The sequence below is a fragment of the Dermacentor andersoni genome, chromosome 6 (genome assembly GCF_023375885.2).
Source record: "Dermacentor andersoni chromosome 6, qqDerAnde1_hic_scaffold, whole genome shotgun sequence".
Lineage (NCBI taxonomy): Eukaryota > Metazoa > Arthropoda > Arachnida > Ixodida > Ixodidae > Dermacentor > Dermacentor andersoni.
Genome location: NC_092819.1, coordinates 115143192 through 115204139, shown reverse-complemented (window position 1 = coordinate 115204139; position 60948 = coordinate 115143192). Strand labels below are relative to the sequence as shown.

Below are 60948 nucleotides of genomic sequence, written 5' to 3'. Positions count from 1 at the left end.
TCCCTCGGAATCCAGTCCGTAACCCTTAATGACCATCGGTTATCTTCCCTCCTCATTACATGTCCTGCCCATGCCCATTTCTTTTTCTTGATTTCAACTAAGATGTCATTAACGCGCGTTTGTTCCCTCACCCAATCTGCTCTTTTCTTATCCCTTAACGTTACACCTATCATTTTTCTTTCCATAGCTCGTTGCGTCGTCCTCAATTTAAGTAGAACCCTTTTCGTAAGCCTCCAGGTTTCTTCCCCGTACGTGAGTACTGGTAAGACACAGCTGTTATACACTTTTCTCTTGAGGGATAATGGCAACCTGCTGTTCATGATCTGCGAATGCCTGCCAAACGCACCCCAGCCCATTCTTATTCTTCTGATTATTTCACTCTCATGATCTGGATCAGCAGTCACTTCTTGTCCTAAGTACATGTATTTTCTTACCACTTCCAGTGCCTCGCTACCTATCGTAAACTGCTGTTCCCTTCCGAGACTGTTAAACATTACTTTAGTTTTCTGCAAATTCATTTTTAGTCCCACCCTCCTGCTCTGCCTCTCCACATCAGTGAGCATGCATTGCAGTTGGTCCCCTGAGTTACTAAGCAAGGCAATATCATCAGCGAAGCGCAAGTTACTAAGGTATTCTCCATTTACTCTTATCCCCAATTCTTCCCATCCAGGTCTCTGAATACCTCCTGTAAACACGCTGTGAATAGCATTGGAGAGATCGTATCTCCCTGCCTGACGCCTTTCTTTATTGGGATTTTGTTGCTTTCTTTATGGAGGAGTACAGTGGCTGTGGAGCCGCTATAGATATCTTTCAGTATTTTTACATACGGCTCGTCTACACCCTGATTCCGCAATGCCTCCATGACTGCTGAGGTTTCGACTGAATCAAACGCTTTCTCGTAATCAATGAAAGCTATATATAATGGTTGGTTATATTCCGCACATTTCTCTATCACCTGATTGATAGTGTGAATATGATCTATTGTTGAGTAGCCTTTACGGAATCCTGCCTGGTCCTTTGGTTGACGGAAGTCTAAGGTGTTCCGGATTCTATTTGCAATTACCTTAGTAAATACTTTGTAGGCAACGGACAGTAAGCTGATCGGTCTATAATTTTTCAAGTCTTTGGCGTCGCCTTTCTTATGGATTAGGATTATGTTAGCGTTCTTCCAAGATTCCGGTACGCTCGAGGTCTTGAGGCATTGCGTATAGAGGCTGGCCAGTTTTTAACGTTAAGGGATAAGAAAAGGGCAGATTGGGTGAGGGAACAAACGCGAGTTAAGTACGTCTTAGTTGAAATAAAGAAAAAGAAATGGGCATGGGCAGGACATGTAATGAGGAGGGAACATAACCGATGGTCATTAAAGGTTACGGACTGGATTGCAAGGGAAGGGAAGTGTAGCAGGGGTTGGCAGAAAGTTAGGTGGGCGGATGAGATTAAGAAGTTTGCAGGGTCGACATGGCCGCAATTAGTACACGACCGGGGTAGTTGAATGAAGTATGGGAGAGGCCTTTGCCCTGCAGTGGGCGTACCTAGGCTGATGATGATGATGTTGAGGTAGTGTTGAGTGTTGAGAATATAGCTAGCATACTGCGTTATGTATAAGTAGTACGTGCCCAGCGCTACTTATGCTATTACAGCACATCGACTTTCAGCGATGACGCCTGCTTGCTGAATGTATTCCATGTATTTTCTGATATAACGTAATTAGGCGATCGCAGACGGCTACCTCTATTTAAAAAAGTAAAACAGCACGAAATGAACAGGTCGTTACTTATAGCTTTCAACTTCCGCCGGACGTGGCTTAAGGTGGTAATTTCCAGCTGTGTTTTTCTGCCTGTCTATATTTCAACGGGGTCAACATTCTGAATAGGGGACAGATTACTTTGCTAACTGTACATCATGATCGACGGAAGAAGACATGGACATAAAAGATACGTTATCATATTGTCACGTGGTGGTGACGTTGAATAAAACAGTAGCAATACTGTGAACGACAAAACAAACTTTTATTGGGCGAACCTGTGCCCACAAAACAGGCTACACTTATAGCACAACGATAGCGGCGAACACGCTCGGCGATCGTCGAAAATCTGATCAGCGGGTCAAGCGCGTCGGCTTTTATAGAGCAGTCGTCGAATGTTCCAGACTAATCGTTTGGACCCGCGTGCCTTCCACAAAGTTCTACACCATTCGCGTTACGCGATGAAATCAGATAACACAAGGTTCGGCGACAACAGACAGCCGGGTAGAAGCATCGATAACTTTCCAGAAACGTCGGATACATGCAGGCGCGTCCGTCGCTGTGCGATTACAGTTGTTAAGCGGCGAAACGGGGTCGCCCGATAACGATAAGTACACGTGTCAATATTTATGCAAACGATTTTTAAAACACGCATAAACACGCAGGTGGGCCACGACACTGCTGTTATGCATCCGTACTCACGCAGAACACTTGTACAGGTGCTGCTGCTGCTTATCCTGGACAACCTACCGAGTCGACCCCGCTATCTGGATGGGCCCATGATGAACGTTTGGATGAACGATACCAGAGCCTTCAAAACAGAACCGTTTGCGAGTTGCTGCCCGCCTTTGGGTTGCCTGCATCACACTGCATCGCCAACGCTGGAGGCCACTGCCGTGTTCGTCGGGCAACAAGGGGCCACGTCACTTATCTGGCCGCTCGAAAAAGAGGGATTCCTGCGGACACCGTGGGCCACGACACTGCTGCGCATCCGTACTCACGCAGAACAGTTTTACAGGTTAGTTATTTATAAACTAAGTGTTACCGGTCAATAATGTTCGTTTCTTTGCGGTGTCGTGGCCACCTGGTGTAATTGATTATGTGAAGTATGTGCGCGTGGCTGTGTTGTACTTTTGGCGCCTTTTGGTTCTCGCGGGTGACGTGGAGGTAAACCCGGGCCCTATGACTAAAGCGCAAGAGGATGAGCTTGATGCCGTGGCAGCAACAGTTCAGCGTCTTGAAGCGAACAACATAAGCCTTTCTGAGTCTATAAATAAGGTCCTGCACATCCACGTCACCCTCGAGAACGACCTTAAACTGTTCAGAGGGTTACGGAATTGGAATCCAAACTTGAAACTCTACCTTCTAATCAGCCCGTTTCAAATGAAAATACTGACATCTCTAAAATTCAGGACAAGGTGGACGACCTGGAAAATCGCGCAAGGCGGTCAAACGTGTTGTTTTTTGGCATTAATGACAGTGATGCAGCTGAGCCTTGGGAAAATTCAGAGCGGCATGTGAAGGAATTTTGCTCTCAAAAGCTTAGAATTGCTGTTACCTCCGTTGCCAGAGCTCACCGCTTAAGACGTTTTTCGACAGACAAGAAGCGACCCATCATTGCAAAATTTTATAATGAAAAAGAAGTTGAATCTGTCCTTAGTCTTGGCTATAAACTAAAGAACACCAATTTAAGTATATCACGCGAATTCTCTGAGGCAGTTCGTCTGAAACGCCGTAGGCTGTGGCAGTTTTCTAAAACGATAAGGAAGGAGGGGAACCGCATTCGTCTGTCGTTCAATAAACTTCGTGTGAACAATGGTGTTTATCTCTGGGATACCACTGGCAATCGAGCTGTGCGTGTGTCCGAGTCTTCTACCGAATGACACTCAAAAGTCATCATGATGCTTCCGATCATGCACCACCATCATTGTCGGAACCGAAGTGTTTAGATGTGTTTCCTATACACTAACATCAGAAGCGTTACGGCGAAAAGTGTTGCCCTCTCCTCCCTTATCGACTCCACTGAAGCCTCGATATTAGCACTGACTGAAACGTGGCTTAATGATTATATTGCTGACGATAACATCCTCTCATGCGAATCAGGTTTCAATCTTTTTCGATGTGACAGAAAGCACAGGAGAGGAGGCGGCGTCCTTATTGCGGTAAAGGAAGAACTGATTACCGTACCAGTTGTTCTTCCCTCTTTTCTAGAATGTATATTCATCTCGATAATGTGCATTACTACAAATATTATTGCCGGTGTGTTGCACCGTCCACCCGGCCTGTACGATGGGTTTGCTGACGAATTTTTCCGCCTACTGACTGATGTTTGTACGCGTTTTCCAAATTCTGTCCTAATTATCTTTGGTGATTTTAATTTCCCCAGTATCAATTGGGACACTCTATCTGCCTCAGCAAATAATAAGGATGCGCACGCTTTTCTGCAGTCTTGTCTAGATTTTCACCTAACTCAGCTCATTACAAAGCCCACGCGATCCGCAGGTACCACTGCCAACATTCTCGACCTGATTCTAACCAATAATCCCAATGCCTTTTCTAAAATATTTCACCTTAGTGGTCTTTCTGACCACGGCATCATTACCGGGTGCATCAATCGCCGTATGCTTGACAGGAAAATTACCTCAAAGCTGATCAGGTGTTATAACAGGGCTAATTTTGACCAGATGAATCTGGAATTAACCACTTTTTCTGGGCGGTTCTTAGCTAAATGTACTTTCCGTTACATTGAACAGAACTGGACGCTGTTCAAAACAACCTTACTGAACCTCCCCCCCCCCACCCCCCGCCCCATTACAAGATTCATACCGGTTATCTCAATTAGGTGCAGTAAAAGAGCGGCTTGGTTCAATGAGCGGCTGCGAAGAGCCAATAAAAAGAAAAATCGTTTGTATAGGCAGGCCGTTGCTAACAACCTATTCACTACGTGGGAAACCTACAGGAAAAGCGACAAGGATTACTAAAGAATGCTGAAAGCCACCCGGCGCCAGTTTTACAGCGACGTCTTACCCACTATGCTTATATTCGCCAAAGATTTTGGAGCGTAATTAACCCACATTCACGTCCCGATTCAGCCTTAACAAATTCTAATGGTGATCAGCTGGACGATGACCATTCTTCTCAAGTCTTTAACAGCGCTTTTTCGTCTGTTTTCACTCTTGAAGTCATTACCCCTTCTCTAGCACTCAGTTCACTTCACGATTATTCCATTCCTTCTATAGTCATAAGTGATGATGGTATTGTTTCTTTATTAAATAACCTTAAACATACTACAAGCACGGACCCGCTTGGTTTTAACTACAAAATACTTCGAAATATATCTCAGAGTATTTTCCAAGTCCTATCTGCACTTTTTTCTCAGTATTTATCATCTGGCTGCATCCCTCATGACTGGCGAGTAGCTAAAGTAATGCCAATTTTCAAATCAGCCGCTCTGATCCCCTAAACTATAGACCCATTTCATTGACTTGCACCTTCTCAAAGCTCCTTGAACATGTCATACACACTCATATCATTAATTATCTTGAAGATCACAACATCATATTTAAATATCATCACGGTTTTGGCAAGGGATTTTCTTGCGACACTCAGCTTGCTGGATTTACTAATGACTTACTTACTTTAGTAGACGCCGGGATTCAAGTCGACGCTTTATTTCTCGATTTTTCTAAGGCATTTGGTCGGGTCCCCCACCATAGACTACTAAAGTTATCGCATCTCAATGTTCACCCTCAGGTTTTAGCATGGATTAAGGACTTCCTCTCATCTCGCTTTCAGTTCACCGCTGTTAATGGTTCTAACTCTTCAATGGCTCAAGTCACATCCGGTGTACCCCAGGGGAGCGTGCTTGGTCCCCTGCTCTTTCTAATATTTATTAATGATTTACCCAATTGTGTACCTTCCCAAATTAGACTGTTCGCGGACGACAGTGTTGTGTACCGAGCCATTAAATGTGAATCTGACCACCAATTTTTACAAACCGACCTCGATTCAATTAACACTTGGTGTTCATCGTGGCTAATGATCCTAAACCACTCTAAGACAAAGCTGGTCTCCTTTACAAGAAACTCTTGCCGCATCCCAACCGCATACACTATTAATCACGTAACAGTTGAGACAGCTTCTACTTACAAATATTTAGGAGTTCACCTTCAGTCCGACTTAACCTGGAACTATCACACTGATCTGATTCTATAGCTGCTAACCGTTCTCTTGGCCTCTTAAACGTAACCTTGGACACGCTCCGGCGCCTCTGCGTAAACTTGCTTATATCACCCTAATCCGACCTAAAATTGAGTACGCTTCAGCCATATGGGACCCGGATCAAACCTACATCATAGATAACATCGAATCCCTGCAGAATCATGCTGCTTATTTGATTTTTTTCAGATTACTCACGTTTCGCTAGCGTCACAGTGTTAAAGGCTCGTGCTGGTCTTGATAACCTTCCCCATCGTCGCAAACTTGCTCGCTTAACACTTTTTCACAAAATTTACCATCATCCGTAAATTATACGCCGTGACCATCCTTTCAAGATCTAATGCATCACTTGGCGCACTGCATCTTTTGCGAAATCATTCATGCCGAAAACAATTGTTGAGTGGAACCAGCTGCCTGCTTCAATCGCAACTGAAATGAATTCGTCTAAATTTCATGCACTAAAAAATGAATGCGATGAGTAGCTTTTCTTCTAGTTTTGTTCCAGTTCCAGTTTTGTTGCAGTTATATATATATATACATAGTTCTGTTTATTACGTTCCGTTTTTCCATCATGTCTCATTGAGTATTGCTGTTCTGCTTTTCTATTCTTGTTGCCTATTCCTTGAATACGCTTCTCTAGATGTTTGTAGAATTTTCGTCACCCTCCTATGTAATATCTTCGTTGTGAGGGCCTTTAGGGGTTTCTTGAAATAAAAAAAGAAAACCTCTACCTGACTGAAATTTCCAGAGCAAACGAAATAGTTAAGTTATGCAATACGATATTTCTTCCAAGTTTTATATTAAATAGTAGAGTGTACGACATAGCCAGATGAAGCCCTATACTCTTACTGATATTGTCTACCATTTGTAAAGTGTCACCTGAGTAGCCCTCTGTTCAGCCTACGCGCATACTGAAGAAATAGCTGAAACGCGCAATCGCTGCTGACACCCGTAGAACGGCCCACCTGGTGGCTCGCTCAACTTGAGTAGTGCAGCTGCTCACATATCCAATGCTCCTAAATTTTTGCAATCAAGTACGTCGTCAAAGTTTTATGACACTGTCTAAGAACCTCACGGGAAATAACATGTGTTGTTTTATCCAATTAAATAACAAATGTGTGCGCCCTTCAATGGAAACGTGTATTACTTCTCAGACATAAAGAACACTATTAAAAAAGAGTGCAGCAAAAAACAAATCACGTTATGCGTTCGAAACGTCTAGGGCAGTGCACACTAATAACATAAATGACGTTCGCATACAATGCTAGACACACACGTGCATATGGAGACATAACGCAAAAGGAAGTTGTACAACACACTAAATTCAACTTCTACATATACACGTGTACAGAGTTCCAACGCTTACACCAGGCCGCGATGGCACGAGCAGGTGCACTGATGAAGACCCACGTGCGAAAAAGTCACATTTTTTTTTCCAAAAATCGAAGCATTCAAAGCAATAGCAAACTCTTCGGCAACTACACAAAGTATGGCTCGTAGTTTGATAGGCGGTGTGTACTGCAGGAATTATTCGCCTACCAATTCAATTAACAAGGCTGGTGCCACGTATGCCTAGACAAATAAGAGAAGATCTCGGTCAGTGACCGCGAACAATTCCTGTGACAACGCTGGCGTTACGAAAAAGCCAGGCAGAGCGGAGCGCTCCCTTTACGCTGCCTCCCGCGTCAACACGTCTCTGCAACTGGAAGATTACGTGACCTCCAGCCCTGGGCTCGCTGGAAGACAGCGTGAAGACAACGTAACTTTGAACGCGATAACAGTAGCGACAGCCGGAACAGTCACGGGGTCTGAAATTTCTGCTTGGTTTTGGCAAATCCCTATGGCTAATTGTTGTGGCTGCGGACATGGCGTTTCTCTACCGGTAGATTCAGCCTTTGTAAGTGCAACAGCGCTTCCGCGCAGCATCTGTGGTTTTATTTGAAGAATTGCGGCACTTCGTCCACGCAACCAAAGATACGCACTGGTCATCTCTATTGACGTGATACGGAGGTTATAGCGTACGTATCATTTAAATTTCATACCCAAAGGCAGCAGTAAGAGCGGGCAATGTCGTCCGATCTAAAATTTACGTCTGGTTTTGGGGGTTTATGAAGGCGTCTATTTTCTCATTAGCGTGTGTTTCTTGGCTCATTTATTGCCTTCGCTGGCCCCTGTGAATGTCGACATTATGTTTTTGCTTGGAAAAATGAGTGCTAAATCAGAAGTTAGTGAGGTAAGTGCAAAATGTATCACAGGAGCCAGACGTGTTCAAATGTGTTCTATGTGCGATTCATATAGTCACGTTGGCAAATGTTCAGGGGTCGCAACATGGATGCTCAAGACAATTCCTAGCGAAGCAAAAGATGAGTAGATTGTGTGGACAGTAAAAAGACAGAATGCTTACGGTGGTATAAAGTGATCAATGTGGAGAAAGAATTTTCTTCTATTAGCAAAAAGCTAAGACAGCTGCTATCATTGACTGAGCAAATCGAAGTTCTCGTGGGCATGAAAACACACTTGAAGGTCTCGAAATTTCGTTGAATGAGCTCTCGGCCATGTTTGATGAATTTATTAGGGGGCAATATGGGCAGGAAGTTGAAACCGAGAATATTCAGGAGAAGTTCCTAAATTTAGGAGAGTCAAACCCCAAAAAAAGGTGAGCTGTATGAAGCAGGAGCTATGAAACAGTTGCATTTGGTAGCGGTAGCGGTGCTGGAATAAGCAACACCCGCTGGAATCGCCGAATTGCTGTGCATAGGCTGCTCTACTGATACTGGCCGAGATATCTGACGTCGGCCACCCCAGACTTTGCTACGGTGGCTGGTGCGAGTTTGAGCTGCACAGTTACATTTGATAGCGGCAGCAGTGCGACGCCCCTTGGATGGACAGCGCTTGACAAATCTCTCGTCTTGCAGGTTGGTTGCTTTCACCTGGCTGCCATTGCGGCTGCTGCTTAAAAAGCGTAAAGACTTCATCTTTTTTGTTGCCTTCACACCTGCTGTTGAATGTTCTGCACTACAGCCACGGACGGAAACAAATCTCGGGGACAGCAGCACCCGCTGGAATCACCGCATTGCTGTGCACAGGCTGCTCTACTGATAGTGGCCGAGATATCTGACGTCAGCCACTCCAGAATTCGCTGCGGTGGCCGGTGCGAGCTTGAGCTACACAGTTGCATTTGATATCGGCAGCAGTGCGTCGCCCCTTGGACAGCGCTTGACAAATCTCTCCTGTCTTGCAGGTTGGTTGCTTTACGTCGCTGCTCTAATTTGCTTAAGTACTGCTGCTGCTGCCAAATCGCAAATGTGTTTTTTCGTTGTCCTTTTCTTTGGTTTCTTAGATAGACATGGCTAATGATAGTGATAAATGCCCTGAATGTTCTGAACTGCTTCCGGAAAGGGGACAGTTCGTCACTTGTAAAAGCTGCGAATTAAGCTATCATTTCGGCAGGTGTTTTGCATGGCAGCAATAACTTATAAGAAGAAGAAAGCGGACGGCACTCTTTCTGAATGGGAATGCAAAACATGCTCGCAAGCTACTCTGCGCGTTGGCGTCAGTTCTGTCCGTAATCCAGCACCCAATGAGCAGGATATAGCAAGAGAGATGTCAGCAATTAACAAAAAATTGAATGCATTGCTGCCTCTGACAGAAAAAGTCGAATATCTTCTGGAACTGAAAAATGCAGTCATAGGTGTACAAACGTCAGTGCAACATATGTCAGATAAATGTGACGAAGTTCTGAAAAAAGCTGTCAGATCACGACAGTGAAATCACAGGAATTAAAAATCGCATGGAGGATGTAGAGAATTCTGCGGCACGAAGCGAAGCTGAATAATTGAAAGATTAAATAAATGATTTAGAACAATATGGAAGAAGGCTCAATCTAGAAATCCATGGAGTCGCATATGAAACGAAAGAGGATATTCAGTCTAAGGTGAACAATATCGCTGAGCACCTTAGTTTGGTCCCGCTGACTGATGTGGAAACTATTCACCGCTTGCCCACCAAACGCGATCGAACGCCACCGATCATAGTGAGATTTCTCTCGCGTAAAACAAAGGCGAAGTGGCAAAAAAAGGCTAAGCAATTAAGAGACACTAAAGCAGATCTGCGCTTCTATGACAACTTAACACCTCGCAATAAGCATTTGCTCTGGCTGGTACGTACCACCGCTAAGGAGAGGGGCTACGAATTCACGCGGCAGAGAGATGAAAAGATTATGGTTCGTAGAGTAAGCGGCAAAGCAGCATTGCATATCAGAAATGAATCTGACCTTGAAAAAATTAAGCACAGAGCCCCCTCATCACATAGATTTCTCACTGTAACAAATGGAAGCGCAGGCAGAAACTAGGTTTTCGAGCAATGCATAAGAATCGTCCCTATGTTTCTAATGCAAATGAATATAGACAAAGAACGCAACCCGCATACTTATGTATACCACAGTGTTGAACAATTAAAAAAGACTGTAGCATATCCTTTTCGTGAACAGAGCAATAAATTCTCGATATTCTGTGTGAATACAAGAAGTTTAATTAATAAAGCTGATGACCATAAAGTGTTTTCCCAGCAACTTAGACTACAAATTTGATGTTCTGTCGTTTACAGACGTTCACGGATTGCAACGACGCTGTATAACTAGATGGCTATTTCAACGTATCATTTTGCAGAAAAAATCGTAAAGGCGGAGGAATCTCACTTCCGTAATGGTATAGGATATACTTATCTTGAAGAGTTCTCTACGGTACACGTTGACTATGAAGTTTTGGTTGTTAAATCAAATGGTATAAGTGTAGATTTAATTTAAAGGCCTCCTTGCGGAAACAGAAGCAACTTTTTGTCGTATTTAGGGGATACACTCCAGTGCATTGCTAACACTAACACCTCGCTTGTTGTATTCGGTGATTGTAACATTGACATGAAATCAGGCAGTGTGGCGTCTAGAGACCTATATGATATTTCGTCAACTTATAATTGTGAGAATGTAATTAGGGCACCGACAAGCATAAATGAAAATTGTGAAACTAGTACTGACCTGTGTTTTACGGATTTTCTCTGCTCTGATGTTATTTCCGGTGTATTGGCTTCTGATCTCAGTGACCATCTTCCATTTTTTGCTACCCTACCTATTCATAAATATGAGTTAAATATTTCAACTCAGCATTCTTGTTACAGAAAATATAATGAGAAAACATTCAGCCATTTTTGCGAATTGGCCCTTCAGTTGGACTGGTCTGAAGTATACAAGGAAACAAACCCCAGCCTTTGTTATGATATATTCCAGAAAAAAAAAATTTAGCGATAAATTGAAATTGCTTTTGACTCGTCGTACTAAATACAAAAGGTTGAGAAAGCCCTGGATAAATGTGGGACTTGTGGTCTTCTCGCTACGCTCACGGCGCACACGCTCCGATTCCGCGCGCGCCGGACGACCACCGCGGGTTCGATCACTCCGAGCCGCCACGCGTGCAGGGCACTGCGCCCGCGTCTCCTCCGGTCCGCTCCGTGTGCCGACGGGCAGCTGCGCGCATACGCGCCCCGCCGGCCCCAGCTTAGGGGAAGGCGAGACCGCGCGCGCAGCAAGGGAGACACTAAGCAAATCTCTCTAGAAGTCACAAAGAACATTTATTAAGGTTGGACTCAATACAGACACACGTCTGAATCTGAAGCTAATTAATACACAAAACATGGCCGAATGGTCGCCACTGGCCGCTAATGGCGCACCGCGACAGAGCGAGAACAAAGAACCCCAGCAGTAAGGGGCTGCCTATCCTTCGGTCAGCGCCTACCATCGTGCGCCCCATGCACAGAAGAGAAAAGGGAAATAGAGAGAAACGACAGACGAACAGACGAGGGCACGATCGGAAGACGCTGCCTCAGGACATCGAGCTGACGTAAGAGTGCGCGCGCCCGCCAAGGCCGGGACCCCGCTGAGCTGAAGTAACCATCGGCCGGCGGCTGTTGTCTACACCCTACAGTTGGGGTGCAGTTATAGCACCCTAGAGGAAGGGTGTCCAGCAAAATAAATTTAGGGTGTAGGGGTGCAAGTCCATATTAACACCTATCTATGTGGGTGTTGGAAGGGTGTACACCCTTTTATTGCTAGTGTGTATGGAAGGCAGGTTCGGCAGTACACGCCTTGAATTACTGCTATGTACAGCGATCCACGCGTAACTCTCGCGTGTGCCAGGAGGTTCAAGTTCGGCTACCAAATGCACTGTCGAACAGCCGGCCTTGAAGCTTCGATGGGCACACACGCACGTATACGTGTGGATCACATTACATATTAGTAATTCACGGTGTATATTGCAAAACCTGTCTTCGCTGCACATATACAAACTAGGAAATGTCACTTTTGAGCATGTATATCAACACCAACGGTTATCACGATTTCCAGATCCACATAACATGCAACACAGACTGGTACAATATATGGCATTTTCAAGAAAAATGTAAATATATTTATTGCATGCTGCGATACAGAGTTCAATATATACATAAATCACATGAAATATAAACATGCACAATCACCAAACACATCGGTAAGTACATTTCCCACAAAGGTATCTAAAATATATGTATTGATCAAATCTGTTATTAGAGAAGAAACTATGTATAGCAGCAATGAAAGAGCCTGAGTTGACCTCGCAGTGTTTTGGGCCACATAAAGGAATAAATTTTCAGTAAAAGGCTCAATGAACGAAAACTCAAGTTTTGATGCCTTGAAAAAAGAAGGGACATTGCAAAGGTGAATTAGGGGAGTAATTGAAATGCAGAGCAAATGCACAAGACACCTGTTACTTTGTACACTAATGTAATCGCAAAGCATTATGAAGTTTGGAAAGTCGATGTAAGCCTAACTGGCCAACAGTTTTCGGACTGAAACAATACTTTCCAAGCATAGACATGCTTTAAGTGAGGTTTAAGCCAGCAGCATTATTGCTAATTTTCTCTTTCCAACAAGATTACTTGAGCACGAAAAATATGTAGAATTTTTTAGTGCCTACATAGTTTGTCCTCCTTTGTGAAACGAGAGTTCTCTGTGCTAAAAGTGCTGTGTAGCAGATTTTCTAACTACAATTCCAGTTTCTATAAATTTCTGTCTTGTAACCAGAAGGCACTGGTACATATACAATATGCAGTTTGAAAATAGGTTCTTTTTTTTACTATAAATCAAGACTGAGTATTCCACATTTACTATTGTGTGGGTGTAAGGTGCAGTAAAAGGCCTGATAAAAGCAAGCCACTGTTGATTAAACAATTTTGCTGAACACGAAAGGTGGACAGTGTTTTAAAATACATAGTAAATATCTAAATTATTTGCACTTAGATGCAGTAATACAAGATTAGGGCTTGCAGTAGCATGTGAGTATGCAAATTAGCAAATATGCATTAATAAATTAGCCATACTCTGGTTACTAAAAGAACACAGGCACAGGCAGTCATGTAAAAGTTCAAGTTAAGGGGGGACGCGGGGATCAGATCGCGAAAATCGCAAAAAAGATCGATTTTTGGCAACGACGCGTTTCGGTATCTGCAATGCCTAATCTACATTGTATCAAAATGGTTTGACTGAAAACGCGCTAAAAGTGCCCGAAAAAAATTTATTTATCACTGCGTAGGGCGAGAAAACAGCTTTCAATCGCGTAAAATCACCGCAGTTCGCGGAGCCCTAACTCGTCTTTCCTGCCACCGAACGCCGCCATCTTGGTATCGTTCGAAAGCTCGAAGTTTCGCCATTCCGTTTCTGAATTCTTCGGTCGTCGCCATCTTGTAATAAACACACAAACACAAAAGAAGCGCGGGTCTGCTAGAGGCGGTCACACGGGCCCTGCGATGAAAGCGGGCATCCGATTGGTTGCCGTACTGAAAGGCGTCTCGCCATTGGTTGCTGCTGCAGCAGCGGGCAAGCTGGCAACCACAGCGGACCGCAGTTGTCTGCTTTGAAAACCACGCCGGCATCGTTCTTCGTTTGACACTCGCAGAATTCGGATTTATGAAAGCTCCCAGGTCAGTGATCGATCGTCGCTCATTCGAAAAGAACTTTTAAATGAAGCATGCCTTCGGAAAACGGAAGCGCAAGCCTCCTACGGCGAGAAAAAGACGGCGGCCAGCGGGGGAAGCGGAGAACCCGACTGAACACGCGGATAACGTGCCGCGTTATCTTGCACCGTGCGATTCCAGCAGCGATGCCGACAATCGCCCTGCGACATCGACACTGATAACCAAGCCACCGGAAGACGTGCCAACGGAGGCTCTCGCACCTGTGCTTACGGCCGCGCGAGATCGGCAACCGAGATCGCGTTGTTGGAGGCGACGCGGGTCGAAGGTCTCCATCGCCGGCAGAGACGGTGTGCGTTTCCGATGCATCGTGCGACAGGGACACGAAGCCTGCGAGTAAGCTTCAACCGTCGACGAGCTACATACTGTATGGTGACTCAAGGCTCACCAGACGAATCGTCGCACTATTCAGACGCGCCTCGAGCCGCGTTTTGTGTCAGCGGTGACTGCAGAAGCGCAAGCATGCAGCGTTCGCGACTCCCTTCGCGCAGTGTCCGCGACGGAGCGGAAGCAGCAATGCCAAGAACAAATTTCGGCCCCTTGTGACTGAATTCATTATTATGCCTGTTTCCGCGATGAACTCTTTGATCGCTAAAACTCTGTGCCCAAGATGCCAACAGCGTTCTGTGGGTGTGCAGTGCGATACCAGGCTCGGTCTGGCAGTGAAAATGGTGGTCATGCACTACTCCAGACGGCGCAAGAAAAGGATAAAGAACGCCTGAAGAAGGCATCTAAAGCCCACCAAACAATGAGGCAAAGGTGTAAGAAGATGCCTGACAGCAATGATTCAAAATATTACAGCCCTGGTGCTTTTTAATAAATTTGCAGTGCTTTTAAAACTTTGCAGCCAGTTTTCTCAATTGCATTTTTTTGTCAATCACCTCGCTCGTGGAAAGCGTAGCACAACAATGGCTGGACCGATTTTGGCCCAGTTTGTTTTGCTGTGATCCACAAGCTGTGCTGCACTTAAAGACAGTCCTGAAATGTTTCTTTATCTTTCCATTATTTAATTATTTCACAATTACTACATGGCTCCATGCAGTGAAGCACAGTCATGTGCATGTTATGTTGAGCAAAAAATTAGTAGCGCACTAAAAAAAAAATCGAACACTGTCTTGATGTAGATTACACATCTGGGCAAACATGCAAAGTATTCCCAGCTCCCTATCATGTTTCGTTACTGTGCCAGGCTTTCCACAAGCAAGGAACTTATAAATTCCTATAAAACAAGAACTAATTAAGATATCCTAATGAAATTTTAGATTTGTCTCTTTATGTCAGCCCTTTCTGTCAAGAAACAAAAAAGTTAATTCTGATCCCCTCCTCCCCCCTTATATATCACACTTTTAACATTTGCCAGTAAATGGTCGTATCAAACATTATAAATATACTGAAGAAGGTGCTTTCTTGGGATAGTTGGCAATTAATGCGAAAACATTACGTACAGCGTGAATTACAAGGACTGCGAGAGACGACATAGACTGCGCTGACTTTCAATAATATTTTATTGCGTTGCCACATTGTGTGTATGTATACAAGAGCGGGAATGCGCAGAAAATGACTCACAAGGGGCGTCTAACAGCAAGTCATTGTACTAAGGACGTAGTCACCTGAAAAAAAAAAAAACATTACAATTTCTATCTCTTGAGATATAAGACTTCACTAGGGTCAGCGTGATAGAGGGGGCACTAACGCACACACTACCCGGTTTTCTGGTGAAATTTGCTTCTATAATTTCCCGGATGACCTGTTAGCTGTGTCTCACTAGAACTTCCGTATATTCTAAGAGAGGCTCGCAGTCACAGTCCCGGAGCAATGGATGCCCAAGTGGCCTTGAACAGTGTTATGGACGTTACAGTGCTCTCTTAAACGATCATTTAGGCACCTGCCTGTCCGTCCAACATATTTACTGCCTCAAAATAGGGGAATATGGTAAACCAAATTCATTGCACACATTGCAAAACGTTTTCTGTGCCCGACAGAGCAAGAACTCTGATGTGATTTGGGCGCGTTTACACACTTACAGAGCTTTGCCAGCTTTTCTGGGGTTGAGAAAAGGCCTGTGATTCCTGGAGGTTGCCGAATCTTTTTTAGCCTATCGGAGACATCATGCACATATGGTGGCACTGCAAACCTATGTCTTTCAACCGGCTGGTTCCTTGACTGAGCGGGCTCATCACGGTTTGTGCCCCTCAGAAGCTGTTCCACTATGGCTGAAATTAAGGCCAAAGGGTAGTCAACCCTAGAAAGGTGATCAACCTGTGCAGCAAGACTATGTTGCATCTCATGTGAACAAGATTTATTGAGGCTGTTAACGAGGGAAAGCTTTTAATACCTCATTTAACGAGCTTTGAGTGTGCAGAGTTAAAGGGCAAGAGTGACTTCTTACTTCTCAGATCGAAGCACCAGCCTGAGATCTACAAACCGCGAGGAATCATCAATGGGGACCTCATGCGTTAGTTGTAGAGGCTTTCTTAAGGGGAGACGCGGGTCTTGAAATGTCAAAAAATCGCAAAAAAGTCGATTTTCGGAAAAGTGCGTTTTCGCTACGCTTATACATTCAAGAATCACTCCGTGAAATCTAGAACCTAAATTTAATCGGAAAATAACAAAAAAACACACTTAAACGGGCCAGGGTGGCCGCGAAATTGGCAAAAAATTGCCAAAAATGTTCGAACTTCGCGCCGTCGTCAGTTGCGAACGCGTTGGCCGGCGGGCGCCATTTTGAGCTTGTTTGGAAGCTGCTTTCTTTGTGCGTATTTTGCGCCGGTTCAAAATGGCGTAGGTGAGGAGGAACCGACGCTATCGCGTCATTTCTGAAGGATGCGCCCGTGCCGCTGATTGGCCAAAGCACGCACGCCCCCCGCGCGCCTCGCTCCTATTGGTCTGGCGCCGTTTGAGTGCCGATTCCCGCGTTCCCGACTGGCTGGTCGCGCTCGTGCGCGCTGCGCGTTTGTGTAGTTTCATCGCGCCGCTGCCAACGTTCGGCCGCTCGCTTCTCGACAGCGTTCGATAAAGTGTCTTTTTCGCTGCCCGAATGGCTGGAGGAGATCGTCGTCTGAAGACTACTACGCGTCAAGCGTTCGGCAAGGCGCGAAGGCGGCCGTGGAATGCGCGATAGAAGACGGATAAGCCTGTCGTGTACCCGGAGTTGCCGGCTGCTGGTCTGCCTGAAGATTCTGCAGGATCGAGTTCCGAGCTGCAACCCAGTACGTCTAGCATCAACACTTCGTCCACCCACGCCTCGCGTGTTGGCGCAGACCGTGTAGATACCGTTTTCTTCACGACCGAAGAAAGAAGCAAGCGCGCAGCGATCGCCGAGAAGGCGAAAACGCGCCTGGCGTCGCAGTCTGCAACGGAACGAAAGTTTGAGCTGCTGGCTGTTGACACGAAAGAGGACGTCAGCGACAGCGGAACGGAACTTGCTATCGTGGATTTATCCGTGGTGCAAGACTTTTTTGGACTTATGCCGTGTCCCGTGTGCGCTAAGAAAACGCTGATGCTTTCGAAGGACCCCGCCAAGGAGTACGGGCTCTGTGCCAAACTTGTGCTGGAGTGCTCCACGTGTGGCATGCGCGAAAGGATCGTCGGAGGCTTCACATGTCCAACAAGCATCACACAAACAGAAATGCTTTGATAAACAAGCTTGCAAAGAGGCACAAGCCACCAACAGACTCTGCCTACAGTCCTGGGCGTTTATAGTGTGACCTTTTGCTGAATGCACAATTGTGAGAGTGTGCAAGAGATAATTTTTTTTTTTTTAATTTGAGTTCTGGGATTTTACATTCCAAAACCGTGATATGATTCTAGACCAATTTTGACCACTTGGGAAGCGCTACAACACAAGCACAGGAACTTTTTTGCATTTCAGCTCCATTGAAATATGGCGACCACCACTGGGATTTGATCAAAATTTTTTGTTGTAGCCATAAACTTTGTGGAAAGGACATATTTTGTTGTGGCAATGAACTCAGCGCAACTTTATTTGCATAGGGATGCCATTTGTGTGCCTTCTGTTCAACAAGGAACTAAAATAGGAATGTGAAGCTCGTGGTGCTAGCTTTTTGGCATTGCTTTCAATGACTATGCATGATTTTGCAACCAATATCTCAATGTTATTTTTGCAAAATGGCCATATATATGTCATGAACTTGTTGCTGAAAGACAGGGCTACATGGTGGTGCAATTTATATTGCCATATTGTTAGTCCAATAAAAGTTACAGTGAACTGAAAGTTCAAACTCGTTTTTCTCAGCTTCATTTTTTCGGACACCGCACACTGCCTTACGGGGGATCTTCATATGTTCTTTCCAAGTACCAGCAAAATGTTTGGTATCAATATATTTGTGTCGAATGGATCTAGCCGGTGATGCTATTTATTTATTTCTAAAGTTGCCGGCTAAATTTTAATTGCCACTAAATACAAATGGAAATTAGCAAGAATATTGAAATTATGCTTACATCTGGTATTTTTGCATTATAATTGCACTGAGAACAATAAAAATAGTATCACTGGCTAGAGCTACTCTCTGGCGTTCTGGCTGTATACTTCGTTTTTCCTTTTGACAAAGTTAAGTTTCTGAAAAGTCCCGTAAGAAATTGATTGAATTTCTGTATTAAAAACTTTGCATCATTTGTTCTAATGAAGATATACAATATCTAATTAGATATTTGCAATCAGCAGAAAAAGCTGAACAATACTGTTAAATATCATCCCGTTCACACTAAAATTAACAAAGTTGGTTTTGGGACCCACATCTGCCCTTAAACATCTCCAAGACTCCCGAAGCAGCAGGCTCGAAAGCGTGATCAGTGCAATCAATGAATACCACGTAGTCATTCACAAACCTGCACACTTTGACAGGAGACGCATCTAGGTGACCTTCAATATTGCAATCATGATGAGCTAGATAAATATAACATAGTGGCGGCGCCAGGCATGATCCTATACAAACACCATTTATTTGTATATTGTGCAGGATCATGCCTGGCGCTGCCACTGAGTGATATTTATCTAGCTAATCATGATTGAAATATTCAAAGTCACCTAGATGCGTCTCCCGTTGTCAAAGTGTGCAGGTTTGTGGACGACTACCTGGTATTTATTGATTGCACTGATCATGCTTTTGAGCCTGCTGCTTGGGAGACTTGGAGATCTTTAAGAGCTGCAGCCTCTAGAACTAACAAATGAGGTCTCCACTGATGATTCTTTGCACTTTCTTGATCTCAGGCAGTGCCTTACAAATACACAGGTGGGTAGTGCTTTGAACAGAGAAGAAGTCACTCTTGCTCTTTAACTCTGCACATTCAAAGCTTGTTAAACGAGGTATTGTAAAGATTTGCCTCGTTAACAGCCTCAATAAATCTTGCTCACATGAAATGCAAGATAGTCTTGCTGCACAGGTTGATCGCCTTTTTTGGGTTGGCTACCCTTTGGCCTTAATTTCAGCCATAGCGGAACAGCTTCTGAAGGGCACAAAACGTGATGAGCGCACTCAGTCAAGGAACCAGCCGGTTGAAAGACTGGTTCGCAGTGCTACTGTATGTGCATGATGTCTCCGATAGGCTAAAAAAAGATTTGGCAACCTCCAGGAATCCCAGTCCTTTTCTCAGCCCCGGTAAAGCTGGCAAAGCTCTGTAAGCGTGTAAACACGCCTAAATCGTGTCAGAGTTCTTGCTCTGTCGGGCACAGAAAACGTTTTGCGATATGTGTAACGAATGTGGTTTACCATATTCCCGTTTTGAGGCAGTAAATATGTTGGACGGACAGGCAGGTGCCTAAATGATCGTTTAAGAGTGCACTATAGCGTCCATAACACTGTTCAAGGCCACTTGGGCATTCATTGCCGGGACTGCCGCTGCATGCCCCTCTTTGAAGATACGCAAGTTCTAGCGAGACACAGCTCACCCGATACATTATTGAAGCTTATTTCACCAGAAAAATGGGTAGTGTGTGCGTTAGTGCCCCCTCTATCGCGCTGACCCCTAGTGAAGTCTTGTATCTCCACAGATAGAAATTGTGATTTTTTTAAATGACCATGTTCTTAGTACAATGACTTGCTGTTAGAACACCCCTTGTGACTGCCTTTCATTTTCTGCGCATGACCCTTCTTGTGTATAAACACACGATGTGGCAACACAATAAAATATTGTTGGAAGTCAGCGCAGTGTATGTCGTCTCTCACAGTCCTTGTCCTTCACACTGTACGTCATTTTTATACTGAACAGTGAATATTAATTGATTCAAAATTAGAAAAAATATAGTACACATCTGAGCTGCAAGAATGCAATTGGTACAGTAAATGAAGTTTAGCTTTCCAAAAGAAAAAAAATTTTCACGTTTCACCACGAGGTGCAGGGACTCCATTCTCTGAGCACCTTGACCAATAAATGCAGCGCATGGCATTGCTGGAATCTTGCATCCTGCATTAGCAAAATAAGAAGAGAATCATGAGAGTTCAGTCTGTGCAATTACACATGTGCACTGTGGAAAATTTGATAAGGCAACAAGCTCCTGAAAGTAACAAACTTAATTAATGTGACTGGGAACAATGAACAGCTCAGGCAACTGGGCAAGACCGGTGAAAGGTAGGAGAAATTTCTATTTAGCAAATTTAGGAATTGCATTTACTGTGAACACTAAACCACTATGTCACTGTGAATACAAGGCACATACAGCAGCAAAAGCAAATAAATTTACAGTAGCCTTTTCACCATAGAAAATAAGAGTGAATAAAATTTAAGGACATTACCAATGACATCTCTCAACAACAGAAATTTGTCCAAGAGTGTGTATGTGACCTTAATATAAAATTGACATGAAATGTGGGATATATCTCTGCATTACACTTTATAAGTACTGCAGCTGAGAACCTTACGGGATATGGCACATTAAGACTGACATGCACAAGACATTAAAAAATGGCTGTTTTTACACATTATTACACTAGGAGACAAAGAGTAGTTTTACAGAGAGTGCACACAAAATGAAAATGAGGGAACCCCCACTGGCATTATCATTTGCCCTGCAATACATGCATCCAGCCCAACAATCTCCAACTCCCCAATGCAGTTTATTAGACCCTTTCTGCATCCTAAAATTTATTGTGTATTTCTTATTTACTAATTTAGTAAGAATTGACATTTCGATACTTTCCTTGAAAATTTAGCATGTGTTAACTATTTTTTTAGAGCAGGCCCCTTTCTTTTAATGGGTTAGCTTGGCAAACGGTGACAAGTAGTATTCTCAAAGATCATAAGTTTAAATAAACTTATGATTCTTCGTCATGCTCCCACTTTCTACTTCATGCTCTAAACTGCGATACCCCTCCTAGGCAGTTTATGTTATTCTGCGAATACATACATGGTCCTCCTTTGTGTAGCCTCTCAACTACAGCCTGAAATTTCTTGTCTCCTAAAAAAATCATCTTTACTGCCCAAAACATATTGCACGGTTACCCTTCACTTGGGGGGTGGGGAGGGATTGTATATAAGTGTTCACATATTCAATGAACCTCAGAGCCACAACCATTTCTCATCCTGTGTTGCCACTAGCCGCATGAGTCGCAATGGTTGTGAATTGGCTACCCGCCCTCCCCCGCCGAAAAGTACATTTTGCCACATGGAAAATGACCACAGCATTGCATTTGATTGAATGAGTCCTCCTGTGCATGTTTTTTTTTCTCGTCTTGTAATGGCTAGGTTCAACATGGTCAAGTTGTCTGGAAACTGCCAAGCCCCAACCAATACTTTGTGTAGTTTCAAAATTATGAAACAGTCATTTTTCAAGACTTGTCCCAAATTAAGCATGAGGCAGATTTTCATGATGCAAATGAGGAAAGGTTGTGCTTAGTGACAATGATAGGCCTGCTATATCCTGCAAAACTGTGTGAAATGACATATGCTTGCAATTTTCATGAGCAGGTAGCAGCTCAGTACAAGAAATAGGTGCAATGCCTGCGGAAATGTTTTTTAACACCCATGAGAGGTCCTAGTCTTTTGTAATTTCTTCAAATACCTTGCAGTCTAGATTGCAATCCGGCGCATTTTAATATTGTATTTGAAATAAAGACAGCTAAAATATTAAGGTTTTGAGAATTATACGGGATTAAATTAAAGGTAGACGAGTAATGCAACGAGCAAATAAGAAGCTCATTGCATAGAGTAAGGAAATATTCCTTTCCTGCAAAAACATTGGTAGCAGGAAGGTCATACGAAATTAGCACTGAATGCACAATAAAGAATATCATGCTGGAATGCCCCTATCTGTGAATATTCTTGCATAAAGAAAATCCTCATTATGAAAGGCCATCAAGAAAATGCAAGTGTATGCTTTGGATCAGCAGTCATACCTGCAGTATGCACTACAATCGGCAATATTTAAAAACACACACAACTGCATATGATATCAAGCTTAGGCCGCCAAGGAGCCTCAGAGATTTAAATTATAACTTGACTTACTATATTAAACTACACACCTATATCTACTTACAATGTAGTCTTCCCAACTGCTTCCTAGAAGACATCAACCATCTGCCTGAAGGCGAACGCAAGTGGCTTGCTCTTGATGGAGGGCACCAAGGCTGGGCATTGTGAAATTGATGCTATCATCTGCATGACCTGCGAGAAACAACACTCTAAGATAAACAAATGCTATTAGAATGAAAGACAAGGTCACTGGTAATGAGCCTCGTTTTGGTTTGCACGACAAAAGCAAAAAATATGGACTTTGCGCTGCTTACTGAAAAAGAAGCGAGCTTCCTTCCAGATGTTGCAGTCACGCATTAAGATTGTCACACAGCTGCATGTTTGTATGCTCATATGCTGCTGTCGCCACTGTGCCAGAATGCTTTGCATAGCTTATTATTTCAAGTTATATTGATTATTGCGTTTTCTTGCCAATTTTTGGCAAATAGCACCAGCAAAGAAGTAGCTCACTTACACACACACTCCCTTGTGAGGAGCGAATTCACACACGCACGCATGCATGCACGCGCGCACACACACACACACATGCACAAGCCTCTACCACATAAGCAGCTTCCCACGCTTGATACACTGCATTTTTTATCCTTTGACACTCCTACTTGCTAAGGCGTAAAAAGCCTTCGTGTGACCAACCGTAAACTTCTCAACCTACACTTCCAGCCTAAACACTTTCTCGAGATCCAGGACAAGCCTTCTAGCTTCCCCAGTGCTCCAAACTGTAGTTACGAATTTCAATAGGGCTATAGGCGACAGCTCTCGAAGAGCATGCAAACTACCCGGAGAGACCTAAAGCTTGCATATGATACCTCTAAAGCGCAACAACACTTCAAATTTTCAAAATTCATTAAAGCTCCTGAAGACAATTGCTATATACGTAGGACGGGGGGTCTCGAATAACCTGCTGTTCACAATTTCAGCGGTTGTATGCATCAACGGAAATGTGGGCTAATGGGAAATCCACGTCTTTAAGATCAGAATTAGTGTAATGGCGAAACACACTACCAGATTTCTTAATCATTTGTTTGTGCTCTGGATGTAACGTTCCTTTTAGAATAACAATCAAGGATATCGATTCATCAGGGCAGAGGCGGGAAAAAGGAGGAAGCGTATACCTGACGCCTTCCCACTGATCCTCCTGAGAAACAGCGCCTCATACAGCAGTTGTCCAGGTTGGCTTGAAACCAAACTCGGCTTTCAGGCGGCAACACTCGCTGCACCAAATTGGAAGAGTTTTATTGCGAGTAAAACTCTACCGGCCTTATGCAATACATACGCACGCACACAAATATACGCACTCTCAAAGCGCAGACACAAAAGCACGCACGCGCACATTGATAAACACAAGCAAGCACACATACATGCAGGCAGACACGCTAAGACGTGCACGCACACACAGTGACCCACACAAACACGCTCACAAAACACGTACGCACTAGACACACGCAAGCACGCCGGCCCATACAAACCGGCATGTATGCGCGCGCAAGACGCGCGCACACACACACACACACACAGCGAGCTGAGCGCACGCACGCGCACGCGCACACACACACACACACAGCGAGCTGAGCTGAGCGCACGCACACACACGAATCGAGCCGAGCGCGCACACACACGAATCGAGCCGAGCGCGCACACACACGAATCGAGCCGAGCGCGAGCGCGCACACACGAATCGAGCCAAGCGCGAGCGCGCACACACGCACAGACAAAGCAAGCCGAAAACATACTAAAGGCGCCCGGCAAGCAGCAACAGCAACACGCGACCGCATCAGGGAGAACCAATACCGCGCCAGTTCTTTCGAAAGGTGGCAAAGTCAGTCGTCCTTTTTCTACGCGACGCAAAAGTGGTCGACCACATTTAACTTAAGTGCGAACGACCGTATTACAAGAAGCCGCGCTGAACGCACAAAAGAAGCACATCTATGAACGTTCAAGCGCTGAGAAAAGCGTAACTATGCAGGCGCATCACGCCCGATGTAAGACGGGGCGCGATCGAGGTAGTTAACCTGCCCTACTAGGAGTGCAGCTGCTCTTGCTCTTACATTAGTGAATTATGCTACGAGATCACAGTAAGATACTTCTAGAGCGAACAAAAACACGTAACCCACCTAAGAAATACCAAATAAATGGGCATTTGCCTGAAAATTTCCATTATGGCAGTACTACCGACCGCCGACACAGGGCACGTTGCAACTGCTCGTCTCAGCGTCCGTGGATCCATCTTGCAGTGCGTACGAACGCTTGGCTTTGAAGTGGAGCACGAGTAATACACAAGCACGGGCCGCACCTTTTTCTACACCGCGCACAAAACTAATCACACGTTGAAAATTATTTCGCACAGCGCGAGACGCGAACGCATTTCCCGTAGCTAAAGAATGCCATAATGGCGTGGCTTCCGCCTTCCCATCATGCCGCGCGCCAAAGTGACTGTACAGCGTCGGCCCGTCACTTCCGGTCGTCTTTCATTGGGCAGGGGGCGGGCGCGCAAATTGAACGTTTATTCTGGCAGGTTTGCTTGCTCGCATGGCCGCCTGTTAGCTGCTGCTGCTTCGTTGTGGTCTCCAACAAGAGCGGTGAGGCGGGTAGTTGCTGCTAGGGTTCGTGCCGAGCATATCTTTTTTTTTTTTTTTTTGGGGGGGGGGGGGGGGGCGCCGTCTGTGCTGCATGACTGAGGGTACAGTACACAAATCGGGACCGTGAGCGAGACGATCGGCGCTCTTCTGCTGGTGCGATTAGATTATTCGCTGCGTCCGAACGAAGCAACCTTGTGAGGTCACAGCGTAGTTGCAGCGATATCCTGGCTCGATAAAGACCCCCACATCTTGGTCGTGCGACAGCGACGCGTAAGCATTCATGAGGCGACTGAAGAATGCGTTTGTAAGAGCGTATGCTGTGGATAAGCAATTACAGCTTTGACGACACCAGCCCCTAATATATAGGCTGAGCCTTACAAACTGTGTCCGAGGATGCGCTTAGAAGGCAGACCAGTAGCTTAGTAAAACTCTGAATAACTTAGGCAAGGTACGTGGAGATTCGGATTTGAGAACTTCCAGCGTGATCTCGCCGCTATAAATGTCTTCGTTATGGCTTCACCAAGCAAATTGTACGTTGATGCCATTGTACAGCAGAGGCTCGTCTAATAGCACGTCCCTGTTTTTTCAGCAATGTATCCAGACAGCTTATTTAATTTCGCCACTTCTTGTTGGGCATTTAAGGGCACCGAAATATTCGTGCAGAATTGTGCAAGTTGCTCGCGCGTTCTCATTCTGCTACTGCAGTTAGTCTTAGAAGTGTTTAATTGCATGATGATTTAATTGTGTGCACGAAATATAGTGATAATTAAATTGTATGTGAAAGTGCGTACATTTTCTTGATGATACATTTTGGAGTGGCCGTCATGCTAGTAACATCAGAATTCTAGAAAAAGATCGACAGTCACTTAGGAATGCGAAAACTCAATGACTTCATGGATGTAGACTTGCAATTTGCAACTTACAGTTTGTACGAACCTTAACCGAATTTATTCCACCCTAATTCGCATTATTTACCCATAATTGCTCATAATTAACGTTGTTCTATTTACTACCTTCTGTATCACTACTGACGTCATACAACACGCTGATGACGTCACATTTTATTGCTTTCTATAATAAAGCAATAAAATGTGACGTCATCAGCGTCTTGTATGACGTCAGCAGTGATACAGAAGGTAGTAAATAGAACAACGTTAATTATGAGCAATTATGGGTAAATAATGTAGTAATGCCGCAATTTCACCCCTTCTTTCTGTTGTGTCTACTAGGCCTTTAAAGTATGTATAATATACTTTCAAGGCCTAGTAGACACAACAGAACGAAGGGGTGAAAGTATACAATATTTCATGTGCAGGGCAAGAATAGAAAATTAAACTGTAAGACACTTTGAACAGTGATGTTGAATTAGTGGTGTCACAAATTGAGACTGTGGAGGCGGGAAGGCGGTTCCATTCAGTGGCTGTTCTTGGCAAAAAGGAAGAATGGCACATCAATTTTGTGTTGATGGTCGATGCGAGACGAGATACAACTTGGTGTGGTGAAATATTTTCTTTAAGAGAAGGGTTAAAGTACCATATTCTATGAAAAATACACAGACGAAGGTACCTACGACGTAACCAAAGGTCAGGTTGACCTAGTGTTCTTTTCATGGACGTGACGCTAAAATGACGTTAATAATTTGAGAGAATAAAAGGGCGGCGCGGTTCTGAATGCTTTCAAGGGAAATGACAAGATTGGCATGAGCAGGGTCTCGTAAGGATTGTTGTTGCGGAGAACGCCATCTTTCCTACCTGAAAGGCCATAAAATGCTTTATCATTAAAAATGCAATACCTACACACATTGCTCAATGCGTGGACGTGTACACGTTACTTAGATTTATGCATCAATGCGTTCAACACCCTTCAGTCGTCGATTTACCACCCTTTTTCTAGCAAAGTCGCACCTTATGTGTAGTATACACCCTTGTGATAAGGTGTTTTGACCGAAAAGGGTGCCAAAAGGGTGTGACAGGGGTGTAAATGCAGAAAGCGCCCCTCTTAACACCCATAAAGGCGTAAAATGTTTAGTGTGTATGAAGTCGCTATCAGTTTTGCATCATAATGTACGTAGTTTACGTGAGAAAGAAGCCCAATTTGAACTATTTTTGGTGGATCTTACACTGCAATTTGAGGCTTTGTGTTTTGCATAAACTGCGCGCACTTGTTTCAATGATGTGTACTGTTTTGAGTATTATAAAAGATATAGGTTCGTATAGAACTAGTAAAGATGGTGGCGGTGTCTCACTAAATGCCATGAATAGCACGTGATGCATAGCTATAGAAGACTGCTTTTCGATTACAAGTTCCTAAGAAGGGCTAAGTATCCAGTGCTATCATGATTGTGAATGTTTATAGCCTGTGGTCGGGTAGATTGCAGTGCTTTCTAGATTGCTTCATCAAAGTTCTTGTACAAATTCTTAGCTGCTGTAACAAAGTTGTCGTTGTCGGTAGCACTGGCATAGAGGTGATGTATGTTAGTCGTATTGAAAACAAATTCAAATTTATTATGCTCTCAAATGGGTAAGACTCTTTCGTTAACTGTGCCACGCGTGTTACCCTCTCTTGTGAGTCTGAACGTATTTGCCATAAAAATCGCGTGTGCTCGTGTAAAAATTGATATTGGCGGGCACTTTCCTGCTTTTTTGTATAGTACGCACCTTCAGTACAGGAAGTAAAGCAGATATGCTGTGTCGCGCTAGAAAATATCTATTAACATCATAGCGAGTTCTTTTCTTCACAGGTCATAGAAAATGATAACTCAGCGGGGGCATTATGACCCCACTAGGCCTTTATGTTACACAAACAATTTAGTAACCTTTGAAGAAAACTTTTCTGTTTTGCATTTCTGATAAACCCCAGAAATGAAGCACGCCTTCCAGCATTTCGTGATGCGGATAATCCTGACTTTCAGAGTTGTGTGCTTTCCTATCTGTGACCACATGTGCACGATAGGAACTGTGCTGCTGTTTCTCTTTTCATATTGTGTATCTGTTTGGTTGTGCTTTACGCTTTTGCTCTGTCCTGCTGATTTTTCATTATAATTATGTATTATACTGTCTTCTACCGTTCCCTATGTTTTTTGTGTTCAATTTCTTTTGTCAACTACTTTGGTTGCACCCGCCTGCTTGGCCTTGCGACCGCAGTATGTTCTAAATTAAATAAATAAATAAAAATAATGTTTATGCAGCCGGAATGTGACAAGTTTAATATAGAGCTGTTTTAATTGTGATGCACCACATCGTTTACAAGGTATAGTACAATGGAAACGAAATTGGATGCATAGTTTGAAACGTCTACGCAGCGATGCGATGAAGAGGAAGCCGCCGTTGAATTTATTGCGCTGTTTTATTAAGATGTGCGTTTCCCTTCGAGATCCCTTTGAGCCGAAATTTGCACAGGTGTTGGAAGAAAATTTCTTTTTTTATTACACTTTTATCAGTTAGGCGTGCGCATGCGCTACTTTGTCAACCAGTGTATTCATTAGAATAAATTTTTGCTGGAGTGGTGTATGCGATGCTCAATTAAGACACACACACACATGTAGGCTGGACCCAAGCAATTCTCTCTCTCTCTCACACACACTATATATATATATATATATATATATATAGAGAGAGAGAGAGAGAGCGATAAGAAAGGAGGTTAACCGAGGAACCCCATTTTTATTAAACATATAATAAGAACACAACAAAGACACCAAGGACAACATAGGGAAACTGCGTCATCATCATCATCAGCAGCAGCCTGGTTACGCCCACTGCAGGGAAAAGGCCTCTCCCATACTTCTCCAACAACCCCGGTCATGTACTAATTATGGCCATGTCGTCCCTGCATACTTCTTAATCTCATCCGCCCACCTAACTTTCTGCCACCCCCTGCTACGCTTCCCTTCCTTTGAAATCCAGTCCGTAACCCTTAATGACCATTGGTTATCTTCCCTCCTCATAACACGTCCGGCCTATCCCCATTTATTTTTCTTGATTTCAACTAAGATGTCATTATCTCGCCTTTGTTCCCTCACCCAATCTGCTCTTCTCTTTTTCCTTAACGTTACACCCATCATTCTTCTTTCCATAGGTCGTTTCGTCGTCCTCAATTTAAGTAGAACTCTTTTCGTAAGCCTCAAGGTTTCTGCCCCGTAGGTTAGTACTGGTTAGACACAGATGTTATACACCTTTCTCTTAAGGGATAATGGCAGCCTGCTGTTCATGATCTGAGAATGCCTACCAAACGCGCCCCAGCCCATTCTTATTCTTCTGATTATTTCCGTCTCATGATCCGGATCCGCCATCACTACCTGCCCTAAGTAGATGTATTCCCTTACCACTTCCAGTGCCTCGCTACCTATTGTAAATTGCTGTTCTCTTCCGAGACTGAAAACACAGTTAAAACGCTGCAGGCCTCTGGCTCGGCGGTCAACCCTAACGGGCACGAGTCACAAACACACCCCACCCAAGAAAACGAAATGGAAGTAGGCGGGGGAAGAGGTGATGAGCTTCTTGGCATCCTCACGCACACAAACAACATTATAAAGCAAATCCAGAACCAAGCCCAAGAAAATAGGAGTAGCATTGCGAATCTCCACGACCTTTTAACAAATTTCATGTCAGACATAATATCACTCATCGGCGAGGAATTAAGAATCCAGAAACAATATGTAAACGAGACGGTGGGGAGCTTGCAGAGAGCAATTAATAAGCGCCCTCTTGCTACCCCAATCACCCATAAACCATCAAAGGCGGGTTGGGACGACGCGGAGGATCTCGTACATCATGGCTCAAACTAAATCGAAAAGTGCGGAACAATTAGAGATTTGGCAATGGAATTGCCGCACTTTTCACAAACGCGCAGCCGCACTCCAAAATTATATAAACGGTGCACCAATCCGACCAGATGTAATATGCCTGCAGGAAATTGGCCCCAAAGTGGTCAAGCTGCAAGGATATTACACTCTACAAAATTCAAATTGTCCCCGCGTTGCCACCCTGGTGAGCAGGACTATCGCGGCCAAAGCAGAGCAGATAGAAAATCTTCAGATCAATCATCAGATAATAAGCTTATTCCCTCTAAAAAGAGGCAAGGCAAGAACTGTAATACTCAATTTGTACAGTCCCCCCAAAAACAGGAATAAAGATTTTAGCAAACTCCTTGCGGAGGCTCTTAAAATCTCGGGTACCAAGGACCGCCTCGTGGTGCTGGGAGATTTCAACGCTCCCAACACCGCATGGGGCTACCCTAAAGACACACCCAAGGGAACGCGTCTCGAACACGCTGCATCCAGGCTGGGGCTGAGCCTGATCACACTCCCCACCATGCCCACTAGGGTCGGCAACAGCGTCAGTAGAGACACGTTCCCGGACCTCACTTTCACACGCATCATCAGGGACGCTACCTGGACCAACCTAGATGAAAATCTAGGAAGTGATCACTTCCTCATCAGCATTTCCCTATCGACTCCCAAACTACGCCGGGTGGCGGGGGAAACGACTCTGACAAACTGGACAAAATTCCGACTACACAAACCTCCACCCAATGCTGAACCGGACTCCATGGGGGAATGGTCCGATTTCATTAAAGCAGCACACGGGCGGGCATCTAAAAAGATTACACGGACGGTGGAAATACCGGCGGGGGACAGCCACCTCCTAAGATTGTGGGAAAGCAGGCGTAAGCTGCTAAAAAGGTGGCGAACACAACGCTTGAACAGAAACCTTCTGCGCAGGATCGCAGCTCTGGCAGAGGAAGCAAATCAATATGCCAGTAAATTGGCAACTGAGGGCTGGATCCAGTTTTGCAGTTCGCTACAAGACACACTGAGCACCGCAAAAACCTGGGCCATCCTGAGGAATATCCTAGAGCCGGAAAAGTCCAAAACCGCCACCAGCAGAACATTGCAAAGGATCGCGGAGGAATTTCCAGGCACGAATGAAGCATTAATAGAGGCTCTCGAGGAAAGATATGACGGAGGGAGCGCGATACAGACAAGCCAAATTAATTATACGGGCGTCCAAAATGCGAAGCTAGACGCCCCAATATCCACGGAAGAGGTTTTTGCGGCAGCCCAGGCGGCCAAGAAGAATACAGCCCCTGGCGCCGATCAGATTACCAACGCTATGATTAGAAACCTTAACGATAAAGTCATAGAAGCTATCACTAGGCAATTTAATGAAAACTATTGGCTTAAGGGGGAGATCCCCGAAGAGTGGAAAACTGCAACAATTATTACAATACCAAAACCCGGAAAGAAGCCATCCCTGCAGGCGCTCAGACCCATTTCACTGACGTCTTGCATGGGAAAGCTCTTCGAACGGGTCATACACACTAGGCTTCAAAATTTCATTGAAGACAGGGGTTTGTTCCCGGCCACCATGTTGGGCTTCCGCAACGGCCTCTCGACACAAGACGCGTTTCTCTTGTTACAGGAAGAGGTACTTAAAGGCGTACCCAAGGGTGGGGAGCACCTATTGTTAGCTCTTGACCTGAAGGGCGCCTTTGACAATATATCCCATGAATCTATACTTTCCGAGCTTAATATAATTGGCTGCGGAGAAAATGTCTTCAATTACATTAGAGCATTCCTCACGGGGAGGAAGGCTACGATAGGAATATCGCATGTCAAATCCGATCCATTTCAAATGCCCAACAAAGGTACGCCTCAAGGAGCGATCATGTCTCCTCTACTTTTTAACATCGCCATGTGTAGACTTGCGCGGACCCTAGACGGTGTCCCGCTACTGGGTTATACTATTTACGCGGACGACATCACTCTTTGGGCTACGCGCGGGTCTCTAGCAGAGAAGGAGCAGACCCTCCAAGAGGCTGCCACTGCAGTTGAAAACTTTGCCAGGGCCAGCGGTCTCAGCTGTGCTCCCGAAAAATCGGAGATAATACGCATCCACGGGAAACGATATAAAAGTAATGGGAACATAGAAATTGAAATCGAAAATCAGCAAATCAAAGAGGTCACTGTTGCTCGGATCTTGGGATTCTGGGTTCAGAGCAACACCATCAATTTACTAAAGTCGGCAAGAAAACAAGTGGCAAGGATGATTCAAAGAATCACCTTCCACAAACAAGGCATGAGGGAAAGCGACACTGTCCGTTTAGTACAGGCGCTCGTTATCAGCAAACTAACATACAGCCTCCCTTTTCACACACTCAAGAGTGAGGAGGAGCTGGTTGACACTATTATCAGAGGCGCCTACAAGGTGGCCTTGCGCTTACCGGTAGGCACCCCGACAGACAAGCTCCTTGGCCTTGGTGTATACAACACATACTCCGAGCTCAAGGCGGCAACTTTAATTTCACAAAGAAGCCGACTTAGCCAGACGAGATCGGGCAGAGAGATACTGGTGAGGGTGGGTATTCCACCACACCCCCAAAACTTGGACGAGGTACTGGTGGATATTCCCGGTCCTGTCCGAAGCAGGATCTCGGTCGCTCCTGTCCCGAGAAATATGCACAAAGACAGAAACAAAAAGCGAAGAGAAGAGAGAGTGAAATGGCTAGGCAAACTAGTCAGAAATAATGAGAACACCGTTTATGTTGACGCCTCTCAGTACAACTGGAAGCGTGCAGTAGTTACTGTCATAGGCAATGACAAGACTAGCCTAATCTCAAGCGCCTCCCTGATCACGTCCTCTATTTCCAAGGCAGTATGCTTCGCCATCGCCTTGGCAATCAAGGACCGGGAACGGACGGGGCCGTCGTACAACACCATCATCTCGGACTCTCAGGAGGCGTGCCGCTTCTTTATGAACAGCCGTCTCCCTTTCAATGTTAGCCACCTCCTGGGAAAGGAACTCAAGAATACATACAGACTGGTCTGGTGTCCAGGACACGCAGGCCTGGAGGGGAATGAGAGGGCTGACGCTCTAGCTCGAGAGCTCACGAACCGAGTGGAGCAACCATCGCACTCCCATTCACAACCTGCCGCTTCACAGGGAAGCCGTCGCGAGGAGGAGAATAACGATCTGGCACGTATGGCACCACGCGATATTCTTGCTCACCAGCGCGGCATGCGGCAAAAATACGGCGCCCCCCACACATCTTTGCAAGGGGAAGACGCAATAGATCTCCGCAGGATTCAAACGGGGGTCTACCAAAATTTATTAAGATTGAGCAAAATTTTCCCAACGATGTACGGGCGTGCCTGTCCGTGGTGTAGCGACTCACCACCGTCTTTGTACCACATCTCATGGGGATGCCAAAATAGACCGCCGAATTTAAATGCCTACTTAGTTAGGTATAATCTAACCAACACACTGGAGCAATGGTAGGCACAACTCGCCAGCTCAGACCCGAAGGTGCAGAAGGCTCTTCTTGGTCACGGTCGGCTAGCGGCAGAAGCCAGTGGAACCCTGGACTTGGGGCACCACCCATCAAGCTCCTAATCCCCTATCCCCATTTCCCCAGTTCAAAAAAGTTATTACCTCTCTTCCGAGACTGTTAAACATTAATTTAGTTTTCTGCAGACTAACTTTAAAACCCACTCTCCTGCTTTGCCTCTCCAGGTCAGTGAGCATGCATTGCAATTGGTCCCCTGAGTTACTAAGCAAGGCAATATCATCAGCGAATCGCAAGTTACCAAGGTATTCTCCATTAACTTTTATCCCCAATTCTTCCCAATCCAGGGCGTGCGTGCCCATTTATTTGAACCAAACAAATGGTAATATCTATCTATCTATCTATCTATCTATCTATCTATCTATCTATCTATCTATCTATCTATCTATCTATCTATCTATCTATCTATCTATCTATCTATCTATCTATCTATCTATCTATCTATCTATCTATCTATCTATTTATAAACGAGAAGAAAGGGGGTTAATCGAGGTGCCCGATTTTTATTAGTCATACTATAAGAAGCCAAGAAACACTGACACCAAGGACAACGTAGGGGAAATTACTTGGGCTTAATAAATGAAATAAAGAAGCGATAAATTAATGGAAATTGAAGTGGATGAAAAAACAACTTGCCGCAGGTGGGAACGGAACCCACAACCTTCGCTTCTATAAGCGATAGGCTCGACTCGCCGATCACAGCACCGTAATAGAGTAGTGCACGAATGCAGTCACGTGGTTTTATTTCGTATTTCGCGGGATTTCCTTAAACGCCATAAAAATATGGCCATGCAGCATGTACGTTGCCACGAAAAATTGCATCGATCGTTTCTGGACCCCCTATGCAACCCAACGAAACACATATGGCCCTGAAGTGAATAATGAAAATTTTACGTTATTCACTTTAGTTAATTAACTAATTAAGCGGGATATAAAAAATATTCTAAGGAGTACCAGATGACGGCAAACCATATCCTGTTGATTTCATTCAGCTGCGGCTAACCACCTTATTTTATCCTTGGCACAAGTTACGTGAAACACTCTGTACATATAATACATATTTCTCGCGAACTGGTGTTTGCAGGCATATTCCTGCAGCCTTATAACGTAAAACTATTCGAATACGTTTGTATTCCAATGTCGTGACGTCAAAGATGCGTAAGCGCCGACGCAAGCGTCGGGTGGTCACCCACAGGGTTGGCAGAACCGACCAATCAAACGCTCTCTTCGTTCATTGGAGGTCACTTTTGTTTGCTTGAAAAACGAATAACATTGCCAAAACTGAGCGGCGTCTCTTTTCTAATTGGCGCACAAGAGGCGAGAAGCACGCTCATTTGGAGAGGGAGTCGATGGGGCCAAGCCACTGCACTGAAAATCGATAACCCGATGAAGAAGGTGTTGCCGGAGTCTGCGAGTGGTCTGCTTTCCCTTACTTAGCTTGCGCTGGTTCGTCCACAATTGCGGCGGCATCCACCGGAGCCTTAAGAATGACGCGAAAACGGATCCTCAGCAAAGAAGACATGGCATAACGAGGTCGTAAAAGGGCCGAAAGTGTTTGAAAACGTTACACAGCCACGCAAAAGCTTTATTACACAAAAATAAACCCATGCTCTCTGGCAGGTGTGAGAGCCAGCGCCTGAGCGATTGGCTGCAGCCATCTTTTATACCTTTCGGAACGGGGCAGCCTACGGCTATTCGGAAAAAAAAATTGAGTTTTGTTCGGCATATTAATGCTTCTTTAACGCGTACACTTCACTTTGACGCGGTGAGTTCTAGGGGTTTTGTGACGATGCGTGAGAGGCAGGTGAAGCGGGGGCCGCATGAGAACGTTTGACCAATAGCCGAGGGCTGATGGCGAAAGGCGTCGAATCAGAAATATCTATTTTTCTTTTGTTAGGCCGAATCATGCATTATGATCGTGTACGTGTAATATCAGATGGGGAGCTATCGCGGTTTTCGCGACGACGCGTGAAGACAGTCAAGTGTGTGGTCCAAAAAAGTTTTGACCAATCCCGGAGGGCTGATTGCAGAATTGGAATGGAAAAGTTTGGAATAATCTTACGTTACAGTTCCCCTGGCTAAAGATCTTGTGTGATGTTCCGTACGACTCACTTGGATCGCAAAGATTCCATTGCCTTTTAATATCATTTCTAAAAGCGAAGTCTCTTGAGACTTCAGCGTGGCACTCCAGTTACGCGTCTTCTTCACTACCGGTTGTCCGGGCGATGCATTGGATTGGCTGCGCAATACAGATCGGCGCGCCTCTGCACTCAATCATGCTTTTTTTTTCTTTTTTTATAATGGTGCAAAGTACCGTTTTAGGCATTGCGCAGATTGCGCAGCCAAGTAAATTCAGTTCGCGCGTTTCATGGCGTAAACCCAGCACAACAAGTCGCCAAATATATATACAAGTCGCCAGTGTTGTGTCAATATTTCTTCATAGAAATTTTCACGTGCCTATAAATTTTGCGATAGTATTGTATCGCGAAATTCACGGAAGCTAAGAAAGGGCACACGAAAATAAAGTGTTTCACACCATGTGTAGAAACGTATATATTTCGAGATAACCACATCAGCAGCAGCCGTGCCGAACCTTTGTATGCTAGTGGAGAAAGCTTCGTATTAAAATACCTATACTGTTCCAGAATATGCGTTTGTGGAATGCAAGAGATTGTGAATCATTGAGTGCTTTCACGCACGCATGTTCTGAAAGGCTTAAATGTGATCACAAATGAAGTTTAGTTAAAGAGCGAAAGCGATTTAGAATTACATTTTGGGATGACATGCGTCATGCATGCATGCAGTTCTCCTTTTTATGGCAGTAGATGGACGGTAATATTTAAAGAAGAGTGCGTCACTAATTTGCCTGTGATCTCACGTTTTATGTTTATATTCCATGTGCGCAATACATAAGCGATATTGTCCTCTTGCAGTTGCAAAGGGCATACTCTCGAATTACAAGGGGTGCACAAAGCGTGGATGATTCAGCAATCATGCCGAATAGTATGGACGAACAACAAAAACAAACAACCTCCGACCTTGAGCCAAAACCTTTTACATGGTTGAAGGAATTCTCCCACAGGGAGAACCTGGCAGCCTTATATGATGTGCAGTTCCGAAGGCCCTCAAGTGACGACGACCAATACCTCGACGTCGGTAGCGGACCGGGTAACTTTCTCGCAGAGCAGCTGCTACCACTCCTGCAGCCCTTCGCTCGTGTCGTCGCCACGGATATATCTGAAGACATGATTGCATACGCCCAAAACCACTACCCGGAGGCAAAAGTGTGCTTCGAGGTCTTGGACATAGAGAACGGAGATGTTCAATTCATCGTCGACAAGTACGGGCTCTTCGACCGCATCTTCTCGTTTCTTACTTTTCACTATATTTGGGACTTGCACAAAGCTTACCGCAACGTCAGTCGACTGCTCAAGGATGGCGGAGAGTGCCTGATTGTCTATTTCACCAGGACTGGCATCACGGACGTCTGGCACCGAATATACCAAAATGAAGAGTGGCGATCCCACATGCCAGTAAGTGATTTCGGAACTCCGACGAAACAATCGCGTCCGCTTAGAATCGTAACTTTCCTCCACTGATATCCTGTCAGTGAAAGAAGTGTTTTGTGAATTTCAGACACGTAGTCTAAAACGACAGATTTTATTCTGAAAGAAATATACCACGCTTAGTATAAGTAGGGCTGCGGTAACTTCATTATGCACGCCAATGGCGCGAATAATTTACCTTTGCGTACTGTTGTGACTTTCATATGCTCGTGTGCAGTTTACCCTACAACTGGCATTGATGTTCGCTTCATTGACGAGCTATCCAGGACGTCATGAGGCAACAAGAATAAGTACCGGCAATCTGTTTAATTCCTCCACTCATGTGTGCCTCGATTGCATGACTTGTACATGGGTATTTAAGGTCTTGTAGTCACACCGGAGCTATCAGTTTAAGCACACTGACCACTACCGGATCAGTTGGCAGGCTCTAAGCAAGAGCACGCAAATACTTTTTGCAATGAGCAGCATGGAACAACGGTCACCGTGGTCGATATATGAATGGACAAAGTCGGGAACCTCAAAGCCAGTGAGGCAAAGTGAGGCAGAGTGCAGAGTGGCAGAGTGTGAGGAAGACATGTGATTTACACGTGATAGCTCTCAAATGGGGACCGAGCACATTACACGTGTACTTGTTATGTTTCTCTCGTGACGGCTTTCCACCAGCTAACAAATGTTTTTGAATGAATGAATGAATGAATGAATGTTTACTTTATTTGAATACAATTTCAAGAAAGGTGCAGGAGTAAAAGGCGCGCAGCTCCTGACAGGTGCCCCTGTATCCGCAAAATACGCGTGTATATGCGTTATTTAGTGGTACTTCATTGGCAGTGCGCGAACACACATAACGTTGCATATTTTCACACGCGGTACTTGAGTTTCCACAGAAACTTAGAACAACAAAAATTGACCAATTATTTGGTTACAGTTGGTTTACTAATATAGACGGTGAAATAATAATTGTTCCCCTTTCCCCCATCTTCCCCTTTCCCCCCTCTTCCCCTTTCCTCGCCCTGTCCACAAGCAGTAAAGTACAGGTTGTACATGTAAATTACCATAGTACACTAAAGTGCAGCATATGACCATGAACATGAAAATAGAAAAAAGACACAAAAAGTTATTTATAATATATTTATGTTTCAATAATCACCCTCTCAAACACTGTGTTAGTAACAATTCCTTCACGTGGTCAAACGTCAGTGATTGGCGCAAGAGACACCTGCATCTAAGTGAACATTCTCGATTCCTGCCGCCGGTTCAGTTTGTTGTCTGTGTTGTCACCAAACCTTCTGTAATGAGATTGCATGCGTGATGCGAATAGCACTTTACATTTCGGAACTTGTGCGAGCACGAGCGATTAGACAGTGTTTGTTATCCACTGAGCCTGTTATCGAGTAGCAACGACCGTTTACTTCGACTTTTGCTGTCCAACGCACGGGGTGCCCGATTAACTGCACACATTTAATGGTTCGAGAAGTCTACAAGAACAGTTTGTTTGTGCATTATATTTATTAAAGCGAAGCATCCTTTGCCTCTTCCTTCAACTTTACTGCGGCAGCTGCTGCTGTTGCTGCTGCTTGGCACACACCGCGTACAAGACAGCAGCAAGGCGACGCAAGAAACCCGTTTGGTCCCCACCAAGTCGAATGTGCTCAATGCCCTGTAGAGCTCTCTGGGAGTCCCCACATTAACCTTTTGACAGCTGTAATTATACATCATCCCCCTCATAAGCATTGCAAAAACTGCACCGCTTACGTTTCCATTAACGTGCGACTGAAGAGGGGACGTAGATAGAATTGTAGAGAAGAGGGGACGGAAGAGGCAGTTCGCATAGAAGGGGGGGGGGGGGAGAGTGAACAGGGGACGTGAGAAGTCAAGGAAACGATAATATAGATATGAACGGGGTTGCAGGGAAACCGGATGAACTTAAGTTCAAGGTACCGTACAGTACGGTTCTGCTATTTCTGAAAAATAAACGGCATGCAAATATGTCAAGCGGACAACTTACGCAGGGAGTGCAGAAGCAGAGCCACATTAATTAAAGCGCGCCGCAAGGTCCAGGCGACATTACGGAAGCGGTCGCACATCAAATCAACGCTTCTGTGCACGCCGTGGTAGCTTCGCGGCTTTGGCATTGCTCGAGGTCGGGGATTTCATCCCGACCGTGGCAGCCGCATTTCGACGTGGACGAAACAGAACATGCACGTGCACCTAGATTTCGGGACATGTTAAAAAACGCCATGGTGTCAAAATTAATCCGAAGCCCGCCACTATGGCGTGCTATAGGATTGCGGTTTGGGCAGATACAGCCCCACCAAAACAAGTTTAATACTTCTGCCACAAGGCGATGTGCCATGTGAGGCAATGACAATGCTCAACTCTCTCAGGGGTAATGAAATATGGTGCAGAATAACACCTCGAACAACCACCTCTCCCTGTGAATTCTGTGTACTACGCGGACAAATAGCAGTGGTGCATGCAAGGTAACGTTTAACATCAACTTACCACTCTCGTGTTAGACTAAAAGTTGAAGAAATTAACCTTTTGCCATATAAATCGACGGTAATTATCGTCACTAAAGGTAACCAGCACAGAAAGCATAGCTCACATTGATTTCCACAGTGCCTGGGATCCGCTTAATTTTTTAGGAGTGCATATTCAGATATCGAGATCGCGTTGCGTGTTCGCCAACTTGGACGTTTCAACTACAAGAACTCTGTCGGTGCGCATTCCATCATTCTTATACTTGTTTTTAAATGCATTTTACTTGCAAAGACAACAAAAACCATCGTCCTGAAACTTTGCGCTATAAAAACGGGGGCACAGAAAGAAGACACAAGGGCGAGCTGTCGTCCTTGTGTCTTCTTTCTGTGTCCCCGTTTCCTTAGCGCAAAGTTTCACGATGAATCAATTCCAAATAGGCCGACCGGAGTGAAAAAGCATAGTTTGTGTAGAAAAACTATTGCTTTGAAGTATCAATTTTAAGTAAAAAAAAGCAACAGGTAGCATCCATTACCCAACTATTTACGGTATCCTTACGGCGCAGTGGGCGCCTGCAGGCACCTCTCGTGGTCATGCACGAAGGTTTCCGCTAAAATTTATTTTTTATTTACTTTTAAGAGCTGGATACAATTACCATGCTGCAAGGATAAGTGGCAAAAGCACTAAAACCATGACCATGACAAAGCCACTAATAAATTCAATCAATTCAAAGCCTTATAGACTCAAAGTTACTATAAAGGCTATGTCGTATGACGTATTTTGAATTTCTTTAGCAATATCGTAGTACAGACAAAAAAAGATTGCGCCTTTCAGAGCTTATCTCTTGTCAAAACAATAATCATCACCTGCTTGGCTTGCGTTTCTTTTCTTCACAAAGGGCGCTCGCTACATTCCTGTAAAAATACTGTGCCACGTTCGAAACGCGTGTGCCGTTCGTGACCTGAATTTGCCACGTGCGCAGCGTTCAAGAAAGAAAAGGAGCGTAAGATAGATGACGATAATTGTTGTAGGACAAGATAAGTCTCAAACGGTGCAAACCTTCCTTAGGATGTATTTGTAGACGTTTTCTCGTGTAGGCACTAATAAGTGATTATGAATTTTTCGTGTTTTTATTCGTGAAGCTTGTGTCACGAACGTACGTACATACATTGAATATAATCTTTTATGGGATGATTGTATGACTCACAAAAAAACGGCTAATCATATTTAAATTTATAACGCTACTCATTGGATTACTTTGGGAGGGGCGTTATGAAACAAAGACGCAGTTTCGCCCGAAAGGCGAAGCATGAATTGCGATAGCAAATTAGAAGACAGCCATGCGAAGTAAGGATAGTATTTTAATCGGCCGTATAAAATGTAAACATTCGCTTGCTCACTAAATTGTTATTTATAGTGCCAGTGCGCACAGCAGACATGAACACATCGCATTCAATAACTGGGGACACCTGCTTTCGAAACGGCTGCGTGAGGAAACGCGGCAGCAGCAGCGAGGGAAGTGACGTTCGTGCTGTCTATCGCTTCAACCCAAAGTGAGCACCAAGGACACACAGCGCGCACAAAGCTGCGAGCCGGCGACGTACCTTGACTGTGCCCCCAACGGAGATAAGCTCTCAACATACGGCCCCGAGACCGCACACAGCCACCACATGCGCAGGTCCCACCGGAAAGAGCGCTGCTCCCACCCTTCTCCCTATCCCCACGGCGCCTCGCACTGTCGGGTGCCTCGCGCGCGAGAGAAGACGATGCGCTTCCTCTTCGCATTCATCCCATTCGCGCGGGCGAGATTGAGCCGCGATGTCGGTTCCCCTCGCACGTTTTCACTCGCACATACAACGCAGGGTGTGCAGCAAGGGTGTTATCGCCCTTAGACATTATACCGAATCTCACGGCGACGCCGACGCCAGAAATTCGCTTGGAGTGTCTGTAGAATTACTATCGCAATATTAAAAAGCTCGCACAGACGAAGGAACACTCTAACAGTAAAGTTGCTTTCCCTAAAGGCGTGTGCAAAATATGAGCACACAGTTACGCAGAAGAAACAGATATTTTTAATGTACAATTACTGAAAAGAGTTACCGTTTATGTAAACGAATGAATTTAAGTAACGCTAGACATAGCTCAAACAGAAATTCCGATTTTCATTTCCTAAATACGCTACACTAGCGGAACTTACGGAACATGAAAGCTTAGACTCAATTTCGCACAAGATTTCTTGCCACCTGGAAGAAAGATAATACCGTCGAAGAAACGCCAGGCACCTTTGCATGAGAATTGAGTAGCTTGATTGTGTCTACTCCTCAAAAAGTGTATTATTAATGAGGACGAGGATGACGGTGTAGTAGACCAACACTTATTGGCATTTCAATTGGTACCTACTTTACATGCTGCCGGTATCAGTACGACCAAAGAAGATGGCCGATGAACATATGAAGCAGCAGTGATAGTTACAACTTGCGGAAAACAGTAACCTGTAACTCTAAAAAGAAAGCCACAACAATGTGGAAATAACGCGGTGTATCCATTGTTTCATCAGTCTTCAGAAGAAGAACGAAAAGTATTAGGAACATCACTGAGCTAAGAATTGTACAAAAAAATTAATCCACTTGTCTGAAAGGTGGAATAGTCATTGAAAGCGCATGTGCCCCAGTCGACTGTTCACGAGCCCTCAGAACGTAAGAAGTAGAGCAATGCGAGCTACCAGTCTCTAGACATAAGCACCTTAACACCATCATAACGACCTATACCAAATAGATACACTACTTATACTCAATACAAGTCATAAAGAAATTCATACAGATATGTGCATTAGTTTATTGTGTAGCGTAATGCATGCCACCCGTGTTCTTACAGTACAGGACAAGAATTAAAAAAAAAACAATAATCGGTGCTCGAAACTGCAATTGCCTCAACAATTTCAGTGGGCTATTTAGAATGTTAGTCATTACTCTAGCCTATTTCTGTTACAGCGCTTCTCGCGCAGAGAACTGTTTTTACATGCAGGGTTATTAGCTAATAAGAGTTTACTCGGTTTTTAGCTGCTATGCGCTTCTTATTTGGTAGAAGGACAATAAACATTACACAACAGACAGAAATTGGGAATGTTTTCACTGAATACTGGCCGAGCAGTCTGTGATATGAAATTTAACATCTGCCCCAATTAGTCAGGAACTGCAAGAAAACCTAAGCACTTCAATTTAGGGAGCGCGAGCTCATTGTTGCTTGGACAAGTCCGTGCAACAGAATATTCTGCAATAGTGGTCACCGTACTATCTCATTCCCTTGAAAACAGGACCCGAGCTTGATGTTCTCGGAGCGCTACTGCTTCGACAAAGCGGTAGACGAAGAGAAGCTCGTTGCCCTAGAGAAAAGCGCCGTCACGGCAGCAGGTCTCGAATTGGTCAAGTGCAGGACCTACTCCAGCCTGTGGAAGTTTGCAACCGCTGACATCTGCCTCGGTGAGCGCAAGATTGGTGATGTAGATACTAGCCCATTAATCACAGGCTACCTGCGTTTCGAATTATTTCGAGCGCTTTCAAAATACCAGTTTTAAAATACCTTTTAAAATACCCGAAAACTGACCTATACAGCCAAATAAATTGTTCAAAGTAAGCAACTTTCTTTTTAACATCACAAGTTCAACAAATCTGTCACACTTCTTTGGAACAAATAAATTATTAGTGTGGGAGTCGTGACCGTATGGTCGCGCTCAAAGATAATAGGGAAAGTTGTCCGAGCAACGAAGTCTGAATGCAAGAGTTCGATATGAAGAAAGAACCACTGGCAGCAAAGGTGGAAAACAAAACAATGAACGCCGAAATACAAATCGGTTTTAATAAATAAAAGATTACAGTAGCTTGAAGGGTGCTCTAAACTAAGGGAAACGCTCCGACAAGCACACAAATCTTCTGTCGTATTTCTGCTTGTGCCATTGAATCTGAAGCAGCATGCTCAATTATTGAATTGAGATGTGTTGTCACACTTGGTGATACAATAGAGATCTCGTTGATATGAGACACTTTTAAGGATGCAGCTATCTTATTTTAGCACCTTTCAATATGTCCTAGGCATGAATTTAAATAACCTGGAAATACTCTTCCTGTAGAAATTGCCGTAGTGGCATAGCGATATTATCACGCTTGAGCCAGCGCCTGTAACTATCTGTCTGATGCCTTCGTAACTCTGGCAGCTGTCAACATCTTATCCGGATTTGTTTTTAATCAATGCCAATACTACAGCCTTGAATCTCCAATGTGGATACTCTAGAAGCATACTTAGCACAGCGAACAAGGCTTCAGCTGTTGAACGCCGTACGTACCACATTTGCTAACACTGTCGCATTTTTAAATCTCACATAAACAAGCCCGAGAATTGGGTAAAGCATTTCACATCAAAACCAAGAACAGCACCGCCGGGAATGAATATTGTGGAGTATGGAAGCGAAAGAGTATAATTTAAACATGCGCCCAGTCTCGCAACATAACGGCCCATTATAGGGTTTTACAGAGTTCATATTTGCTAGAAAGTGCTTAATTTTCCAAATTAATCACATTTCAATTCAGTATTTTTTTTTCTCTTTTACATTTTCTTGTCGGTTGATCGCGTTTGTTTCGCTTTTACGATGGACGTTCGCCGCTCTCAGAAATGTAACTTTTGTTAATGGGGAAGGTTCCTTTCGCAAATATATACACTGCAGTTGTAAGTAGTTGTCAGAAGACTTGCATTGCGACCTTCACGCTACTTTAAAACAGTCCAGTAAATGTAGATATTGACAATGTATTTTGCATTCGCAGCCTTTGTGTGAGAAACCTTACTCAGCTTGTGGCCTTATTAAGACCTAGTGCCTAAAGAGCCGCCATCAATACACATAATTATCCCTCAAACTGGCATTCCGGGCTGTAAATTTCTCGGGGTATTTTATTTATTACTAGCCGCTCATTTAGGTTGATACCAGGGCTCTCATACACTGTATTCATATTGCCCAGGCTAAGAATAATGTAACCGCGAGTACTACACGTCTCCTATACTAGAGCGCGTCGTCAAGTACGTAGACTACATACAGGTCCTTTTCACGCAGATGCATACATGCCGTTCTTCAAGCTGGACGCCAGGGTACCGGAGGAAAAGCGTGCTGCTTTTTGGAACACTTGGAGACATGCACTACACGAGGCGTCCAACTCAAACTCCAGCGGCATCAGCCTCAACCATGATGTCCTCGTCGCGCACTTGCAGAAGCTTCCAGCTCCTATTTAGGCAATGCATTCTGTGCGTCCAATCTTTGCAGCTTTCAACTGCTGTCCTTCATTTAATTTTCTTCACAGGGATGGGCACGTGCATAAATAAATAGAGTGCTATTTATTTTTTGTGCTTGCATTATCCCACTAGACACGCCAAGACCTGCCAGGCGGCGCGACTTTGCCTAATGGACAGAAGTAGGCTGGTGACTTGCAGGTCGCGCAGTTGCTATTTTGTGGGGCCCACGAGTACTCGGGAGGCGAGCGTAAGTAGTAATGAAGAAGGCCCCCTAGGGGAACCTCATAATAGCATCGGCGTCAATAACAGAAAAAGGAGGAAGACAAGAAAGGGAGCTCGCCGTGCAAAAAGCTACATGAACGTGCCGGGCGAAAGAAGAAATAAAAAGCGGGTAGAGATTGGGGAGCAGTTAAATAGAGAAAAAATAGGGGCATATGTGGTGACAGAAACGTATTTTGTAGACACGGAAGAGCCGCAGAGCCGAAGAGTTATTGAGAATTATGTTTGCGAAGGGTGCAACAGAATTAAATTGGAAAGAAAGCCAAATGGCACATAGTAAACTCAAAATGTCAAGAGCACCTCTGGTTACCGTGTGCAATGAGTGGAAAGAAAACTGGGCTGGGCGTATCGTATTTGTGAACCCAAAGTAATTGCAGAGAAGAATCAAGAGTTAGTGGAATGTCTAAGTGCCGATATTATGGGTTTCGGGAATGGTGCCGAAATTACCCTATTAGGTGGCCTGAATGCCCTCATACGGAATCTAGGTGGCTATACCGACAACTACCGGAAGTCGATCTAGATCTTTGTGAGCAACATAACCTCGTTATCGCGAATACAGGGCCTAAGTGTGATAGGCAGACCTCGTCGAAATGGGAAACCGGCAATCAACCATTGAAAACCGTCTGATGACAGAAATAAGTTGAGAGAAATGGTCTTTGTCGAACAAGGGTAGAGTAGCATAGGGAGTGATCAGGAACGCATCATTTTGAAAATGGGAGATGTAGTTGGAAAAGAGAACAAGGAGCGTAGAAAGCCAGTCCAAATTTGAACGCTGAACAAATAACAAATATAGTCACAAGAGTCGAGGAAAAACTTGGCAAATGGCCAAATAAAGAGTGGGAACATAGTGAGCTTCTAAGTGTACTAACGACAGAAATACGGAAAGAGAAATGTGTTCGTTGAAAAGGAAGAAAGAAGCCGAAAAGTTGGTGGAACAGGGAGATACGAGAAGCAATCGCCGAACGAAAGAAAGCAGCCCGAGAGCAGAGGCAGGCAATCAAATCGCAGTTGCCGTATGGTGAAGTAGCTAGAAAATGGGAAATATAGAGGGAGAAAAAAATCTATGGCTCAAATACTTGTTCAAGCAAAGATAATATGTGAACGCCAACTTTGATGTTGACAAGTACGTGAGAAAAATAAGGTCGCACCTAGATTATTTTGGAAGAACAAAAGCTTATTAGGCAAGAAGTCTGGGGCAATACATATCCTAGATAAAGATGGACTCAAATTAGAACGGGACGTGCCATTGCATTACATCCGAAAAATAACAGTCGAATCTTTGCAAGGCAATGACGAGGTCCTTGCCTCGTCGTTGGCGACAAAGTAGAATGATGCTCACGTATAAAAATGGGGGAAAAAGGTATAATTAATTCACTCATGTAGACCGTTGACCATTACATCGCTTATATACAGGTTAGCAATGCAGGCGATTATCTTAAGCTGTAAGCGTGGGCATGGAATACTGGCGTATTGGGAGAACTTTAGAATGGCTTTAGAATCGACAGGCGCCTGGATGATAACGTATTTTAACTTAGTGCATTGAAATATCCAGAAAATTAGAGGGGACCGCTACTGTAGCCTTTCTAGACATAACCGGAACATATGGCAAAGAAAACCGCGGCATATTGTGGAATATTCTGCACGGAGAAGGCTTAGGCAATGACTGTATACAGCTTTTGAGATAGATTTACGAAGAAAATAGAGTTTGCATTGTATAGAAACGGAGGAGGAGCGAGAAAAAGAGTCATCCCCACTGCTGTTTATGATGTACATGGTGAGGATTTAGAGGGTGCTAGAAGGAAGTATTATCGAGTTTAATCTCTCATACAAACAGGCGGGGACGGTAGTACAGCAGCAGCTTCCAGGTTGGTTTTATGCGGACGACATTGTGTTGCTGGCTACGAGCAAAGTGATATGCAACGTCAGGTTAATATTTGTGAATAGGAAGGCGAGAATTTAGGTCTCAAATTTGGCGTAAAAATTAGTGTTATGGTATTCAATGAAAACAATGAACAGATAGTGTCAATACAGGACCAGGAAATACCTCGGGTAAAATATATAAATACCTTGGTATATAAATTACCGCAATTTATCACGATCTCCACGATCGGCCACCGAACACCTCTTTATTGAGATCATCCCGCACAGAAAACGAAAGGAAGGAATCCTTATCCTCAATATCTACAATCCTCCATCTCAACGCCACAGCCGATATCTAACCCTCTTCAAAAAGGGCCTGAACATCGCAGGCAGCTGCGCCCTCATGATCGGAGGCAACTTCAATCTCCCGCACACGGGATGGGTTTACAGACACAGCTCTGCTGCAGGTCCTACCTTATGGCAAGACTCCCATAATCTCGGGCTTAAATTCATTACTGACCCAGCTTTCCCTACTCGCCTGGGCACTTCCACTGAACGAGACATGACACCAGACTTGACTTTCACCAAAAACGCAGACAACGCCCAATGGGGCAACACCCAACACGACCTCGGGAGGGATTACTCTAATATCGAAATTACTCTCCCACACCGAAGAGCCACTACGATAAGAACATCATCGTCATCATCAACATCATCATCATCAGCATCAGCCTGGTTACGCCCACTGCAGGGCAAAGGCCTCTCCCATATTTGTCCAATTACCCCGGTCAAGTACTAATTGTGGCCATGTTCTGCCTGCGAACTGCTTAAAGTCATCCGCCCACCTAACATTGTGGCGTCGCCTGCTACCCTTCCATTCCCTTGGAATCTAGTTCGTATCCCTTAATGACCATCGGTTATCTTCCCTCCTCATCACATGCCCTGCCCATGCCCATTTGAACATGCCCATCAGAACAAGGGACTTTATTTGGATGGACTGGGATGCCTTCCGTAAAAGCCGTGTAGCAGCAACAACGTATGCTCCCATTACCGACATAAAATCATGATCATGCTATCTACAATCACGTACTAAATCGGTCACCCGCACTCTCACAACCGATGCATCGACTGAGCGCATGGACAGCACACTCGCCCACTTTATCCAGGCCAAAACATCCATCCTCTCTAGATGGAAGGGACAACGGCTCAATAGAAGACCCAGACGGAAGGTCACACTTCTCAACAAGGAAATTGAAGCACACTGCCGCGTTCTAAGTCAACAGCAATGGTCAGAGCTCTGTAACTCACTAGACGAGCAACTCTACCACCCCCCTCGTGGAAAATCCTGAAACATTTCCTTAATAGCGACATCACCCGCTCATATCAACAAGATCACGCCACGAAGCTTTTATTTACAGAAAACAAGAGACATGGACAGGACCATGTTAAGAATACCTTACGTCAAAAGTACATCCCATCTGGGCCCTCCCTCACAAAAAAATTTGAGACGGTATTCAGAATCAGAATCAGAATCAAAATTTCTTATTAGAAGTTGGGATCACATTACAAGTATTTAGTATGCAGAAGGAGGTCCCATAGTCAAAGACTGTATCGGGACCTCCTGTACAAGAACAGTTATTGTAGTTAACATCTAAAAGCAACAGCAGCATATAATAAGGAAGTATACAAGCAACAAGAAAAAAACGGTTACAGAACAAAATACAAAATTACAAAAAATAACAAGGTTTAGCACATCTCATGGTAGCAGGAAAATTGTACGGGAACAAAATACCAGCAGTTTATTTACAACAACAAAAGAAAAAAAGAGGAAAAAGGAAAAGAAAAAAAAACGAACAATGACCGACTACAGTAATCCTTGTCGTTAATCTGTGAATAAAAAATGCATTTTTAGTTCTCTTTTAAAATGTGACAAACATATTGCATTTTTCATTGTGAAAGGAAGGGTGTTCCATATTGATATGGAAGAGAATTCTACAGTCTGTTTACCATAGTTAGTATGGATTCTTGGTAAAAGAAAATTGTTATTCAACGCAAATCTGGTGGTACTATGAATCATCAGGTTAGAAGGTGAAAATGGTATCGATGGAAGCTCATTATTCACAAATCTGTAAAAAAAAATAGCTAGGTTATATTTAGTGAGTCCAGATATGGTAAGTATGCTGTTCTCGTGTAGTAGGGAAGTGGCATTAGAAAAGCGGGGGCTGTAAGTAATTATTCTTATGGCTTGGTTCTGAACTGTCTGGAGAGATGCAGTATGAGTATTATAGGTGTTACCCCAACATATTATGCCATAAGTAATGCGAGAGTGGACAAAAGAGTGGTAAAGTTAGAGTAATGTGGCACGTGTGAAGTAAAGGCGTGTTTTAATTAAGATGCGTATACCATAAGCTATCTTCTTTTTTATGTGAGCAATATGATTGTGATATTTCAAGTTACAATCTAGTAGAATACCAAGAAAAGATGAACATGAACTTGGAGGAATGCGATGAGAACCGAAAGTGATAGGCGGAATGGATGGTATGTTTCGCTGATGAGAAGAGAATACAACAAATTTAGTCTTAGTGGCATTAATAGATAACATGTTAACATTACACCACCTTAGGATATTTTCTAAGTCAGTATTTAACTTATTAACGAGAGATGAGATATCATTATGAAATGTGAATATAGTGGTGTCATCTGCGTATAGAATGCATTTTGTGGAAGAAAGACGGTTAGGTAAATCATTTAATATAAACCAAAAAGAGATGTGGCCCCAGGATAGATCCCTGGGGCACACCAACGTTACTAATTCGCTGTCGAGAATAAGCGTTGGAAATGGAAACAACTTGAACTCTGTTATATAAGTAGCTTTTTAGTAGTGAGAGAGCAGGCCCACAAATGCCAATTGCTTCGAGCTTCGAAAAAAGAATATTATGATTTATGCTATCAAATGCTTGCGTTAGATCGATAAAAACTGAGGTGGCGAGAAATCCTTCGTCAATTAATTTTTTTTAGTTGATCAGTAACATGAATAGTGCCATCTCTGTGGAATATCCGTGGCGAAAACCAAACTGGCATGAGGAGAGAATATTAAATTTAGAAAGGTATTTAGTTAGCCGTATTTCAATTAGTTTCTCAATAACTTTCCCAAAGAATGGTAGAATGCAAATAGGTCTGTAATTATTTAATAATGAGCTATCGCCTTTCTTAAAAACTGGGATGATTTTGCCACGCTTAAGTTCAGAAGGAAATAAAACAGTCTTGAAAAATAAATTAACAATAAATGAAAGTATATGTGAAATTAAGTGCACAATTAAAGGGACACTAAAGGTTACCAGAAACTCAAGTTAAAGTGGTAGAGCAATGTTCTAGAACGTCTAAGGCGTCAATATTATCGCGAACAGAGCTTTAGTAACCGAGAAATTGAGGTAAATGCATGACACGATTTGAGACCCCCCAGCGACATTCCGGTACTAGCCCGATGACGAAAGCACTCCTTATAATGTGTGTTACTAATACTCAACTACTCGAATTAAAAATATCATTTCATTCGATTATAAAACGGAAAAAAATGCTGCTTGTCTACGTCTATTCGATTCTAAGAAAAAATAACATTTTGACGTTACGCTTCAGTAATATGGGTGTTCGAAAGGTTTCGTTTTCGCTCGACTCTGCGCGCTCGATCTGCGCCGCGCAGCTTTGGAGTTTCAGTAGTTTCGTTATCGCGTCGTGCTGTGAGGGTTCTGCTGGCTCGCGAAACTTTCATTTGGAACAAGCAGCGAGAATGCCACGTCCATGTGATGTCGTGGGAAGCCCTCGTTGCTTTCCCGCTCCGGAGAGCCGGTGTCGAGGCCGCCGTCGTAGTACGCAACGACTCCGGCAGTGCGAGCCCTCAGCAGCAGGTCGCGCTCGTCGGTGCTCAAATCGCTGAAGTTGAGCCCACCATCGCGAGCCAATCTGTCGGTGTCAGGGTCCATTGCGACGAGCGTCAAAGTTTGCGTCATAGAATGAAGTACCAGCTTGTGGGCGTCTTGCGCTGGAGTTTGAGGTATAGTAGCGGCGCCTGGTGGCGGTGCGGGAAACGACATCTGGGTCGTGCCAGCTTGGGTCGTATTGAGCCCTGGCTGTGGCGAAGCACGTTTCTAGGCCGAGTTTTGCGTCGATTTGCACTTTTTGATGCCCTGTTGCGAGTGCGAAAAGGCTGGTCACTTCTCACAGACCACGCCGACCACGCTGCGAGCTCGCCGCAGCCTATAGTTTAACGAAAACGGACTCTCCGTGAGACGTAATGCTGGAAGCAGAAGGAATCGGCGACGGTGTTCCGGAGAGACCTAGCTCAGCCTCGAAAAAGCGTTGCCGTCGTCACTTCTGCGTCGTGGGCTGCCATGAACAAGACGGCCTGAATCCCAACATCAGATTCTACCGTTTTCCTTCAAGGCCTCACGAAGTGGAGCGTCGGGCGCGCTGCATAGCTGCAGTTCGTCGCGCTGAGTAAGCGAAACTTCGTGCCATGCTGACAGCTTCGCCTGTCTTGAAGCTTGCTTGATTATCTGCGTTCAAAATTTCGGTCTTTTGCACCTACCGTACCGACAGCAGACCGACATAGCAGCAGGCATGGCTGGTAATTCACGATTCGAGACCCGGCCACAGCGACAATTAACAATTCGACCGATGCGAAGTGGTGAAGTGTGTGCAAATGAGCACAAATGGTCGGGCTCATTCGATGACAACTCACTACTACTCTACGAGCAGCACAGGTTAAGAGAGTTAAATGCGCTCATCCTTGATCTCAAGCCAGCACGTTGAGGCAGCGCAGCAAGGCAATATTGATTGCAGCACATCGATGTTCGAGCGCTGTCATTAAAAGCTACATCAAGCGAGCAGCGCACGAGCTCGCGCTGCTGCGCGATTCGCACGTACGTGCGAGCTCACATGCGTAGCATCAGTTTAGCGGCATGCAGTCAACAAAGATTGCAGGAGGCCCGCCGTTTGGCGGCATGTCGAAAGACCGCTGCCGTCGCGGCGCGTACGATCGTGCGCTCGAGCAGTTCGTACATCGCGGCGCGTACCGTCGTGTGCTCGAGCAGTTCCGTACACATGATGTCTGCTTATCGCTGTTGTGGATTCATTTATAGCACGCATTTCCTCGCGTTTGCGCGCCTGAATCTAGCAGCTAGCGTGCAAACCTTACCTGTAGTTCCACTTCATACGCGACTCGCTTCACTTGCGATTGACACCGTGCTAAAACTTCGCCGCCTAATTCTTGAACGGCGTACACGTATTCGGCACTGCATAATTTCTTGCCTTTACGCAGCGTGCCACCCGTGAAAAAAATCTTCGGCGCCCGATATACGCAGCAGGCCGTGCTACAACACAACCGAAAGTGGTGGGTCCATATTGTAAACGTGCTTTCCGAAGCAGACGACCGAGCTTGGTACGACCCATTTTAGGACAGAGGGCGCTTTTTAGCACCTTTCTCGCAGCGCCTCCTGGGCAATCTTTCGCTCTGCTGTCGGCTCTGTCTTCGCTCTGTTTCTGGCCGCGCGCTTGCGTTTTGCGCAGAAAAGCCGTAGCGCCGTCTGCGGACGCCGTTCTTCTCATCGATGGCGCAACGTCACTATGATACCATGATGTCAGTACTCCTCGATCGGAGGGCGGGCGATTTGAACTGCGCTAGAGGTACGCGGACGCTTCAGAACACATTTTCTCTTAAAATTAGTCTCTCCTTGGCACGAAACAAGCGTTTCGAGGTTTCTGTGATGGTATTTCAACAGTCCACGTTGACTTAATAGTAACCTTTAGTGTCCCTTTAATTTAATGTTAGCAGGGCGGACCTCATCAATTCCAGCGCTTGTCACTCTTAAATTATTTATAACTGCAGGTATTTCTTCTTGCGTTGTAGGAAATAAAAAGAATGAATGAGGTAGACGGTTCATGTTGATGGTCTGTGTAGGGGAAGGTAAATTGTTAGGAAAGAAAAAACTACTGAAAGCCTCAGCCATATCTGCAGGGGAATTTAGCTCGACTCCATCATTTAAAATTCTGGATACTTGGTTTAGTCGTGTGTTCCTGTTTAAGAAAGAGTTGACAATCTCCCATTTTTTTTACTGTTATTAGCCGCCTGTAAAATTTTTTGCTCGAAGTACAATCGTTTAGCTGATTTTAGTTTACAGGTAAGAGTGTTACAGAAGTTTTTATATCGGGCACGTAAGTTCATGTTAAACGGTTGCCTTTTGGTTTTCCTATGTAAGTTATCCCGTTTACGCAATGCTGTTAATAACTGCTGCGAGATACATGAATTTTGAGAAAATGCTACAGTTTTTTTACATTTCTTTTTGCAGGTGAACTGCCGTAGGTATGATATAATACGTGAAAAAAATTTGGAAGATGCTTTCTGTGGGTCGTTTAGTGATTTAATTTCAGACCAATTTGTATTAGCAACAGCAGTTATGAAGCCGACTTTGTCCAGAACGTCTTTAGTATGTGAAGGTGGGCAAGGTCGTACGTTGGAGTTGAAGCGTAAGAGCAGGGGATAATGATCAGTGATGTCGATGTGCAAAACTTTTGCCTCTGGTGAATGAAGGAGGTTAGAAAGAGCATGATCAATAAGTGTACCTGTGCCGTTAGAAACTTGACGTGTGGGGATGTCAATTAAACAAACATATCCGTAGCTATGAAACAAACTGGTATAGTGAATACATATGGGTGATGTTTGATCGAGTAAATTAATATTTATATAACCCATTATAACAACATTCTTATTTTCCAGTGATATAGTGTGTAAGATATGATCAAGATTGGTACAGAAATCATTAACTGATGTTGAAGGAGAACGGTAAATGCAGCCAAATATGAAATCCTTCTTGCCCTGAGCAAGAAAGCAGTTAGTGAATTCAATCCAAACAGATTCGCAATTAGTAATGGTTAAGGATAGGTCATGTCTTCTTCGATAAGCAATATTAAGGGAAACAAATATGGCCGCACCACCGTGACAGCTCGTTAATCTATTGCAGTATACCGATTTATAGTTAGGGAAACAATATAAATTTTTGTAGTCGTCAGATAACCAAGTTTCAGTAATAGCAATTAGAGAAAATGAACTAGTTAGCGATGTGAGGAAATTATCGATTGAGTCAAAGTGCTTACGAAGACTCCTCGCGTTAAAATGAATGATGGAATGAAATCCCCGTAAAAAGGAATTCACTTGATGGGGTTTCAGTATGGAAGCCATAATTGTTATGTCAATTGGTTAAACAATGAGCTCTAGTCTATTTTGGTTAGGTATGATTCGTCTCGAATGCGAAGAACTTTGCTGTTAGTGGTTTTCCTAGCCTTGATTTGGCAGTTGTCCGTCCAAAGGAACATCCAGTTCCTTTCTTTCTTCAAAGTTAGGGCTTTCGAAAAGAGAGCCTTGTTGGATGGGGTTAGATGCTCATTTACAAAGACGGGAGCATTAAATGAAATATCATTGGTCAATCTTGAGTTTTGTATTGAAGAATCATGGAGTTTGTTGAAGAATTGTTGGGTTGAGTGGTGAGGACTCTCGAATATTGGCCACTAAAATTTATTTGAAACACCATTGGGTGTCTCAATGTTTAATAATTGTTAAGTTACCATTGAAAGTCCATTGTGCTTCAACGGTTCGATGTGTTCGTTTTGTTGAATTGTTGTTGGGTTACCATTGATGCTGCATTGAACTGACGCTGTGGTAGTTCTGTGGATCTGTTGTTGAGTTATTATTGCCACAGCACTGAAAAGTACATTGTGGCCCAGTGGAGATGGCATTGAAATTTCAGAAGCCACAATTGAAATATTATTGACATTTCGTTGGGCTAGTGGATTTTTATTCCCATATTGAAATTGCTTTCCTATTCACACTTGCATGCTCCGGTGCCTGCTCATAACGTTCCCAAACACAAACAAAAAGCAAAGGAGACTGATCAATTTGAAGTGCCTTTATTTACACTAAAGATGCGTGCACACGAAATATTATTACAGTACATAAGGCACCACTACATGGAACCTGGAGACATAGGCTTGTACCTACAGCACTCTTAACAGTGTGAATACATCTGAAAAAAACACTTATACATTTGAATTCAATGAAAACAATCATTGTGGTTTTAACTTGTGACTTAATTTTATGACTTGAAGGCAAAGCAACTCGAAAGGCAGGGCTGAAGCATACCCTTGTAGCAACCAACTTTGAACACATGAACACTTGAAGCTGCTTGCATTTGTGAATACACAAAAGACATCTGAATATGTTACATTAAAATGTTTCGCATGCCAACACATCACAGGAAGAGTTACGGCTGACTGTGAGAAGGCAAAATAACAAATAGACGTGCAACAAATGACTTCACGTAAATATATGCATGCTTTAGCATACAACTTTTACCACGATTAAAATTTTATGGAGTACCAAAGTAGACTTCTCTGAGCTTTTTGTCTTCGAGGTGTATATATTCGTGTTGTCCCATTATTTCATAATATAACATCACTCAACGTAGCTATTAATTGGCCAGACATCATTTAGAAAGTTGTCGGGCATGGTGAACAGCTGAATCATGTTTCTGACGAGCCAGGTTTGATTTGTTCATAACTAAACTTGTAAAGCTTTTGTGTACTGAATGCAGCTTATCTCCCTATCACAAGTGAAGTACAAGCAGTACACCATTTAATTGTGTTAATTTGGGGTACAGAAGAGTTTGTTTATGGCATTTCCTCAATTTAGTGAGCTCATTTTCAGCTAATTTTTCTAGCCCTGCACAAAGCTAATGAGAGCACTTTTTGGGGCCTTTTTCACTATACCCAGCCATAAAGAGATAAGGCAAGGCTAATACCTTGAAAGATAAGAGAAAAAATAATTATTTAGCACAGAAAATTGGTAGTAACACACGGCTAACTCAATTCCAAACAGTCAAATAAATGGTCACCTGCACTTGCAGTATCAAGTACCCCAGAAATAGTTATAAGGGATGAGAAAAGATTCCAATGACTGGACAGCCTGATTGGTGAGACAGTGAAAAACGCAAATAAATGCGTATACGAAACACCAACGACCTCAATTGCGCAGGTAAAATGTTATTAGAATGGTACCAGAATTTTATTGCATAAGATAAATAAAAGTTGCATAAAAATTGGGACAAAGCAGTAACAAAGGCGGAGGAAGATACAGCACCCGTGTTGAAAAAAAATGCAAGGAAAGTGATAAACATGCATATTTAAGCTCACAATTTTTTCTCCATTATATACAAAAACAACACATGAGCTTATGGCATAAAAAGGTTTCCTGCGCCTGGAAAATGCAGCACAGTACAAAGCAGCGTCATGAGAACAGAAAAGTAGAGCTTAGTATGCTTAAAAACTAGGAATGCTTGCATACCTACAAACAGGCATGTGACATGTGATGACTTGAATGAATGAAATTCATAAATCTTACACACAAATGAAGTTACCATCACTCTTATCGGCTTCCTCAGGGTACTCCTTGAAGTTGAACTAGATAAATGTACATCAGTGTTAAAAACAAAGAGAAGTAAAGACCCTATAGCGTTCTTCCTGAAATAAACAGCGCAAATAACTTCATGTACCATTTCTATGGACATTTCGGCAATTCAGTGTACATATATATTTGACAACCACCCAAACAGAGACGAGAAGGATGAATTAAGGCAGGAACACACATGAACGCTTACCGAACTAGAAGTTTATTCGTGAAGAGAAAGGTTTTAAACACACTGGCTAACTTTCCAAAGAGAAAGCCATAGATGCGGAGCAGTAGCAGCCCGGCACAAAAAAAAGACCGAAAGACATGGCTTGTAGAACAAACATGTGCGTCAAAAACTAACAAAAACACGTGAAACCTGAAAGGTTTGGCCTGTAAGCGATATTAACGAGAAATACTGCAGTAATCTCTTTCCCACTAAGGATCACAGAAATCTTGCTTATGAAGGTTTCTTCTTTATTAATAAATAATACTTCCATAAGTCCTCTCGTGTTCTGGTCTTTCTGATGAAACAATCGTTCTTTATGCGCTATAACGCAACACCAGAAGAGTTCCAGAAGCAATATTTATTGATCACAAACAAAATAAATGAATAACCAAGTTATCTGTTGCCCTTAATGGGAAGGAGTTGCAGTTCTCAAAAGAGTATTTTTCGTTGTGTAGTATCACTTATCGGACAAATCTTTCGCTTTTTCGAAATATTTGTCTGAATGTTCTCGTTTTTCACGCACGTTTATTCTACATGACATGGGTTTTTCATATTTCTTTTTTCTTGTCGCACGTGACTGTTTCTGTCATGCATGCACGGCTTTTTTCCTCTGTCAAGTTGACCAGTGTTTTTAATACCTCTGTCTTAAAAAATATATTTTTAGTTTAGCTTGCGCTCGTGTGTGCTGCTACCTATTTCGTCGTCCACCTCTGTTCACGCTGCTGTTTCCAGTACGCACGTATCACTTGGTTAGGCTGGTAAATATTCTCACAAGCAAAAGTAAATACAACGCCTCAAAAGGTAGCCCATCCTTTACTACTAAAACCAGAGAAAATCGAAAGTCAGTCTTCACAGCGTCCATGCGGCAGCTGGCACACCACAGAGCAGCTCAATATAGTTAAAAATCCCACTTGATGGAGGGTGGCAACAGAGATGCGAGCTTCTTAGTGAATCAGCCACATATAAATGGGTGTCTCTTGCACGACGCCAAGCTGCTCTTGACGTAGAACACTTTAGAACCTGGGCATTTGCTGCATGCGTAACCTGTGAGAGGGGAATCCGGACAGAAAATGAGATTACGCGGATTAAGAGTCTGCCCCACACTGCACATAACAACGCAGGAGATATAAGTACACACTATACTGGCAGGTAAAAATTTGCGAGTCTTTACGAGTGCCGTCGAGAAAAGTAAGAAATGGGTTGCTACGGTAAATGCCAGCTAAAGCACGCACAGCGATGTTTCACAGCGGGGAAATATATTCCCGGCTCTCTTGCAGAACCAAAGACCACGCGACAGTGCATAGCCGATACCAAGCATATATCGAATTTTTAGGTAGCAGTCCAGGAGCAGGAATGACCTAAAGGTACGCCGAGAGCAATGCGAGCGTGAGCTTTCCTGTACAAGTAAGGACATGTACCGCTTCTTTGAAGCTTAGTAGCCGCTCTGGCGTGGCTCCGATCATCCCACGCGATTTGTGTGCAGAACGTCACGTACACGACCTTACGCGTTTTGCACGGTAGCGTTGCGCAGTGAGCTAGCTTCATGCAGGCGTCATTCTTCGCCGTGCAAACGGTGCTCGAGTGCGACGCTTAGCTCGAGGCGACAACGCGCCGATTGGCGCTCCTTTCGCTTCTGGAAACAACGCGCATTCGGATCGGTCCAGCACAAAGAGGCAGCAGAGAACGGTGGCACGTTTCGGTTATCGCCTCTTAAAATTGTACACTACGCCTTCAACGGCAACGCTCCACTCTAGATAAAGATGCTTACTGCTGTAGTTTTGGCGGTGATAGGCGATAAGGCGAGTCCGTCGGTGGCTGTGTTCTTTGCCGACGTCGTCACCACACCTCTGTTCATTTGCGCTGTGCATACGTGTACAGTCCCCGCGCGGAAGCTGCGAATTATCGGTTGGCTGTTCTCCGCGAATCCCGAAAAGGCGAAATATATTTTGCGGTGTGCCGCATCATTAGCCACAACCTAAATCGAGGCGCGCTTAACCGCTACGGCACAAAACGTGATTACACTAACCGTATGGTATACGATGAGCCCCTACGGATTAAAAAAAATAATTCTGATGTCCTACGTGCCAAACCAACGTTCTGATTTTGAGGCAGGTCGTAGTTGGGGACTCCGTATTAATTTTGGCTTCCTGAAATTTTTCACTTGAGTACAATGCAAATGCACGAGCGTTTTTTGCATTCCGCTCCTTTGGAATGCGGCCGCTGCAGAGATTGTATCCACGAGCTCGAGCCCCAACTTGCCACGGCGGCCGCCATAGTTACCAAATGCGTAAGCGTGAAGTGCAACACTGCCTTCGGGTACGAGTGTGGTACAAACGTAGCACAGCTGCGCACCTGCTGTACAATTATTTGTCGCGGTTCTCCTAAGCTCTTAATGCCCGTCTAAATACCTTGAAAGGCAGCGCGCTTCTCACGTATCGGAACGCGCTAACAAGCGCTTAGACGGCACACGTCAGCCCCTATGAAAGATGGCGTGGCCACTGTACAAAATTTTCAGTGTGAAGAGAAGCTGATCCTTCTGTTCCAATTGTGTTCTCATACAAATTAAGGAAAGGTTATTAGACAGGAACAAATGAAGCAATTCAATTTTACGCTCTGCCTCTTCGCGTAGCATTGTTACAAACGAAGGGACGGCGGCAGCGAGCGTTAGTATCGCACGTTTTCGCTCCGGGGCATGGGGTTTGCCTGAGGAAAGTGAGCGGTGGGCTTAACATTTAAATTATGGGGCTTTACGTGTCAAAACCACTTTCTGATTATGAGGCACGCCGTAGTGGAGGACTCCGGAAATTTCGACCACCTGGGGTTCTTTAACGTGCACCTAAATCTAAATACACGGGTGTTTTCGCATTTCGCCCCCATCGAAATGCGGCCGCCGTGGCCGGGATTCGGGCTTAACATCTCACGCTTGTCAATGTCAAAACAGAAAAAAAGGCTACGTGCTCAAGAAAACGAGATTACTGACCTATGTGCAGAAGTTCGGCTGCGACTGTTTCAGGGTGCCTTCTCTCCAACAGGCATCATGAACTCAGCCGCGCAACTAATCAAGACAGCCAGGCTCGCACATCGATCGAAGACTAGTAGCTGGGTCAGCCAACGACTTCAACGGATAAACGTACCACTTATCGCCGTTAAACCATTTCACTAAAATATGTGTCATGATGTTCTAAAAAGAAAGATACTTTCAGTCCGAAAGCCGTTCACAGATTCACTATCGTATTGAGTTGTAAAAAACTTTCAAACACAAAATAACCGCACTGAGAAATCCGCAAATATTTAGTAATAATATTGCATCTACTTATCTTTATAATGTTTTAAGAACAACATAATTTGTAGCGCAAGCAATAAATACTACGACCAAAAATTTCGACTACCAAACTACTGGTAACCATGTGTACTGTTGCAAAAGTGTGCGCAAAACGTAGCTACAAATCTTACAACCTCGTGCGCGCGCACGCACGCACGCACGCGCGCGCGCGCGCGCGCGCACACACACACACACACACGCACACACACACACACATACACAACCGAACGCTGCCTTGACGTTTGTAGGGCCTGTAGAAATAAAAATTATTACTTATTTCGCTATTTTTACAAAAGGAACACTATTAAAATAGTTTGTGGCGTCTTTGCAGATGACGAGGTGACGCATAAGGTATGATAAGAGACCGTTACCTGCATAGAGTTTCATATTAGTACACCTAAAGGGAAATCTGGCGCTGCGATTGTTCAACCACCACGGGAATGGTGGGAAGTACAGGCTTCGGATTGGCATTCTCTCTATTGACTGGCGAAGTAGTCGACAAGTATTTTGTAAGAAAGACGACGAAGTTACTCAGTGCTAGAACGCACCTGTCCCAGCTAGCCAGTTTTCGTCAAGTTTTCATCAGTCTCTGGCACCTTCCGCAGGCTCGTGCTGCCAGAAGTCTGCAACTGCAAGCTCTTCTATGAGTCAAGGCACCTGGTCAACCACCAGGGGACGCCCAAGAGAGGCTGCTACTCCTGTGGCCATGGATGCAGAGCCTATTGCCGGCCCGTCTGGCCAGATCACTACATCGACAAGTTCCTCAAAGAAACGAGGCACCTGGTCCAGCACCAGCAAAGACACAGAGGTTTACTCAATCACAGGTGACGACTCATCCGATGACAGCGTCGTGTCGGCGAGGAGCCGAATGGCTAAAAGGAGGCTTATCAAGGCGTTCTAACCAGCGAGTACGTCAACCATGCAGGCAGGTAGTGAACGCTGGCCGCACACCATCCTCTTCATGCCAGTGGATTCTTGCGTCAGCCTTCGTGTATTGAACAGGCAAGCTCTCTCTGTT

The 60948-nt window shown here is 44.3% G+C and overlaps 1 protein-coding gene and 1 long non-coding RNA gene across 3 annotated transcripts; one reads left to right on the top strand and one right to left on the bottom strand.

The window, feature by feature from the left end:
• The first annotated feature begins 2439 nt into the window (after positions 1-2439).
• LOC126522164 (juvenile hormone acid O-methyltransferase-like) lies at positions 2440-44852 on the top strand. The gene is made up of 4 exons (XM_050170908.3): positions 2440-2762; positions 36363-36962; positions 42787-42952; positions 44572-44852. Exons 2-4 carry the CDS (start codon positions 36423-36425, stop codon positions 44745-44747), a joined length of 882 nt encoding a protein of 293 aa, XP_050026865.1. The 5' UTR covers positions 2440-2762; positions 36363-36422; the 3' UTR covers positions 44748-44852.
• Positions 19105-25695, bottom strand: LOC126522163 (uncharacterized). 2 transcript variants are annotated; one of them, XR_008610467.2, is made up of 4 exons: positions 24619-25695; positions 23620-23718; positions 22512-22639; positions 19106-20443 (listed from the first exon to the last, which is right to left on the bottom strand). It is a non-coding gene; the product is annotated as an uncharacterized lncRNA (long non-coding RNA). The 2 variants fall into 2 exon arrangements; XR_007597346.3 differs by lacking the exon at positions 24619-25695 and having other exon boundaries at positions 19105-20443; positions 23620-24016.
• Positions 44853-60948: the final 16096 nt, after the last annotated feature.

Coding starts and splice junctions, on each gene's coding strand:
- LOC126522164 (XM_050170908.3), top strand. CDS start 36,423: ATGCCGAATAGTATGGACGAACAACAAAAACAAACAACCTCCGACCTT. Junction 36,963..42,786: donor AGTGGCGATCCCACATGCCA/GTAAGTGATTTC, acceptor CCTTGAAAACAG/GACCCGAGCTTGATGTTCTC. Junction 42,953..44,571: donor AACCGCTGACATCTGCCTCG/GTGAGCGCAAGA, acceptor CTTTTCACGCAG/ATGCATACATGCCGTTCTTC.